We start from the raw sequence: 72,089 nt of genomic DNA, 5'->3' as shown, positions 1-72,089 counted from the left end.
TTTGAGCCACATCGCTTCTTACGCTCAATTCATTACCATGGATTGTTTTGTAATAATATTACTGAGTTCTATATGTTTAAAAAAAACCGTACATTTATAATTTATCCATTATAATATCATTTGTTTTTATTTTTTTTTTTTTTTTTTTTTTATCTATTGTTTCTTTTTTTTTATCTAGCTTGGGCATATAATCGACTCTATTCGGCCCTCGCCTTTTGGAGTTTATCATTTATGTGGTTCGTGTGGTATCCTGTTGTACTTGTACCAGCATGGATGATCGAAACTATATTTAAAACCTAATGGGAAGGGTTTTGGTCTAATTTCGTCACACTGTAAATATAGAAGTAGAAGATCCTTTTGAGGTCCAGTGCACCAAAAAAGTATTTCTCACAGTTGTTTTTTTTATGAAAGTCATACACATTTTTTTAATATCATGAACATATATAGACAATTTTTTTCCGGCAAAGTATATCGAAAAAAAGATCAAAAATTAATTGCAAAATGAATAGGTTTATTTGCGAAAACATATACAAAACGTGCGATATAGAAATTGATTCCTGGAAATGGAAGGTGCTAAAATACCTGAGGGTGGTTCTTGAAGATATGCATCCCTTGAAATGGCAGGATGTTTTGATCTTCATGATTCACATCCAAATCTTGATAGTCCTGGTTTGTGGCCTTCCAATGCTCATATATCATATTATTGCATTCTTCAGAAGGACAAAGAACAATGAAAAGGACAATGAACATATTAAATTTACGCCCAAGCACGTTGAAAACTCATGTCTTCATTTTATTATAATGTATGCAAGGTACAGTGGCCGATTGAGGGACAAGTTCAAATGTATTACCGGGACACCGATTCACTCCTGTTAAAAGTCAAAACTGAAAATCTATTGAATGATTTTGAAAATGGCGAGTACATTAGCTCACGAATGGACTACACTAATTGGGATGAATCCCTCTACCCGGAGCTAGTGAAACGCCAGGCCCCAAATCAATTGTTAAAGTTAAAATCTGAAACGGGTAGTAATCTGATATCCAGTGGTGTGTTTCCTGGGCCGAAGGTATACTGTGTGAAAACGCATAACAAGGATATCAAACAAGTTTGCAAGGGGGTACCTACACACTTTGTAAAAAATAATTTTGACATGAGTGTGTATAAAAACTGTGTAAAACTTGGTTGAGTCCCAAGAGCGAAAGTCATGGCGATTAGCTCTTTACAATTTAAAAACTACACTGTTAGAGTTGAGAAAAACGCCATGTCGGCCATATCGGACAGTCTATGTACGTGAGGATAGTGTTAAGGTACTACCAAACGGCCCCTATCTAATCTCCGACCGAGTTGAATGTTTATATTACAGAAAACAACTGGGTTTACAAAAAATGACTTAAATTCTTTAAGAAAGTACAAATTGGGCGGGAGGGTTTTTTTTAGGGTGATGGGATGTTTTTAAATTGTTTTTTTTTTTTTTTTCTATCACAAACAATTTTCAATACGAAAATAGCGACGAAGACCACACTGCCTTTCCATAACCAACAACAAAAATACGAAGAACAAAAGGGAAATCTTTTTGTAAGACAGTGGAGATAATTTGAATGAATATTTTTCATTTTTACTTTTTTGGTTTTATTGGTCGCATGTTGTTGTGAGTCTTTTTTCTTTCATATATTTTTGTCTTGCTGAGGACGGCCCTTGGACATAGGGCCGAAATATTCATTCAAATTATCTCCACTGTCTTACAAAAAGATTTCCCTTTTGTTCTTCGTAATTTTTTATTTATTTTTTTGTTGACAATTTTCAATGTGTGTGTTTGTGTGCAAGGCAGAGCAATGTCATCTTAAATTCCACTATTTAATGCCCCCTCCGGCCCGCCGCAGCGAGCCCCGCGGCGCTTCCCGACCCGCGGCGCTTCCCGGCCACCACATCTGCCTTCCTCGGCCTTCGGCCGCCGCAGCGGCCACCTCCCCGGGAGGACCCCATTTCAAATTTAAAATGTTGTAAATAAAAAAATGTAAGGTGTTTTTGCACCAAAAACTTTCGAAAGAAAAAAATTTTTTAATAATTTCAAAAAAATGCAAGTTGCAAAAATTAGACACCCCACCCCCCACCGCTTAGAACTAGGGAGATAATGAATTTGATCATAAAGGGCAATCAGCATAAAAACTTTCTAATGTTATTGAAAAATAACATCGAATATCTAAATATAGGCTTTAAAAAAGATATATTTTAATGAAAAATCAGAAGACTTGAAAAAACTCTTAGGCTCCATTGAAATATCGAATCAAAAAAAAGAGAAGGGTTGAAGTTGAAAATATAGCCAGACGAAAATAAAAGGAAAATAAACTGAATGAAGTCAGTTAAACTCTGTTATACGCACTTATTTAACTTGCCGAACGAACTAGTATGAAAATTGTACTAAATAAGTAAAAATAAGTAGCATTTATACTACGGAGCCACCGTTACATTGGTAAACGCGGTCCCGATATTAATAGAAATATTGGAGAAATGCTCAAAGTAGTCAAGAAAAGAAATTTGGCTCTCTTATGTGGAAGTCGTTTTCAGAAAAATGATTAGCATGACATAAATTGAAAGTAAGACACATAATAGCCTTAAGAATTTGAAGTTGAAACCTAAGACAAGACCACTAAAAGTGGGGAAGTTAAAGGGATAACAGTCATGGTCACTTGTATGTCAAAACAGAATTACTGTGTGCCATGAAGGCCAAGTAACTTCGGCAGAAGGGCCACTTTTTCTGGAAAAAAGAATAGTCCAAGATAAAGTAGTGCCACAAACTATTAAATAATTAATTATTTGGGGTGAAGGTTCATAATAGACTTTTTAGCTGTAGCTGATGACAAGAGAACTTAGAAACGTTATAGAATCTACGAGAAGGCAGCCCTGGTAAGCAAACCTTCAGGGTACGGGCACAAGTCAATTGGTAGTGCCAAAACAGGTAAAAAGACGAATAGCTAAAATTTTTAGCTTATCAGATATAAGCTGTAAATAAAAGCCTTAAACCAAAAAGACATTAAAGCTGAAAAAGAGAGATTACAGACAAAAACGTTATAAAACTGTCTAAAGTACCTAGAAATTCGAAAAGAATTGAAAAGCTTAAAAATCTGAATAGACAAACAGGCTTATAAGATAATGACAGTTAATGGCACAAGTGGGTTCGAAATAGAACCAAAGTTTTAAAACAAAATGTATGTAGTCGTATATGAGAAAAGTTATATAGTTGTAACAAATGTAATTGAGAAAATATCTACTGTTATAAATACTATTCTATACCGTGTTTTGTTTTTAAAAATGCTTTAAGTTTTAACCAATAGTATAATAACATATCTAGTTTTGCGACTTAAATACTTGTGTAATTCATTACACAATGCATCTTTATATATACGCTATTTTAATTTACTTTAAATTTTAACTAGTGATGTAATGTTATATGTAAATGTTTGACCTCGAGTCAAAGTATTAATAATTTTTTTTTATTGTAAAAAAATCTGTTTAGTATTTGGTTTGAAAGAATAATCCAGGAAGAAACGTAATGTTTCGATTTAAGCGGGTTATTATTTTTGGAGTAATTAAAAAAAAAGTGGAGAAAGTAATTAAAAGTAATTAACTTTCGAATGCATTGATATATACGAAAATTGAGTGTTTCATTCTACTATATATTTAAAAGTAAATGCTTTACATGTATGCTAATGGGGATATGTATTTTATATGCATTATTAGCTATTTTTTTTTGGAAATAAAATTTTTCTTAGCTTCTATTCGGAATCATTTTTCCTTCAAGCACATTTTTACAAATATTTGGAAAGTGGCAAATTTTGAATACAGTTCAAGTACATACTGTTAACATCATATCATACTAGATCAACTGATATTTTGGAAATTATAGCAGTAATACAGACTTTACTACAACTTCGCCAAAAAGTGAGATAAACTCAGAACTTAATTTCGGCCTAGAAAATGTGCTACATAGCCCAATGGCTTATGTTATTGAAATATTTGAAAATGCATTGTGCTGGAACAATATGTGAAAATTTAAAGATCAAAATGTTATGTGTAATTTACCAAGGCATTTCTAAAACGAAAAATAAACGGTATATCAACCACGTCACACTAATAAATTAAATTATTAAGGGGAATTAAATGTAAACTCAAATAATTCATAAACTTGTATAATATAACTTGAAATCTAATTTTAGCAAAACCATTAATATTATGTTTAAGCCGCTTGGGGTCAAGTAAAACAGAAGATGCATATGAAGAGGGTAAAAGAGTAATTGTCAGTCCTAGAAACAGAGAAAAAGAGAAACAAGGATGAATTTCAAATTGAAATTCTTCGACAAAAAAAGGAGCATGGCGAATATTGGACCAAAAACATAACCCTAAGGAAACCTATTGAGGGTATATGCACCTAATGACCCAAAGTTTGCAACATAATAGGTGTAAACGAAATTAAGTTGTTTTAAAAGTAAAATATTGAGAATTGGGACAATTCTTCTTTAAATGGGGAGTATTGTGGTAAAGCTTTCTAAATTAGTTAATTATTAATTGAGTAAAAATATATTAACCCTTTCAGTCACGAATTTTAGCCTGGAAGGTCAAAATTATGAGAGTAGCGAAAGTCAACCATGTGATGGATAAGTACTTACCAGGAATTTTTTCAGATTTTTTTCTGAACGTCTTCTTTCTTTTCCACCATGTACTTGAGCAAGGACAGTGTGACCAAATTTATTCAAATACAGTATAAAACCAATGAAAAACTGAGACTTCAAATATAGTACAAAAAACGAGAAACTGAATTGACAATGATCCTTTTACGTTTCTTTAGGTTTGTGAAACTGTGCGAAACAGTTTCGCGATTCTTCCAGGCAAAGTGGGACGTTGCACTTGGTACACATGAACCTAGTCTTCATGATACAGGGGGCATTTTTACACCTGTTTTGGGCGGCAAATTTTTCTGGCCAATGAGCAAAGGAATCTTTCTTCACGGCGGAGCAGGGCCTACGAAATTTGAGTTTTCGTTTCCTACGATTTTCGGCAACCGAGTCTTCTTCATCACTCTCCTCCTCTTCGCTTGAAGGAAGAGATCTGGGTCGGCCTCTTCTTCTAGGAGTGTCTTCAGACATAATGAGAGTCTCTGCTATGTCGAGTCGGAAGGTGAACGAATCGACAATGTTCTTTTGTCTCATATTCTGTGCCTTGCAAATCTCGACATATTCAAGCCAACTGTTGACTACAGCAAGATCGATCAAATGGAATACGAGTCTCAAAGTCCATTTTTTTGATCGAATGAGGGTCCTATAGTAGGATACCATCTGGTCAAGCTTATCAACCCCACCCATACTCAGGTTATAAGCCGCAATAGCTTCCGGCTGCGTCACTTGTACCTCTGTCTTCGTTTTCTTACACCACTTCATCACGTTTTTTACGTTGCCGCTTCCAATCATGTTAGAAGCGACTATCACCGATCTACAGTCCATCCACTTGATCAGACATACTTCTCCACTCACTAGCTCGTGGAACGCCCCCTTCCTTTCTTTTTCAGAGACGTATCAGATTCCAACTTTGCGCCAAGAACTCTATTCGCTCTGATCGTGCCGGTGCCATACATACTTTTCCGTTCAAGCTCTTCAAGGAGCGGAATACTCGTAAAAAAGTTGTCAAAGAATATTTTCGTATGCGGGCGAAGCTGGACGCGACCAGCAAGAGCTAGTACCATTCCAGGTCCCAGTCCGAACTGCTTCTGCTCTTCCGTCAGGATAGTTTTCTTACCCTGGTAAACATCAAAAGTGAGTATGATGCCGTTACTGTTACAAAGCATAAAGATTTTTATGCCCCACGGTGTTGGCTTCCCCCTGATATACTGTTTTATGTCCAATGCACCGGTGTACGGCACCATTTGCTCGTCGACTGATACATACTCAGAAGGTACGATGCTTTCTGTCTTTTTCAGGACCCGGTCTATAACCGGACGAACCTTCCATACGCGATCGGTGTTCTCCGGGTCTTTAGAGAGGATATCTACCAGATGAAACAAATTTCGGAGACGCGAAAACCTATTGAAGTTCATGGCGTCTGCTATTAGAGGTATCCGAGTCCGACTACCCCAGTACATGCGATACCTTGGGAATTTAAAAGCACTCATCGCTATATGAATACCTATGAACCTTCTTATTTCAGAGGCTGTTGTACCCAAACTTGAGCCGGTTTTCTGTACAGAATAAAGATTGGTCATCTCGGCGGCTAACTCATAAAATTCACTATCAAAATATTCTTTGAAGTAGTCTATAGGCTCCTTGGGACCAAGTGGCGGCGGCGCCAGGTCGGCATTGTTGATAACTTTCGAGAAGATCGCATTCTTCCATACGAGTCTGCGTTTTCGATTTTTCGGAGGCGGGGGAGGAGCGGCTCATCATCCTCAACTTCCGATAATGAATCTTCATCCGTATCGTGTGGCTGCGATAGATTTACTGACGCCCAATCTTCACCTTCGTCATCTGAGTTTGGTAGGTCCGATAACTCTGAAAGGTCTGAGTCGATCGCGTCCAAGACATTCAGTATGTCAGCGTGACGAACTCGACGTGGTCGATCATTGGATGGACCTGGAAAAGAAGATAGTGAGTCGCTTTTCCAGAAAAGCGACATGACAGGAAAAAGTTATAACTGATGTTTTCAAATAATACTAACAAAAGTATGTTCCTCTGACTGTACCATATATTCTGCTATTTAACTAGAAAAGTTAGTATCAAGTCACACTGTCCTTACCCAAGAACACGCTACTTCGAAAAAATCTGCGGCATCTATCCAACGCACTAGCGAGGTAAACTTTTTTATAGATGGGGTAACTAACTGAAAAGGACAAATGAACCCCTTTTTTCGCGTATTTTCATGGTAAATCTGGTAAAAAAAATGCATGAAAACATACCTGGTAGATCCATTCTTTCGAGTACGGATGTGCAACAACTTCAAAATACTGCTAAAAATCAGAATTTAGCATCATCGGTTTGAAACTTCGCCAGTGTCTTTTCGCATTACTTATTATTATGGAGCGCATACTCGAGTATCGCTGCCACCTACAGGGTCCAAGAAGACCAAGCGAAGCTGTGATGTTCTCATGTGAGAACATGGTGACTGAAAGGGTTAAGACGCAAAAACAAAGTTTCAAAAAACCACTTTTTAAGATAAGGACACAAATCGTGGAATGTGTGGGCTTGAAGGGAACTTGCTCAATAACCAATTTCCTGGCTAAATGCGTCAATGTACCGGAAGGACGTGGTTAGTTTCTCATATTATGTTTAAGAGGTAATTACTTGGCAAAAAAAAAACAACAAAAAACAACTGTCGTCCCAAACCACCAGTTTAGACAAATGTGCACTTTAACGAAGCTTTTACCTTACCCATAAATCCAACTACCTAGGACCAAACAGTATACCCGAACCGTCAACCAAATAGAAATGTCCAAATCCATGCAAATTCGTCATCAATAAATGTAAGTCGTTGTAAATTTACCAGCAAAAGCACCTTAAATCTAGCAAAATATTTCCAAGTAGAACCTTCCATTTAGGGCTCATCAGAAGAAATACCACCTGTCTTAACGGGTTTCGAGGCTTTACATTCTTTACCCGGCACGTTGGAGCTTCTACCATAAGATCTATATGGTAACCCTATGTCAGGTAAAACTTGTGAAATACATGCATACTAGTCAAGCTATTAAAAATTACATACAAAAAGTGTTTCACTGTTTCCATAATAAAATCCCAGAGGTCACTGAAAAAGACCATTCTGGAACAAATGAAGACATGTCCAGATGTATCTTTTATTGGTATCTGGAACCAATTACCCATTTAAAGATCTTCAAGCTTGTTTGAAAACCCCTACAAACTCAAACATCAAAAAAAGAAAAGCGCAAGAGAAATTATATTAAAATATCATTCAGTATTTCTTTATAATTTTTTGTATATTTACTTAAAAGTTCATGATACATGAAACTAAATTTTTTGAATTGCGAACTAATTTTTTTGGCAGAAAAACCTCTTAAGATCAGTTTTTCGCTCAGCTTTTTACATCTATTTTTAAAATATGTGTAATTACTGCATATTTTTGCATGCCTAAATAATTGGGAATAATAAGCCGAATAAGTAATATTTGAATGTATATTACTTTCAAGAAATGGAAAATTAATTACTTCAAAATTAAAATCATCCGTTTTATTATATAATTTAAAAACTAATTTATTATTATTTGAAATATTAATATTTAAATCTAAGAAATGGTCGGAGTGTCCCATCCCATAGCTAGGCTCAAGAATTAACTCTTGTGGATAAATATTTTTTGAAATCTCAATAAACTCTGCACAATTTATTACTAAGAGGTCGTCCAGATATCTTTTATTATTTGAAAGGTTATATTTTACATTGCTTGGGCTATTTTTATTTATCATATATTCATATTCTAATTGACTTAAAAACAGGTCTGCTATGAATCGACTCGCATTCCCACCCATAGGAATACCTACAGTTTGTTTATATAAATTCCCATTGAATCTTATAAATGTATTAAATAGAACAAATTCCAATAAATCGCATACCATATCCAAGCTATAACATCTTGAATTAATAGTACTTCTAAAGAAATTCGTCCATGGGGATTTTTTATTAAATTTATAAATTTTAAAAAATAATATTTAATAAAAAATAAAGTATTTCTTTATAACAATTTTAATTATTTTTAAATACTTTTTTTGAAAATTTTGTATAAAGATCTTTAAAATCAAATGACTCGACTCTTTTAACTGAAACATTTAACAAAGAATCTATCACTTGTAAGGAGTTATTAGCACTCCAATATGGGTTAAAGATAGAAAATTGTTTAATTCCGGAGCAATATGCTTTAAATTTACTTCTAATTTCTCCTAAAACTAAAGATAGGTCAGTAGCCGCAATTCTGGTTGGACACCTTGCTGCCCCGGCAATAAAACGTGGTTTTGGTGGATTTTTATGAAATTTTATCGTCCAATATAAGAAAGGATATACCCCGATTTTTGAGACTGAGAGCAGACCTTTTGACTTGCCGGGTGAACCTCTGCCCGTTTATTTTCTCATTAGAAATACCTTGGACTTTGTTGGATCATTGTAAGTGTCTGTATCTTATTATATATTATTGAAGTCTTTGAGACTTGTGGTCTGCTTGGGACAACCAGTCCAATTAGCGAGTATATATCTGATTATTGTTATATATCAAATGAATAAAAGTATTGCATTTTAGACAATTTCTCTACAATCTACATTTAGCCCTCGAACACACCCAGTCGGTACGCCTCATTAGTTCGATCATAGCCTAAGGCACGCTACCAAAGTTTAATTACCTTAGGGCCAGAGTTTATCTCCCCTATAAAGGGAGAATAAAGGCATTTACGACTAAAACACCCAAATACCACAAATAACACTTCACAGCAACTGGTGGCAGCGGAGGGATTCGAACCCTCGCCTCCGAAGAGACTGGTGGTCACAACAACTGGTGGTCGCTTGAAAAACTGGGTCAAGAAGGCTAGATAAAAATAGTAGATTGAAAAAAATGGCATTACCAGAGGAAAAAATGACTTCCCTATCAACAGTACTTGAAATTGCAAAAATTAAACCAGAATACGTGGGAAATTCAGATGTAGATGAGTTTATCGAAAAATTAAAAATTTTCGACGAACTAACTGAATCATTTGAGGATAAGGTCAAAGAGCAATGCGTTGAGGCCAGATTAAAGGAAAGCGCCCTTAAACATTTTGAGGCAATTAAGGAAAAAGAGCCCAAGGACATCAGTACTCTAATTGAATCTTTTAAAACAAGATTCATTGAGACAAGTATCTTCGAGAGGCTAAGAACAGAGGTAGTCACATTCGATACCTCAACTAGTATCAGGGAATATGCAGACAAAACTTGTAGATCCATGTGTTTACAATTAGAGAAAGGAGGAAATGACGAGACAGTACAAAAAGTACAACTAAACACTTTCAACCAAGGATTACCGATAAAGTTATTAAGACTAATATTATCATGGAAGCCTGAAAATTCACAGCTGGCTATAAAACTAGTCAAAACAGAGTTCAAAATTTGTAAGGCTATGGAAAGTCTTGGTCAGAAGACAATAAATAACACAGGAGCCCAAGAAAGTAAAAAATATGAAAGGGGACAGAAGAGGATGAACGTTGAGGAGCCGAATCGTGAACCAAAAAGGCACGAGGAAAGCCAATCCTTCCTACCTTGGACTGACCCCTCCCCATTTGACGACGAATCCCATGGTATTAGATCCTTAATGAATTGGAATATCAAGTACTATGAACACCCAACTATTCCTCCCGACGAAAATTATAGGGCAAATGGTAGTATGCAAAGAATAAATAGAATGAGAGATAGACCCCACGAGGGCGGGAAAATTATATAGAACTATAGGAAAAGATCCAATTGCTATAATTGTGGCAAATCAAACCACTATGCGGCAGATTGCTGGCATAAAATACCCTAAATATCATATAACAAGGTTTTTGGGTTTGAAACAAACCCCAGAGATTAGGGGCAAGGGTTGTAAGTTATGCCCACGGGTTATCAAAGGTTTTATGGAAGGGATGGCTGTTTAACTTCTGAAAATGCTCAGTCTTTCTCCCTGAAAAAGACTATGTATATATAAAACGAACAGAAATTAATAAAGAAAACTTTTTGCACAAAATAAGTTTTTCAAAAAAAGTAAAGAATTCCATTAAACCAAAAATAAACGAAAATAGAATAAAATAATCTACCCAGCATACAACTACCACAAATAAGAATCAATAAATAAATGAAACCCAAAACAAACAGAAATTAAATTAAGTCAAACTCAAAACCAGCAGAAATTAATTTGAGTAGGGTTCTAAACCCTATGCTTTTTAAAATCCAGAATATAATTTTTACTTCACTGAAAAAATTCTTTTAAATGTTTTCACTTATAAATTTAAGGAAAACAAAAATTAATTGAGATTTTAAGGAATAAATATCAGCATATGTATATTAAACTGACAATGCAAATTTTCTTTAGCAAATGCATTTGAATTTACTGAAGTCTTAAAAAGTTTCAAGTTTTTTAGGAGAGTGTTATACCTTCTTTAAAATATCCAAGCCTTTCACAAAGGCTGGAAACTAAAACTTTTTTGTTTTAAAACTTGAAAATAAAAATTAAACATGTAAGGCAGTGGATCATGACTTTCTAAGGATTCTATTCCTCTATTGTTAACCTAAAAGTTATTACAACAGAATAGCAAAAAGGTAAATTAAGTTTGAATTTAAAATAAATAATACATTTATTTATTTGTTCTTTACTTAATTTCAAAGTAAAAGTTTCGTCCTGAAGCCTGAAAAAAAACCAAAAATTTAAGAAAAACGAACCTGGTACGGACTCAAGTGCTCCAGTCTGTACCTTAACTTTCTGGACCATAAAAACAAAATAGTTTACATTAATTTTAAATTGAATAATTTTAGTTTTTTCTCATTCGAGTGGGCATTTGAAACTTTTGAATAGAAAAAAGATTTACTTTTAAAATTAAAATTCATTTATTTATTTTATTTTTTGTTTAATTTTTTACTTTTTTTCGTCTTCGTTCTTGAAAATAAAGCCAAAACGTACATGGGACTAGAACTTCATTTGGTATGGCCTCCTTTTGTCTAGTATGTACCTAAATTCTTTTTCAGTATGAAAAATAATCTGATTCTAAAAAAATAATCTGTTTATTCAGTTCTTTACTTAATTCCTAGCTAATTTCATGTCTTGAAGCTTGAAAATAATGACTAAACATGTAAGGGACTAGAAAGTGATTTGGTAAGGTAAGAACTCCATTGGTACCTCAATCCTTTTTTAATAAGAAACATTGATTTTATTTTACAATAAATGATCCCCTTATTTATTTCCTTAATTATTTGCTTGCTAATTTTGTGTTTTGAAAACAACACCTAAAAATGTGAAGAGCCGGAGATGACTCGCTAAGTTATCAATATAACATATCCATCAAGGACGCAGCATACGCAAATAGCGTCAAAAGTTTTCAAAATAGTTTCCAAAGTTTTCAAATAGGGCTAAAAAAAGCGTCACTAGTTTGGAAAACTATTCATAATAACTCTTATTTATTTTCAGATTCAGTAATGAAGGAAGAAGAGGGTACCAAATACAATGCCAATGTGGGGTACCTCAAAAAGACAGTGAAACAGGGAGACATTCCGTCAAATCAGAAAATTAGAATTGTCCCAAAAAAATGTGATTGTTTTGTTCATCGGCCAGATGATATGGCGACTTCTTCACAAAGTCCTGCTAAGCGGCTAAAGGTAGATAATAATATAGCTACTGTCTCTACTATCTTTTTCAGCAGCTCTAAGAACAGGAAAGTCGCTGAAGAAACAAATGGCAATGTAGCAAATGTAGAGAGTGATGATTTAGAAAGAGATCCTAGTTCTTCAGAATAAAAAAGTCCAGGAATTCCTTGATACCTAGATACCCCCTACGACTATAGAGCTGCTTAATGCATCCAAGTAGAGTCGTCGGCCATCTGTCATCGCGTTTTCCACCGAAACATCCTCCCATTCGGACAAGAAAAAGGCCCTGAGATTTTGAGAACCTGGTAGCTGCTTCGTGGGATATTTTTGGGGTTTCCTTTGCCGGGGTCTTCTTGGGGTTTTCCGGTGAGGAAAAAGACGAAGTTGCCACTGGGGGACAATTTATTTTAGAGCAATTATGGCCATACAAATCATGTGGCCGTGGTAAATTCACTTCTGGTATTTGATTATTTCAAGCATCAGTGGTTGAAAAGTTTTCTGTCGTAGATGAATGGGAAGAGTTTCCTTTCAAGTTGTTGGTTTAAATTTAATATAGTAATTTTTGGGTTAATTATTTTCTCAATTCAAGGTGTCAACCCTGACGGATATGTTGCACTACCCTAAAAGCTTCAAAATTTTATGAAGTTTTCGTAACCACAGTAAATACTGTACAGTTTTCTGTCAAAATATTCCATTTTTACTTAGAATTCACAACATAAAAGACATTCAAATGGCTAGATTATTTGATTCTATTTATAGTTAATTGAATTCTATATCATTCTTTGAAAGAGTTTTACCCTCGCGCACTGTTAAAACTATGGTTTATAGCAATGATAAAAAAGGGGAAACTACGCAGGCCTGTGAACAGGGACGAGGGCAATGGGGATGAGTTACTTGAGTTAAATTTAAGTGGGGGTCATTTTGAAATTAGGTTCAAGTTATTTGTAAAAAAAAAACATTTTATTAAATGAATTTGGATGATACGCTTGAGGACAATCCCACCAAGAGCAAAGGAGTTATGCATCTTTTATCATCCATACTCCTGTATCATTAAAGAATTGTTCCCATGTATGGGATTCCTGTTGAGGTGGGTAGGGTAGCAATGGGGTTATTGCTTAAGGCTAATTTCCACAGGATGTATCTTTTTTCGTGAAAACTAAAATATTGCTTTTTTCAAGGAATGTCACGAGTTGCCATCCCCAATGAAAGGGCGAGAGGTTGCGAGGCAATCCCTGTAAAGGTCACAAGACGAACGGTCATAAGATATGCTGGCCCCAGTCAAGCTGCCGGCCCATCGGCGCTGCATGCGCAACCCCGCGACGCTGCCTCCACTGAAGCTGCTGGTCCGTTTGCGCTGCCTGCGCAAAGCCATAGCGCCTCCCCTAGTCAATCTGCTGGCCGATCTGCACAGCCTGCGCAAGGCCGTGACGCTACCTCCCGTCAAGCTGCTGGCCTATTTGCGCAATGTGAAGATATAAGTAATATTCTTTGATATTTATTACCACTATAAAAAACTTATTTTTTTCTAGTTTGCTATTGGAAGGGAAGCTTCACTATGAGAGGGAATAGGACGTTCACTGCACCTCACTTTTTCTTTCATGATTTTGAATTGTTTTTGTCAACCTTTTTCTCGAAACTATGAGAATATTGATAATATATATATATATATATATATATATATATATATATATATATATATATATATATATATATATATATATATATATATATATATATATATATATATATATATATATATATATATATATATATATATATAACTTATGCTGCAAAACTTTGGAGGTAAAGACTATTGCCTTAGAGTCCTGGCGAAACTTGCTCTAAGAAAATTTTAGTTGTAGATTACATTATGAACTATAGATTAAAGATTCTAGCTATAGATTAGCCATAAATTATGGATTCTAGATATAGATTAGCTAGAAATGGATCCTGGGAAAGAACTAATCTAACAGGATGAAGGCTGATTTGCAAAGTCACCCATAACCTTTATTTCCTTTATTTCAAGACCAGAAATTAGCATGGATATAAAATAAAGGATCAAATAAAAAAATTATTTATGCTAAAAATATAGACTTTTTATTTTAAGTCAAATTATTATTTCGAAAATTATTCATTTTATTTAATCATAATTACTTATTACATGTTGTTTAATGTTTTAGGGTAAACACATTATTTATTTTGTAAATTAAACAGCAATATCTTCCAGTGGTGTGGCTAATCAGCAGCTGTCCCCAAGTAAAAGCTTTGAGTGAGCGCAAAATTTAGTTTAATATTTTGACTATATCATTTACCTACTTATATTTTGGTAGTAATAGTGGGAGGAGAGCTAAAAACCGACATTGCCGTTGAGCCATGGAAACCGAAGCAACGCATCTGGCGTCTTCTGAGTTAAATGCTGTTAAACACCCGTCAAAAATAGCAGGAAGTCCTTTGTTTATTAAATTTATACCTCAAACATGTCTGCCAAATAAGCGAGATATGCAACCCAGGAAGAGCTTTTAAAATTTTCTGTGAACAAGGCCGTACCCAGAGAAGGGGTTAGGGGGGTTTGAACCCTCCCCGAAATGTTGGTCTGACTCGTAAAAACGTAACAAAAATGGATATAAACAAATTTTGTTGGCTTTTTTTATTTTTTTTTGTGTAGCCCCTCCCCCCTCCGAATTTTTTTTTAATAAAACTCACTCTGAAAATAATCTGATACGTGGGGAATGCGTTGGCAGGGGCGGGAACGCAAGTGGATTATTTTTGTGGTCAAGCTCTGTGCCAAAGTATTTCCTAACGAAGAACAACTCGAACAGGAAAAGGAACCCAAGGATACCGATAAAAGTTAAATACCCTAAATTAAAAAGGCCAAATAAACAGCTATATGTAATAGCATGAATCCTCAAATAGAAAGTGCCTAATTATTGCATAATCATTACTATACCTTAAACTACTATAAATTAACGTAATTATTTTGAAAAGGTATTACTATTAAGTAATCATTTATTTTGTAATCATTGATAAATTTTATATAGCAACACATTTGCAGATAAGATACATGAGTAACCGTCGGCCACTGGTTAAGTGAAACGCCGAAACGAGCGGCTACATGGTACGTTGCTTATATTAACCTAAAATCTAGTAGGATAAATACAAAAAAACAGCAATCATGATAAGATACCCAAGCCAGCAACAGTTAAGTAATTGTAGACTAGAAAATGTAACCTCATGGAAGCTCAAGAAAAGCCATAGTGCAGATAACATAAATGATTCATTAAAAGAATGGGAACTTATTGGAACAGTGGAGACTCTCGACTTTCCAGCGCTACATTACCTTCTGAAATCTCGAAGGACAATCTTGGAACAAAGAATGATTTTAAGATTAACAGCAAGCTTAGTGCATTATAACTTTAGTGCGCGTACAATGACGAGAACACCCGAACACACCAGATTAAGTGCCAATCTGGAGTTCAGAATTTTAATACAAAGTGTCCCAACAACGAAATATAGCTTATTGTCTGATTATATCGCCGACAACATTTGGTATGATCAGGATGATAAAAACATAACTACAATTTGGCCCAATAAATTTCCCTCCATACTAATAGACCAAGGACATATGCTAAAAGGTGATTTTCCTTAAGGCCTTATACGTCAACTGTGTAAATAACACGTATCTAAATCCAATAAACCCTTCAACGGGATCCGCTATTTTTCAAGTTGATTTTTCAAGTTTCCGTTGATTTTGAATTGAATTTATCAAGTATTTTGGGCAATAGGTTGCATCAAGACTGGGCTGGGTAATTGTAGACAGAGAAAATCCAAGACAGATAGTCCAAGTAATTGAGAGGCAAATGTTTAAATGGCTGGGGCACGGGTAAATGGCAGGAGTATGAATGACTCTCTTATTGGACACATACTTGTCAGGTTAGTTTTTGGAAAGGCATGCCTGCCTAGAGCCTTGAGCCTAGAAGACCCTGGTGAGGGTCTAACATGTTCGGCACGCTAGGTTGACGTGACATATCTCAAAGTTTTGAGATAGGTCTTGAATTTAGGAGATATGTCATGAAGTTGGCCGTATGTAAAAAAATTTACTGAAGCGTTAGCTAAGGTGTAGGTACATGCTTGGAACACCTTTATAAGCACTAATATGCAATCCTATGATGTTCTGGGGTGTCTGAGAGGCCCCCTGCCTAGAGCCTTAGGCATGCTGATCAAGAATTCAAAAAAGAGGCAAACAAGGCAGACCCGCCTATGGTCTTAAGAAGGTTGACCAAGAATTTAAAATTGACATAGGACCATAAATTTGCTTGAAATAACAGGCAAAACACTTGTTTACAGCCAGTTTTATCTTTTAAATAGTACCTATTCGTTGCCTAAGCTTAGCCCAACACTCTGAAAAAAATTTGAGTTTTTCACACATTTTTTAAATTTTTGGGTCATATGCCCGAGACACTGGGCAAGTGAGGTGGGCACCTTCAAAAATTTGTCCCAACTTCCACTCTCGCCTTAGAACTTATTGTTGAGTCAATTTGAAACCTATTGGGAAATCACACCCGACGGCAGTGTTCTACTAGACCTAGCACCATGAACACAAACCAAATAATCAGCGTATTTAATATAGATCCATACATGTCTCAGTGTAAGTCCTATTGTATACCAACGGACTTCATTGATAAACTCCAAGTGTTAACAATACCTTAATCATTGTGAATAGCAGTCCATCGACTTTGAAGACAGGCCATTGACTATGTATCTTTCAAACAGCAAAGAATATTGAATTTTTAGATCCTCTTGGCCTATCGTATAAATTCTATACTCCATACATCAGAAACTTTTTTTAAATCAGTGGGGAAACTATTATTCAAAATCAAAGAAGAGTGCAGGATTTAACGACTAAGACATGTGGCTTTCATGCACTACTCTTTTTCATATTCAGAGGTCGTGGCTATACCTACAATCAGTTTCTCGACATCAACGTTGACTTCCCTCGATTGAACGACTTTCTAGTGGAAAATATACTTACAAACGTGTTTAATGTTGATTTTAGTGCCCTAAGAATAAAATGTTCTAAAAATGTATGTGAAATTGTTTATTAATAAATGAAAAAAAGACTTTTTCTATTCTTTAGATTTCATCTTCTACTAGGTATAGGTATTTTTTGAGAACAACTAATGCAGGTAGATTATCTGAATTCACAGTATACTGATCCGCATGTGCTGCAATGTCAGAGTCGTATTTTCTACAATAGAGTGTAACTTCACTCTTGTCATATCTCTTTGTATAGTCAATGATACTATTCTCATTCATTCTGTAGAATTCATATATTTTAATTTGCTTATTTAAAGCAATGTCAGAAGCAATGTCCTCAAGTGGTGTATCCCATTCCATCACAGCAGAATGAAAATCAGTGGGTTCATAATTATAATACCCAATGTTGTCACAACGATGAATTAGAAGCAAAATTCTATTGTTGTTCTAACAATTGAGTCACTGACCTGGCTCCTCCTCCGAGAAAAATCTAACAACACGACGATACCAACCTCTTACCAATAAACTAAAATCACGCTTAGGATTCTTTCCAATCATACCAGGATATAAGTAGTAAGGCCATAGGAAATATGAAACCTACATGGAAACTTACACCTGCTGCATGAATATATAGTGTAGTTTGACGTGCACATTGCAAAAAGCGACCAATCCTTTTATATCATATACCTATAAAGTGAACAAACACGTTTTGAGAGTATAATTGAGATTACATAACGCAAGCAGACTGGTTTTTGAGGGAACACCCATTTTTTAGGGGTAATCAGAGAGAGCGAAGGTTACTCCATATACGATAACTTGATTAGTAATTGGATTCGAATAAAAGCAGTGATTTTCATTGCAATTCATATTAGTAAGAGAATTGAATTCAAAGAGAATAGTTTATTTGAGAGGATATTAGTAGAGAAAATGAGTGGAGCATTTACATTATTGGAGATTGATGGTGGAGCCGGCAGCAGCAAAGATATACGAGTACCAAACGTGGCTGTGGCAATAACAGGAGGCTGTAGACTATGCCTTGAATGGGATGATTTGTATACTAGATATGTGATATCATTGAGCAAATTTAAAAGGGAAGAGGAATTATGTTGTGCTGTGAAACTGAACATTTTGCATATAAATAGACTTCAGGCCGCATCAGATGCGCTAGTGAAATATATTAATGAAAATAAATTGAATCAGTGATTATTATTGTTGTACTTATGCTCAATAAAACTGTTTCTAAATCAACGATATTTTTCTTTCTATATTAGACTAACGTATATTTCTAGAGTAGAAAGAAAATTCTGGTTAGTTTGAAGTTGGTTGTGAGAGTGTTAGAACTCTAAAAAATGGATAGAATTTAGAAAGAAGGAATCATCGGGAATCTTGTGTTTATGGAAAAACGTTTGATTCTAGATGATGATTTTCTAGAGCTGTCTATTCAAAGGAAGATATTTTCTCAGGGAAAGCTTGTCGATATAATGAAAACTGATTCTCCTTCATTAAACTATTGCATGAAGCTTTTAATCGTGGTCTAAATGCAATTACACAATTTATTGACATATTAATCACGACACGGCAAAATGATATTGTGGATATGCTTTTAAACACCAGTTTAGAAATTTAGAAGTTTTTTCATGAGAAAGATGGTGTTCAAGGATGATTTACTCCTTTCTCTCTATCCCACTCAATTTGTAGCTCAGTTTCATTGTGGCAGTGAGAGTGTCAACACATGAAAAAATGTTCCATACATGTCCACTATTCATGTACACACTGGGCCGCTGTTCATCATGTGAGACTTGCACAATGATTGATGAGTATGATGAAAAGTGCAGATTATACAACCCGTGTAAATTGCATAGAAGATATACTATACAAATTAAGGATTGTGATTCCTGTCTTGAATAAGTATGTGATTTTCATCCTAGAGAGCACCTATGTTCGAATTGCCACTATGATAAATGCAATCAGTGGGAGAATACATATCAGTAGTAAGGCCATAGGGGATATGAAACCTACATGGAAACTTACACCTGCGGCACGAATATACAGTGTAGTTTGACGTGCACATTGCAAAAAGTGACCAATCCTTTTATATTAAAGACCTATAAAGTGAACAAACACGTTTTGAGAGTATAATTGAGATTATATAACGCAAGCAGACTGGTTTTTGACGCACTTTCATAATAACATTTTTTTTTTTACCAAAAAATAAAAACTGTCAAATTGCGTAATCAAAGAATGATCTCATCCAAGAAATACCGGTTTCAGTTCGTTATAAACATTTTTTTGTTGCTATATATATTGGACAAATTGAACATCTCTGGATCAGTTGATTCATAGAAGTTGTAATAAGCATATAAGAATCAATTCGCTCATTCTAAATGGACAATAAAAGAATTATATTGGTAAGTAAATATACATTATTCGTAGACTAATATAAGCTTTTTTATTTCCTAGCATTATGAGTTCCACACAGAATTATCTGTCATTTTGAGTTTCACACAGAAAGGTGAACTTTATTTAAACATGCGAGCTATGATGATTCACCTGTTCAGAACAGCTGTTTTGATTAGAAAGCTTTTTTTTCGTGAGATTACATTTCAGTGCGCTTTAATTGAACAAACTTAATGAGAAGATCATTGTATGTACGCGTGTGTATTTACTAAAGGAGGTAATTATTGTGGAGAAAAAGAAGATGAGTTGTGTGGAAGGGGCGACCCCTAATAATATTCTGAATTAAACAATGGTTGAAATTGTATTTTCTTTTTTTCACAACCTTTGTACGAGCATTATCTAAATTAAGAAAACAACGGATGCGAGATAGTAGCAGACATGATTATGGGTACATGCTTTGCATAATTATAAACGATTTGAAAAAGGGGTGAATTATTTGCAAAATTAAAAGTATATTTATGATATTGGAAATTATGTATATGTTCGATGCAAAGAGTCCTTTAGAGTGTTTATTTTTATTCACTTTTCTATAGCTTTCTGTTGATAGAGTGTGTTTTATATTCTCAAGAGAGGAGGGAGTGAAAACAAAGCTGTTTAAATATGATAGTATTAGGCTAGAAAGCAAAATCTTTAATTTAGGGGGGGAGGGCTGGCAAAATTAGATCTATGTTTCTTGTTCTCTAAAGGAAATACATCCCTTATTAACAGAACTGAAAAAGATTGCTTTTGCAGACAATTACACCTAATGAGAGGAGTGTTCTATTTTCTAATGTCTTTGATGAAAGCAAATAATGTTTCAGTTAAATCTTCAATGTTTTACCTTCATGGAAAGGAAGGATGGGGCATTTTAAATGCTTTTATTTTCGAATTCATGGAATTTGTAGATGATAAAGAGGCTTTTATAAAAATCTTTCACTAATTTCCTTTCTTCTAGAATATTATTATCATATACTAAATTTTTCTTCTTTTTCAATGAGGATTCCGACATATACTCTCCCCCCAAAAAGAGAACAAGAGGTGACGATTCCATACCAATGTAAGCTGCACGGTCTTGCAATATGAGATATTACGGTTCCTTTACACATACTCTAGACAAGCCATTGGCCACTCAAATTTTTATACCCGGAGCATCTCATGTCATGGTCAGCTCAGCGCTACCTGTGCAAATCTCTATGCAACCTGGCAGAAAACTGAAAAGAGAGTGGGTGGCTTCTCATAATGCCTCAACCCCGTCTACTCAAGATCGTGAGGTTGCCCCCCTTCAGGCTTTGCCAGGGCCTTCAGACACACAAGTGCAGTTAGAATTTGGAAATGTAAACATTTTACCTCTACTTTCTACCTGCTTATAGAAATATCTACCTATTTCTTTCCAACTTTTTTTAGCCTCTTATTTTCGCCATTTTTTCAACACTGTAAAAATGTGAATTAGAGATATTAAAATGTTATTTTCGCTATAATATTAATCCCCCACCCCAACCATTGTTTTAAATTTCTCTGCCCCCCTTAAAGATACATAAATGTAGTGTAATTTTTTTTTGCTTGTCAAAGAAACCACTTTTTTTTTAATAGTCAAAACATTTCATTGTCTATGACACACCAAACTAGCGAATATTTATCGGGGGGCTTTTTAGGTGTTCATTTTTTTCAGTGTAATTAAAAAAAATAAAATAAAATAACTAAGTTCTATTTTGGCTAATTTATATGAAGTGAGGGGGCAAGTATTTATTTAAAATAATGCTAGGAGGGAGAAATTAAGTTTTGAGCGAGGTGTAAAAATGCTACTTATTTAATACCTCGGTAGACATCTGACTTGAAATACTTTAGGATAAATAGGGTATTGCTTCTTTCTGAACTTTCTGGGGGTGGAGGCAAGTATTTAGTTAAAATAATGCTAGGAGGGTGAAATCAAGTTTTGAGGGTAAAAAAAATTGACATACTTCTTAAACTTTATAAAATAATGAATATTTCACATAGAAAATAAATCCTTTTTTCTATAGATTAATGAATTAGCAGCGCCATCAACATCAGGTCATGAAGCATCCAATTTTAGTGGACCTGAACCAGTCATCGCACCACCAATGGAGTTTAGGGATGAGCATACACTAGTTCTTGATAATATGGAGTGGCATAGGGGTTTTCTAAATGATTGTTTTGGGGACATGGCCAGGCTAGACGATCTAACTTGTGACATTGACATGGTGGAGGACCCGGAATGGACAGATAGATTTATGAGAGAGCATTTAGGGGATGTTAGTAGTACTAGTGCATCTCAACCGGGTCCTCATAAAGAAATTCCGTAATAGAACAATACGGGCTGGCCTGATCAGCTATCCCCAAACACCCTGGAAGATATACTAACTAGCCATGGGGATTTCATGCCACGTCCATCCAATGCAATTGAACAGACTGGGGGTGGTGCTATTGACAATTCTATGCCACCCCCCACCATTCTGGTAAATGATACCACTGGTACTAATAATGCTATAGCATCATCAAAGTATCCCCACTTCCAGATTTTTTTTCTTTCCAACTCTGCCTTGCACCATACAAAAGTCTACAGTGCCAAATTCGGTGACCCCTTTAACTCTTTGATGTCAGGGTACATAATAACAGATCCCCTGGACATTACCCATTTATATGTTAATAAGATTCGAGCCCTTCTTTAACAACAGTTGGGGGTGGGGGGGGGGGGGTCAGTTTAAAAGCATCAAGAGCACTAAAAATATTTTTTTAATGAACATGCGAGTGAGCTGTATTCGAAATACTTGCACACAGAGATGTTGGCCATTCGCCCGCATTTATCAAATTATGGTATTTTTCAAGATTGGGTTAATAGCATTTAAACTAAATGGTAAAATTATAACGAGGGGGTAGTGGGTTGGTGGTTTTATTTATTGAAAGTTTCAACGTTAATATTTTTAGATTAAAAAGGACTTTAGTTAAAGAGGTGGGCATGGGGGAGGGAGGACAATTGAATTAAAATATCATTCAGATTTAGAGGGGTGTCATGGGGTACAACGAATCTGTTTCGATACGAGGCTAGTGTTTCAAGTATGTATTTTTAATTGCCGCATACAGACCTCTTCGAATAGATGCCTCTAAGAAAGTTGGATGAATTGGCAGTTAATGGTAGGAGGGTTCAAAGTTCCCCATAGTAGATTTTAATCGTTTAAATGGTCAATTTCCCGTGACATTAAAAGGAATAGATATTTTCGAGCGGACTAATGCAAATTTACAGATTGGTGTCACGGTTTTGAAGTATGAAACAGAATTTGAGGAGGGGCACCGTTCCGATAAGAAGGGCATATTATTTCCAGTGAGGGCTCCTTCAATTGAATCAGTGGAACATTGGGTATGGCTTCTATACACGCCACCCGCAGAGCCTGATTCAATTGGACATTTTAATCCAATTACTGATATTAGTAGTGTTTTGAGGGAGGATAAAAAGTGGAATGGTGTATGTTATTACTGTCCGACAATTCCTCTCAAGATTTCGCTATGATTTAAAGTTAAAGCATCACATGAAACACTTTAAACGTCATGGATACCAGGCTGTGGAGACGGTAAGCGGAGATAGAGCAATCTTACGTTTTAAGAATTTCCAAAACACTCTTTTACCGAGCAATAAGATCGCTTTAGATTGCGAGCCCTAACTCACAGACGTGTAAGGTTCGTCGAATTAAAATCGTTTTAAAATACAAGAAGCTAGAGGGATCTCTTACGTTCACGCGCAACGAGATTTCAATAGTACCATGCAAGTGCTGGATGTAGTTGAGATGTTGGGCGGCGAAGACTGCATGCGCTCGGCATTGGTGACTAATCAAAACAGCGAACGGTGCAATTTCGCACCTTCTTTACACAAACTATCATATACTCCTATCACCAGATGACAGATTGGCCATTAAAAATCGTAAAATGTGTTGGGTTTGCAAGGGAGAATTTGATGATGGTGTAGGGAATGGAGAAAGGAGGAAGGTGATCGACCACGATCATTTGTGGCACGAAATTACATGGGGGGGAGTAACTTTAGAGGGGTAGCACATTAGTCGTGCAATTTAAACGTTAGACAGCAATATTTCGTACCGGTTTTTATACACAATTCCAATTATGACTTAAAGTTTTTTTTACCGGCGTTGGCCCGCATTGCCAAGAATGGAATTGTAGATGACGCATGGATGGATGGTTGTTTTTCATATAATATTATACCCAAATCATCGGAGAAGCTACTGCTGCTAGAATTCATATGGAAAACAGTTGACAAGGTTAACACGTGCCTGAATAAAATCCGTGTTTTAGACTCCTTCAGTTACTTCCCCAAATCCTTAAGTCAATTAATTCAGGTACAGAAAAGTGACAATTTTGATAGCTTCCCCCTCCTCAAACAGCGCTTCCCCGATGATGCAATGTATGATTTATTAACATGTAAGGGCATATGTGCATAAGATTATTACAACTCTGCCTCGAGGCTAGATGAGGTGTCATTACTGCCCATTGAAGCTTTTTACAATTCTCTTATTGAGAGTGAGTGCACCACTAGCGACTATGAATTTGCTAAGAGGGTTTGGGGAAAGGACGGATATAAAAATGAGAGCCGTAGTTTGTGAATGTTCAACTGGTAAAGTCCCATTTCAAGTCCCAGTTAAAAAGACTCATCGTAATTTGCAATTCATGGAAGTACTCAATGCACTGAAGGAGTTGTATGAAAGTAACGCCAATTTAGCACCAAAGTACTTTGGCGGAACAGCCAAGGCTACAAATTCATATGAAGTATCCTGCATTGTCAGCGGAAATTGGAGACACACTTACTTTTAAAAGCAGGTTGGTGATCCCAGACCCAAGTGTGTACAGGAATGTGCATATTATGGGAATGACATGGTACAATCCTAGAGGAAACCATATACGGAAACAAAAAAGGTTGCAGACAAAATGAAATCGACAGTTCAGGAATGTATCCGTTCATTAGGAAGAAACAAAATTTAAGCTCGTCTTTCACCCTTTTCAAGAGGGTCTTCAAGGCAGATACAAGTGCAGAGCAACTTTAAAACTCTATGAGTACGAAACCTGCTGCAAAGAAAAATGTAGATGGGAGTACAAGACAGAGTATTCCTTGGTCATTGTGGAGCAAGACTTTGCTATTTCTGATAAATATGAAATAATTTTCTCCAATTAGGTGATTTCTTGACTTGACGTATGAGTTTATTGTTGAAGTTTTTGTAGTTTTTATAATTATATAGGTCAATATCAAAAAAAAAAAAAAAAAAGGGTACAATTAATGATAAATTAATTCTAGAAACAAACAATAAGATGAGGCATAAGAATATCATCCTAATCCTTGTTGTTCACGCAGTGGCCCAAGATATTGTAAAACATGGAGTAATATTCAAGCATGAAAATTCATTGCTAGTTAGCCATGACGCATGGAAAATCTTTATGAAATTGGACCCCAAACCTTTCGAGACCTTGTTTCGATAAGTAACAAGACTAGAAAAAAACACCAATGAACACAAGGAATCGATATTTCTATACCTCAGATCGAACAAAGGACTACAGGCCAGTAAAATAATGCATAATAAAGATAATAAAGAGTTTCCAACTTCAGTTGTACCCAAACAAAATCAAAATTCGTGATAGATGACCCTGATGAGAAAAGGACAGGAATTGACATGGCACTTGGAACAAGCACTGAAGAAGACAAGAGGGAAAAGACTGGCGGATAATATGGAATACTTAGCGAAAGATGTTGCTAAAACAAAATCGATACAAAACCCTAAACTACTGACTACAGGGAAAGGAAAACCTTACGATGGAAATTACGCAACGAACGACGAACAACCATTACCCAATCTAAATGAGAAAAGCACACAAAAAATCTCAACTCATCAAGCCTACTTAATACTATATAGACAAAGATTACAAGCCCTATTTGAATTATTCAGCACGGAAATACAAAAATTAAAACAAAATACCACGAAGATTTTCAAAGCATTCTTTCGAAGAAATAAATACCGTAGGTCTACAGGCCTAATTCCCATCATCGGAGAACTCGCCTCCCACCTTTTTGGTTTAACGACAGAAGAGGACCTAAACAGCCTAAGGGAAAGTGTAAGAAGGTTGAATAATGCCATGAACGTAACATTACACGTTCAGGAGATACAAGCCAGTGTAGCAAATTACCAGAGAGATATAATTGATATGATATCTAAGAGAATCTAAAAAAATATAAACGTAATGAATTACTTAAGGAATGAAGTGGACCGCGTGGTAATAGACGCGAGCTTAACCATGGTTTCACTCGATACAATTACCATGTCACTACTAAATTTGGCGACAAACGTCAGCAAGTTCGAATTTGCACTATTTGCCCTCACGGGAGGAATTTATTTAAAATACCAAAATAAAGTTCCTTCTTTCTAAAGATAATTCCGATTTCCTATAATTAAATTAAACCTAGTTTCAAAAATGAAGTCCTTAATCAGCAAAGAGAAAAAGTGCAGTCACCCCCAGACAAAGAACTGCACTATCCAGGCTTTAGATTTCGCTAAAAAAATATGCTATGTACAATATTTCTAAGGAAGTTTAAGCAATAGGAACCATGTGAATGCCTGAATCATCAAAAATAGTTAAGAAAGATTATTGGATGATGGGTTCACATCCTTGGTCCACTTGGGCCAATGGTGAGCCAGTTCTCATGGCGCAGGACTGAAGAGCTATGTTTGATATTGGGGTAGAAGTGCTTTTGGAGATTATTGGAAAATCAGAGTCAAAACCACTCAGACAGAATTCTTATATTCTTCCATCGTTGTCACCGTTATTGTCATTTGAAGTGACCCATTGCTGTGCACCTAAGTATGTAAGTTCAATAAATCTAGTGCCATTTTTTATCTGTGTTTATTTCATTTTATATGTCTGCGTCTTGTCTGATAAAAAGTAATTCGTTCATATGTCTCCAAGATAAATGCTCCCAGGGAATTGGATTTCCAGATTGCTCAAGAAAAAGAGGTCACGTTTACATGGCTGTACATTTTATTTTCTCCCGATAATTGAGCGGAGCGCAGGCCTTGTTGACACAATCTCTAGCGCTATAAGCGGCGCTATTGGAGAAATTACAAGGTGTAAGTTCACGACCTTTGGGCATAATATTACCTTTGACGCAGTCAGTATTTAGTGCCACATTTAGTATAGCCAACCAATTTTTCATCCCTACAAATATGGAAAGCTATCATTGTTACAGCCTGAAACTACGCTTCTAACCCCTATTATCCTATTTGTATCTGGTTCTCCGAAGTAAGATCTAAACGGGCTGTGGAAACAAGATTTTGAGACGTCGGAATTTCTAGTTTAATAATCCTTAATTCCACATAACTTTTGATGGATTGTTAAACGAAATAATTTAGAGATATTCAAAATCAGCATTAAAATACAATTCGATTAATATGTATATTGAAAAAAACACAGCATCTGGATCAAATATAAGAAGTAATAATAGAGAAATAAACCTATGCCATTCATATCTGATTTATTGAGAAAGCCAGGTTTTATTTTTGACTAGTAAGAATACATTTGATTTAGATAATAATTTTTCTATCGCTACACAAGGACTTTGAGGAATAAAACTAGGAAGACAAATAAGAAGAAGAAAAAGATTGTTAGATCAAAGAAGGATTTCTTCTCTTAAGATGACTTATCTCTCCCCCCCCCCAAGGAATCACATCCACCAATCATTTCCTCATTGAATCTGTTCAATGCTGAAAATGTTGATGTCAGTGTCAAGTATGGCTACTATGAACAATTTCACCCCCCCAGCAGCCCCTCTCGGAAAATATACACTTTCAAATATTTTCCAATGAAGACTATTTCATTGATTTATCATCAACATTTATTGATTTAAATGTTGCGGTGAAGAAAAAGTCAGATAATACACCTCATTTGGCTATAAATATCGACCAGGTGTTGATACTGACGGCGAGTTGACTTATACATTGACCCAGGAGTATCATCTAGTTGAAAAACTAAATCATGAGATATAAAGCATATCCCAATGGCTACCCTCCAATATCAAGTTTATCATAAAGTTGTAACTAGCCTCGTTGAATTTTATTTTGAGAAAATCACTTCCTGCAGCACCCGATGCAAATGTCATTATCAAGTCAGCAATTCTCCACCTCCGAAACAACAGGTTATGAGCTCTGTTGCATTGGCAGTGGAAAAGCTAAGAGCCAATGGCAACAACATTAATATACTTGTCCCCCATACGATCACCAATCAATGTCACATTGCCGCCGGCTCTCGTAGCTATACCGATTCATCATTTATCAATGGAGAAATCCCATCAAAATTGGCTTTGGCCTTTGTGAAGAGTGGCAGTGCCGTTGGATACTGGACTGAATCCCCCCAAGATTTTAATTTTTTCGGTCTATCTAGCATTATGTGCAAAGTGAATGGTATTCCACTGTACACTCTTTACAAAGAGTGTACAGTGAATGCAATCCATAGGTCATGACTCCCAACAATTTGAAAACGGAATAACCGATTCAATGTTTTCAAAAAATCATGGTGTAATTGTTTTGGACATGTCTGGAACCCAGGATATGAGTATAAGACGAACAGGGAATGTATGTTTAGAGTGCATATTTGCCGATGCTTTGACTGAGATTGTCACGCTAATATTATTGAGTCAATTTGAAACCTACTGGGAAATCACACCCGACGGCAGTGTTCTACTAGACCTAGCACCATGAACACTAACCAAATAATCAGCGTATTTAGTAGGGATCCATACATATCCCAGTACAAGTTCTATTGCGTACCATCGGACTTCATTGAAAAACTCCAAGTGTTAACAATACCCTAATCATTGTGAATAGCAGCCCATCGACTTTGAAGACAGGCCATTGGCTATGCATCTTTCAAACAGCGAGAAATATTGAATTTTTTGATCTTCTTGGCCTATCGTATAAATTCTATACACCATACATCAGCAACTTTATTGAAAGCAGTGGGAAAACTATTATTCAAAATCAACAAAGAGTGCAGTATTTAACGACTAAGACATGTGGGTTTCATGCAATATTATTTTTCATATTCAGATGTGTTAGCTATTACTACAAGCGGCTTCTCAATATCTAAATTGACTTACCTCAATTGAATGACTGTCTAGAGGAAAATGTACTTACAAGTGTGTTTAATGTTGATTTTAGTGCCCTAAGAATAAAATGTTCTAAAAATGTATGTGAAATTGTTTATTAATAAATGAAAAAAAATGTATATACATGATAAAAAAGACTTTGTCTATTCTTTAGATTTCATCTTCTACCAAGTATAGGTATTTGTTGAGAACAACTAATGCAGGTAGATTATCTGAATTCACAATATACTGATCCGCATGTGCTGCAATGTCAGGGTCACATTTTCTACAATAGAGTGTAACTTCACTCTTGTCATATCTCTTTGTATAGTCAATGATACTATTCTCATTCATTCTGTAGAATTCATATATTTTAATTTGCTTATTTAAAGCAATGTCACAAACAGTGTCCTCAAGTGGTGAATCACATTCCGTCAAAGCCGAATAAAAATCAGTGGGCTTATAATCATAGTAGCCATTGTCTTCACAACGATGACGTAGAAACCAAATTCTTTTGTTGTTCCAACAGTTAAATCGCTGACCCAGCTCCTCCTCCGAGAATAATCTAACAACACGACGATACCAACCTCTTACCAATAAACTAAAATCACGCTTAGGATTCTTTCCAATCATACAAGGATATAAGTAGTAAGGCCATAGGGAATATAAAACCTACATTGAAACTTACACCTGCAGCATGAATATACAGTGTAGTTTGACGTGCACATTGTAAAAAGCGACGAATCCTATTATATTATATACCGATAAAGTGAAAACATGCGTTGAGAGTGTAACTGAGATTACACAACGCAAGCAGACTGGTTTTTGAGATAACACCCATTTTTTAGGGGTAATCAGAGAGAGCGAAGGCTGCACTATATACGATAACTTGATTAGTAATTGGATTCGAATAAAAGGAGTGATTTTCATTGCAATTTATATTAGTAAGAGAATTAAATTCAGAGAGAATATTTTATTTGAGAGGATATCAGTAGAGAAAATGAGGGGAGCATTTACATTATTGGAGGTTGATGGTGAAGCCGGCAGCAGCAAAGATATACGAGTACCAAACTTGGCTGTGGAAATAACAGGAGGCTGTAGACTATGCCTTGAATGGGATGATATGTATGCTAGATGTGTGATATCATTAAGCAAATTTAAAATGGAGGAGCAATTATGTTTTGCTGCGAAACTGAATATTGTGCTTATAGATAGACTTCAGGCAGCACTAGATGCACTAGTGAAATATATTGATGAAAACAAATTGAATCAGTGATTATTATTGTTGTACTTATGCTCAATAAAACTGTTTCTAAATCAACGATATTCTTCTTTCTATATTAGACTAACGTATATTTCTAGAGTAGGAAAAAATTGTGGTTAGTTTGAAGTTGGTTGTGAGAGTGTTAGAACTCTAAAAAATGGATAGAATTTAGAAAGAGGGAATCATGGGGAATCTTGTGTTTATGGAAAACGTTTGATTCTAGATGATGATTTTCTAGAGCTGTCTATTCAAAGGAAGATATTTTCTCAGGGAAAGCTTGTCGATATAATGAAAACTGATTCTCCTTCATTAGACTATTGCATAATGCTTTTAATTGTGGTCCAAATGCAATTACACAACTTATTGACATATAAATCACGACACGGCAAAATGATATTGTGGATATGCTTTTAAGCACTACTTTAGAAATTTAGGACTTTTTTCATGAGAAAGATGGTGTTCAAGGATGATTTACTCCTCTCTCTCTATCCCACTCAATTTGTTGTTCTTGGTAGCTCAGTTTCATTGTGGCAGTGAGAGTGTCAACACATGAAAAAATGTTCCATACATGTCCACTATGCATGTACACACTGGGCAACTGGTCATCATGTGAGAATTGTACAATGATTGACGAGTATGATGAAAAGTGTAGATTATGCAACCCGTGTAAATTGCATAGAGTACATGCAGTAAATATTAAAGGTTGTAATTCCTGTCTTGAAGAGGTGTGTGACTCTCATCCTAGAGGGCACCTATGTTCCTATTGCCACTAGGATAAATGCAATGAGTGGGAGAATACACATCAGTAGTACGGCCATAGGGGATATAAAACCTACATTAAAACTTACACCTGCAGCATGAATATACAGTGTAGTTTGACGTGCACATTGTAAAAAGCGACCAAACCTATTATATTATATACCTATAAAGTGAAAACACGCGTTTAGAGTGAACTTGAGATTATATAACGCAAGCAGACTGGTTTTTGACGTATTTTCAGCATAACATTTTTTTTACCGAAAACTAGAAACCGTCAAATTGCGTAATCAAAGAAAGATCTCATCCAAGAAATACCGGTTTACAGTTGGTTATAAACATTTTTTTTTGCTAGATAAATTGGACAAATTGAACATTTCTGGGTCAGTTGATTAATAGAAGTTGTAATAAGCATATAAGAATCAATTCGCTCATTCTAAATGGACAATAAAAAAATTATATTGGTGAGTAAATATACATTATTCGTAGACTAATATAACCTTTTTTATTTCCTAGCATTATGAGTTCTACACAGAATCCTCTATCATTTTGAGCTTCACACAGAAAAGTGAACTTTCTGTAAATATGCTAGCTATGATAAGATTCACATGTTCATAACAGCTGTTTTGATTGGAAGGCTGTTTTCTCGTGAGATTACATTTCACTGCACTTTGAACAAACTTAATGAGACGATCATTGTATGTACGCGTGTGTATTTACTAAAGGAGGTAATTATTGTGGAGAAAAAAAGGAGTTGTGTGGAAGGGGCGCCCCCTATTAATATTCTGAATTAAATAATGGTTGAAATTGTATTTACTTTTTTTCACAACCTTTGTACGCGCGTTATCTAAATTAAGAAAACAACGGATGCAAGATAGGAACGGAAATTATTATGGGTACATGCTTTGCGTAATTCTAGACGGTTTTAAAAAGGGGTGAATTATTTGCAAAATTAAAAGATATTTTTAGGACATTGGAAATTATGTAAATGTTAGACGCAAAGAGTACTATACTGTTCATTATTATCCCCTTTTCTATAGCTTTCTTTTGATAGTGTCTTTTACATTCTCAAGGGAGGAGGGGGTGAAAACCATGCTTTTTAACTATGATAGTATTAGGCTAGATTAGAAGGCTGTTTTCTCGTGAGATTACATTTCACTGCACTTTAAGCAAACTTAATGAGAAGATCATTGTATGTACGCGTGTGTATTTACTAAAGGGGGTAATTATTGTAGAGAAAAAGAGGAGTTGTGGAAGGGGCGCCCCCTATTAATATTCTGAATAAAATAATGATTAAAATTGTATTTACTTTTTTTCATAACCTTTGTACGAGCGTTATCTAAGTTAAGAAAACACCGGATGCGAGATAGGAACGGAAATTATTATAGGTACATACTTTGCGTAATTCTAGACGGTTTGAAAAAGGGGTGAATTATTTGCAAAATTAAAATATATTTTTAGGATATTGGAAATTATGTAAATGTTCGATGCAAAGAGTCCTATAGTGTTTATTTTTATTCACTTTTCTATAGCTTTCTGTTGATAGTGTCTTTTATATTCTCAAGAGGGGAGGGAGTGAAAACCAAGGTTTTCGACTATGATAGTATTAAGATAGATAGAAAAATCCTTTCTCGATGGGGAGGGCTGGCCAAATTAGATGCGTGTTTTGTTTTATAAACGAAGTAGATCCTTTATTAACAAAACAGAAAAAGTTTGCTTTTGCAGAGAATTAAATCAAAAGGGAAGAGTATTCTGTTTTCAAATGTCTTTGATGAAAACAAATAATTTTCAATTAAATCTTCAATGTTTTACCTTCATGGAAAGGAAGGATGGGGCATTTTAAATGCTCTTATTTTCGAATTCATGGATTTTGTAGATGATAAAGAGGCTTTTATAAAAATCTTTCACTAATTTCCTTTCTTCTAGAATATTATTATCATATACTAAATTTGTCTTCTTTTTCAATGAGGATTCCGAAATTTACTCTCCCCCTGAAAAGAGAGCAAGAGAGAACGATGTCACAACAATACAAGCTGCAAGGCCTTCCCACATAAGATGGGATAGTACCATTACACATGTTCTAAACCAGCCATTGGTCCCTCAAATTTTAACAGCCGAAGCATCTGTCACCATGTCCAACTCTACGCTACCTGTACTAAGCCCTGACAACTGGCAGAACATTGAAAAGAGAGTTGATGGTATTAAATAATAAATTGGTATCGTCGACTCAAGATTATGTAGCCTTCCTTCGCTACACTTTGCCTGTTCCTGTCAAGCAAACTCAAGCAGTTTGAGGTTGGAAATGTAGACAGTTTTACCTATACCTTCTACTTAGTTATAGAAATATCTACGTGTTTCTTTCCAACTTTTTTTTAGCCTTTTCTTTTCACCATTTTTTCAGCACTGTAAAATTGTGTGTAAGAGATATTAAAATGTTATTTTCGCTCTAATATTAATCCCCCACCCCAACCATTGTTTTAAATTTCTCTGCTCCCCTCAGAGATACCTAAATATAATGTAATTTTTTTTTTGCTTGTCAAAGAAACCACTTTTTTGTTATTAGTCAAAACATTGCATTGTCTATGCCACACCAAACTAGCGAATATTTATCGCGGGGCTTTTTAGGTGTTCATTTTTTTCAGTGTAATTAAAAAATAAAATAAAATAACTAAGTTCTATTTTGGCTAATTTATATGAAGTGACGGGGCAAGTATTTATTTAAAATAATGCTAGGAGGGAGAAATTAAGTTTTGAGCGAGGTGTAAAAATGCTACTTATTTAATACCCCGGTAGACATCTGACTTGAAATGCTTCATGATAAATAGGGTATTGCTTCTTTCTGAACTTTCTGGGGGTGGAGGCAAGTATTTAGTTAAAATAATGCTAGGAGGGAGAAATTAAGTTTTGAGGGTGAAAAAAAATTGACATAGTTCTTAAACTTTATAAAATAAAGGATATTTCATATAGAAAATAAATCCCTTTTTCTATAGATCAATGAATTAGCAGAGCTATCAACATCAGGTGATGAAGCATTCATTTTTAGTGGACCTGAACTAGTCCTCGCACCACCAATGGAGTTTAGAGATGAACATACAATAGTTTTTTATAATATGGAGTGGCTTAGGGGTTTTCTAAATGAATGTTTTGGGGACATGGCCAGCCTAGACGATCTAACTCGTGACATTGACATGGTGGAGGACCCGGAATGGACAGATAGATTTATGAGAGAGCATTTAGGGGATGTTAGTAGTACTAGTGCATCTGAACCAGGTCCTCATAAAGAAATTCCGTAATAGAACAATATAGGCTGGCTTGATCAGCTATCTCCAAACACCCTGGAAGATATACTAAATAGCCTAGGTGATTTCACGCCATCTCCATCCAATGCAATTGCACAGAGTGGGAGTGGTGCTATTGACAATTCTATACCACCCCCCACCATTCTGGTTAATGATACCACTGGTACTAATAACGATATAGCATCATCAAAGTATCCCCACTTCCAGATTTTTTTTCTTTCAAACTCTGCCTTGCACCATACAAAAGTCTACAGTACCAAATTCGGTGACCCCTTTAACTCTTTGATGTCAGGGTACATAATAACAGATCCCCTGGACATTACCCTTTTATATGTTAATAAGATTCGAGCCCTTCTTGAACAACAGTTGGGGGCGGGGGGGTGGGGGTCAGTTTAAAAGCATCAATAGCACTAAAAATATTTTTTTTTTTAATGAAAATGCGAGAAAGCTGTATTCGAAATACTTGCAAACAGAGATGTTGGCCATTCGCCCGCATTTATCAAATTACGGTATTTTTCTAGATTGGGTTAATAGCATTTAAACTAAATGGGAAAATTATAACAAGGGAGTAGCGGGTCGGTGGTTTTATTTATTGAGACTTTAAATGTAAATTTTTTTATATTAAAATGAATTTTATTTTAAGTGGGGGCAGGGGGGAGGGAGGACAATTGTATTAAAATATCATTCAGATTTAGAGGGATGTAAGGGGGTACAATGAATCTGTTTCAATACGAGGCTACAGTGTTTCAAGTATGCATTTTTAGTAGCCGCATACAGACCACTTTGAATAGATACCTCTAAGAAATAGTTGGATGAACTGGTAGTTAATGGTAGGGAAGGTTCAAAGTTCCCCATAGTAGATTCTAATTGTTTAAATGGTCAATTTGCCGTCACATTAAAAGAAATAGATATTTTTGAGCGGGCTAATGTAAATTTACAGATTGGTGTCACGGTTTTGCAGTATGAAACAGAATTTGAGGAGGGGCACCGTTCCGATAAGAAGGGCATATTATTTCCAGTGAGGGCTCCTTCAATTAAATCAGTGGAACATTGGGTTTGGCTTCTATACACGCCACCCGCAGAGACTGATTCAATTGGACATTTTAATCCAATTACTGATATTAGTAGTGTTTTGAGGGAGGATAAAAAGCGGGATGGTGTATGTTATTACCGTCCGACAATTCCTCTCAAGATTTCGCTATGATTTAAAGTTAAAGCATCACATGAAACACTTTAAGCGTCATGAATACGAGGCTGTGGAAACGCTAAGCGGAGATAGAGCGATCTTAAGTTTTAAGAAATTCCAAAACACGCTCCTACAGAGCAATAAGATCGCTTTGGACTGAGAAGCCCGACTCACAGACGTGTACGATTCGTCAAATGCAAATCGTGTTAAAATACATGAAGCCATAGGGGTCTCTTACGCTCATGCACCTCGAGATTTCAATAGTACCATGCAAGTGCTGGATGTAGTTGAGATGCTGGGCGGCGAAGACTGCATGCGCTCGGCATTGGTCACTAATCAAAACAGCGAACGGTGCAATTTCGTGCCTTCTTTACACAAACTATCCTATGCTCCTATCACCAGATGACAGATTTGCCATTAAAAATCGTAAAATATGTTGGGTTTGCAACGGAGAATTTGATGATGGTTTAGAGAATGGAGGTAGGAGGAAGGTGATCGATCATGATCATTTTTGGTAGGAAAATTACATCGGGGGGGGAGTAACTTTAGCGGGTTAGCTCATAAGTCGTGTCATTTAAACGTAAGACAGAAATTTTTCATACCTGTTTTTATACTCAGTGCCAATTACGACTTAAAATTTGTTCTAGCGGCGTTGGCCCACATTTCCAAGAATGGAGTTGTAGATGACGCATAGGTAGATGGTTCTTTTTCATATAATATCATACCCAAATCATCGGAGAAGCTACTGCTGCTAGAATTCATGTGGAAAACAGTTGACAAGGGTATCACGTGCCTAAATAAAATCCGTTTTTTAGACTCTTTCAGCTACTTCCCCAAATCCTTAAGTCAGTTGATTCAGGTACAGAAAAGTGACAATTTTGATAGCTTCCCCCTCCTAATTTTCTCCAATTAGGTGAGGTCTTCGCTTCACGGATGAGTTTAGTGTTTAAGTTTTTATAATTATATAGATCAATATGAAAAAAAAATAAAAATGGGTACAATTAATGATAAATTAATTCTAGAAACAAACAATAAGATGAGGCCTAAGAAAATCATCCGAATCCTCGTTGTTCACGCAGTGGCCCAAGATATTGTAAAACATGGAGTAATATTCAAGCATGAAAATTCATTGCTAGTTAGCCATGACGCATGGAAAATCTTTATGAAATTGGACCCAAACCTTTCGAGACCTTGTTCCAACAAGTAACAAGACTAGAAAAAACACGAATGAACTCAAGGAATCGATATTTCAATACCTTAGATCGAACAAAGGACTCCAGGCCAGTAAAATAATGCATCATATAGATAATAAAGAGTTTCCAACTTCAGTTGTACCCAAACAAAAATAAAAATTCGTAATAGATGACCCTGATGAGAAAAGGACAGGAATTGACATCGCACTTGGAACAAGCACTGAGGAAGACAGAGGGAAAAGAATGGCGCATAATTCGGAATACTTACCGAAAGACGTTGCTAAAACAAAATCGATACAAAACCCTAAACTACTGACTACAGGGAAAGGTAAACCTGGAATCTACGCGACGAACGACGAACAACCATTACCCAATCTAAATGAGAAAAACACACAAAAAATTTCAACTCATCAAGCCTACTTAATACTATATAGACAAAGATTACAAGCCCTATTTGAATTATTTAACACGCAAATACAAAAACTAAAACCCAGTACCGCAAAAATTTTAGAAGTATTCTTTCGAAAATATCAATACTGAAGTTCTACAGGCCTAATTCCTATCATCGGAGAACTTGTCTCCCACCTCTTCGGTTTGACAACAGAGGAAGACCTAAACAGCCTAAGGAAAAGTGTAAGAAAGTTGAATAATGCCATGAACGTAACATTACACATGCAGGAGATACAAGCCAGTGTAGCAAATTACCAGAGAGATAAAATTGATATGATATCTAAGAGAATCTCAAAAACTATAAACGTAATGAATTACTTAAGGAATGAAGTGGACCGCGTGGTAATAGACGCGAGCTTAACCATGGTTTCACTCGATACAATTACCATGTCACTACTAAATTTTGCTACGGATGTCAGCAAGTTCGAGTTTGCACTATTTGCCCTCACGGGAGGAACGTTGACCTACGACCTAGTCGATCCTTCTAGCCTAAAAAACATGCTAGACAAAATAAAAACGCACCTAACGTTTGGTTTACATTTGCCCGTAGAGCCAGAAGTATCAAATTTATTCCATTACAATACTAAAACAAAAGTCCACGTCACTGAAATAAACGAACAGCTATTTATGGTGATAACACGTCCATTCATAAATCAAAAATCCGTTTACGACCTGTACGAAAGTTTGACCTTCCCGGCAAGCATAAAGAAGACGAATTCATTTATGACTATCACGACCGAAGCGGACTACTTGCTTGTTGATCAAGACAGACGAAAATATGCCTTAGCAATCCACAAGACTTAAAAGAGCGCGTACCATTCAAAAACTTAGTATGCCAACTTGTGTTACCTATTTATAATGTCAAGTCTGGATCCTGTATGTTAGATATATTTTTGAAAGACACAAAACAGGAAGATACACCGAATTCATGCGAAGCCGTGATAGGAATTACTAAGCGAGAAATATTCATACACCTTAGAAAAGACCTTTGGTTATTCTCAACTCCAAGAGAAACTGTCGGAAGTCTGGATTGTTATAATAATACAGAAAGAGTAAACCCAAGTTACAAAACAGAATTACTATTACAAAATGTGGGTGCGATAACCATAAAACAAGGGTGTCGAATCGTAACTAAAGAGTCAACCGTCCGAACGCCGTTAATTCCCACGAGCACAAAAATAATAAGTCCCAAAATAACTAACTTCAAGGCGATCAACCTGTCGTACACTATTCCCAATATAGAAAAAGAGGAAATAAAAACCTCGATATGGTCAAAAATAGAAAAGAATAAAGAGAGAATAAGGCTTACAAAAATAAGAGAAGCATTAGATTCGTAAATTCCCCTATTTACAAATGAAGACAAAAGATTAACGTATGTAGATAATAGATACGGGCTGTTCTCGACCAATTCCTGGTGGAACATACTATTGGCCGTATGTTTCGTATTCGCGACTTCCCTGACCATAAGAACCCTATTGAATAGTAATTACGGAAAAATCTTAAGACTAATAAGACGAAAACCAAGAGAAGAACACGGGGAAACAGCTGAAATGCAGAGGTTATACCCGGAGCCCAGTGAGAAGGTCTAAGCCAAGAAATAGGGAAGCCCTTAGAAAACCAGATGGTAGTGAGATCTTTGTTCGTCATCGTTATGTTTCGGTCCTGCATCGTAGTATTGTTCACTTGAAACTGTGCGGTTATGAAACTGTAACCTGCGTTTCTTAAGCAGCAAGGACATGCGTGAGAAATGCAGGCATAAAACATGTTTCAAAATTAGACCTTAAAAATTAACAATGTAGCATAAACTCTGTTTAAATGATTATTTTAAATCAAATGTAAAATTAACTAAGTATTGAAAGAAGTTAAAATAAAGTTTATGTAGTAGTGTATAGTTGACAGTTTAACAAGAGGCAACACTTAAAGCTTAACGGTCAATATTTTATAATCTTGTTAGGCTATAAAAACTGAGAAGCAACTTCTATAGATTGAATTTACCAATGGGAACTATGTTTTTTTATTCAAAAACGATCAATGCATGACTAATTTGCGCTATGAGTATTTACCTCAAAGAACGTTTGATTCTTCCTCGTTATTTTTATTACAGGAAGTAAATGTACACATTGGATATTGAGCATTACAGTGAGTTACCCAGTACAGATAGCACCCAATAGCATTTATTTTCTTCATACCTCAACCAACGAACAGTATTCACCATAGACTCTAGGCAATTTTCATCCCAGCTTCGTCCACGAAAACAACAGTTACCTTTGATCATTCAACCTTCAACCACAAACCATATTACGTGTCAGGTAACAATATATTTGAATCTCAGTATCCAGTGCTTTATCGAACTATATATTAACATAAATGCTGAGAACCCCATCGGTCAGTACAAGATATAAATACATAGATATCGCCTTGGATACCCGTTTTTGGACCCCAGAATCATTTGACAGCATAGTGATATTTGAAATTAAATGATATTTAACGATATTTGAAGTTAAATGATATTTAACGATATTTGAAGTTAAGTGATATTTAAAGACATTTGAAGATTTATGAAGTTGAAGTTAAAGACAATTTGAAGTTTAATTCTGAGAACCCCATCGATCAGTACAAGATAAACGATATTTAACGATATATGAAGTCAAATGATATTTGAAGATGTTTGAATTTGAAATTAAAGACAATATGTTAAAACAGTCACTATAGTTGGATGTCAACCCGATCCAAATACAAACTTCAATTACCCCGTGATTAACCTAGGAATCACCGCAAGGGTTAATCGACGCAAGCCATGAGATAAAAATTTTATAAAAGGCACAAATGAACAATTTTACGCGAAAATATATTCTCTATGTGCCTCAAAATATCCTAAAAATGATGTGCTTAGAAGAAAATAAACGCACGCCCCGTGTTCGACCCCTTGATGATAAGGCACCCTATGAGATATCAAAGGAAAAGCAGGTGAGAGTGAACCCTGATAGTGTATGCCAACACCTGTAGTTGGAACCGTCATTTCCCAGTTGACAATTAGAGAAAGCTAATCATAATCAATCGTGCTTGAACTGTCCCATGAAGAAACCATATCGTAAGTGCTTTAAAGAATTTTGCCAAGACGAAAGGAGTGAAGGACAATAATTTACAACAGGAGGATTGAGTACACTAAGGACTCGAAGGTAAAACAAATAGATTTGAATTTACATATGTTACTTCCTAATAACTTTGATAACTCAAAAATCCCAATAGTGAAAGTGTTTTAATGTTACCAGTGAATATGGTAAACTCAATATTGTTTGTTATAAATCATTCATGTATGTACCGCTAGATGTTCACGTAGAATTAGGTGTAGTGTTATCATGTTATTCTTTTAATGTAGTGTAGATAGAATGTAGTATGCCATATTAACAGCAAAATAAAAAAAAGCCTTGTAAAAATAGAAACAAAACATCTTTAGTACAGTAGATAGCCTAGGACTGTAAATAATCTTAGTCCGGTAGATGAATTTTGAATAGTGATATAGAATAAAATAAGAAAAATCATAGAAACAATTTTCCGCACCCCTGATTAAGCCACAGCTTAAATCTAAAATAAGTATGTAAAAGAAATAGTTAATAAATGTTGAACATTTTAAAAGCCCAGAGGCAAGCAGCTACTACTGACGGGACATCATCAACCGTTGGGAAGTATAAGATTTACCAAGCGTAAAATGTGATTTAATTAAATTACCAAATAAAGTTTCTTATTTATAAAATTATTCATATTTCCTATATTTAAGTGAAACATATTTTAAAAATTGAATACATTAATAATAAAAGAGAAAATGTTCGGTCACTCCAAGAACAAGAACGGCAGAATCCAGACTATAGAATATTCTAAGAGAGTGAGTGAGAAAAAACGAGCTAAGTAAACTATTTCACAGGAAGTTCAAACGATGGGAGCCTTGTGAACGTCTAAATCTTGAAGAAAAATTCATCCACATTACTGGACGACGGTTTCAAATACTTGGTACTCGCGGGCCAATGGTGGGACAGGTCTTACGGAGAAGAACTGAAGAGGTAGGTTTGACAGTGGGGTAGAAGTACTTTTTGAGATTATTGGAAGGTCAGAGTCAAAACCACTCAGACAAACTTCTTATATTCTTCCATCGTTGTCACCGTTATTGTCATTTGAAGTGACCCATTGCTGTGCACCTAAGCATGTAACTTCAATAAATCTATTGCCTTTTTTATCTGTGTTTATTTCATTTTATATGTCTGCATCTAGTCTAATAAAAGGTAATTAGTTCGCATGTCTCCAAGGTAAACGCTCCCAGGGAATCGGGTCTCCAGATAGCTCGAGAAAAAGAGGTTACGTTTACATGGCTGTACATTTCATTTTCACCCAATAATTGAGCGTGGCGCAGGCCTTGTTGGCACAATCTCCAGCGCTATAAGCGGCGCTATCGGAGAAATTACAAGGTGTAAGTTCACGACCTTCGGGCATAATATTGCCTTTGACGCGGTCAGTATTTAGTGCCACATTTAGTATAGCCGACCAATTTTTCATCCCTACAAATACCAAAAGTTGTCATTGCTACAGCTTGAAACTACATTTCTAACCCCTATTAGCCTATAAGTATCTATGTCTCCGAAGTCAGATCTAAACGGGCTGTGGAAACAAAATTTCAAGACTTCAGAATTTCTAGTTTAATAATCCTTAATTCCACATATTGTTTTATTGATTAGGTTAAAAGAAATAATTTAAATATATTAAAATCAGCATTAAAATACAATTTTATTGACATCCATATTGGAAAAAATACAGTAACCGGTTCAAATATAAGAAGTAATAATAGAGACGTAAACCTATGCCATTCATATCTGATTTATTGAGAAAGCCAGGTTTTATTTTTGACTAGTAAGAATACATTTGATTTAGATACTAAATTTTTCTATCGCTACACAAGGACTTTGAGGAATAAAACGAGGAAGACCAATAAGAAGAAGAAAAAGATTGTTATATCAAAGAAGGATTTCTTCTCTTAAGATGACTTATCTCCCCCCCCCCCAAGGAATCACATCCATCAATCATTTCCTCATTGAATCTGTTCAATGAGGAAATGGCGGGACGAATATACAGTGTAGTTTGACGTGCACATTGCAAAAAGTGACCAATCCTTTTATATTATATACCTATAAAGTGAACAAACACGTTTTGAGAGTATAATTGAGATTATATAATGCAAACAGACTGGTTTTTGACGCACCTTCATCATAACATTTTTTTTTTACCAAAAACTAAAAACTGTCAAATTGCGTAATCAAAGAATGATCTCATCCAAGAAATACCGGTTTACAGTTGAAATGTAATCCAAGAAATACCGGTTAACTATGATAGTATTAGGCTAGAATAGAAGGCTGTTTTCTTCTGAGATTACATTTCACTGCACTTTAAACAAACTTAATGAGAAGATCATTGTATGTACGCGTGTCTATTTACTAAAGGGGGTAATTATTGTAGAGAAAAAGAGGAGTTGTGGAAGGGGCGACCCCTATTAATATTCTGAATAAAATAATAGTTGAAATTTGTGTTTTCTTTTTTTTCACAACCTTCGTACGCGCGTTATCTAAATTAAGAAAAAATGGATAGTTTATTGAGCCTAATTGAGCGAATTTCGAAGAGAGTCCGAGGAGATTCAAAGCACAAGATATACAGTCATTTGAAGATAAAGATGACCGTCAGTCTCCCGGTTATGTTGATTATTCATGTGTGGATACGATATTAAGTATAGTGCAGACTATATCTAGTTATAATTGATCCATTGCACAACAACTCCTGATTACAAAAGAGGAATCTCCACAAGCTCTGAACAGCTATTCTATATAAACTTTATTACAAATTATATTTATCCTCTCTCTCTCTATTTCTTTTGTTTGTTGTCAAACAATAATCTTATTAGACTTTTGTATGTTTTTATAACTTTTGTAATACAATTTGTTTCTTAAGATTAAATGGTTATTGTAAGACTGTGTGTTTATTTTTAAGAACCACCCAAAAGAAACGAAAAAAAAACTAAATCCATTCAGAGAAAGAATTGAATTTCGAATAGTTGTCTATTGATTTTGTGTACTCATAAAAAAAAAGAAAAAACATTTAACTCATTATATATATTTTTTTGTATATTGAGATTAAAGCAAATACTGTATACTGAAAAAATAACTGTCATAACTGTGTGTGTGTATGACTGTTTGAAGACATCCAGTAAAAGGGAAAAAAACAAAACTCAGTTATTTCAGTTTCAGTGGAATATTACAACATTGACTACCTTCTAAATTTTAGAACTACAATTTATTGAAGAAAAATGTAATACTTGATATGTCCAACTTTGAGAAGAGGATCTTAGCGATAGTATGTCGCATAATATTGCTAATGATTTCCAGTTTACTATGGAAGAGTTTAACAAACTTGTGGACATTGTTGAGTGTGATGTTTCCGGGGACAACTTTGATGTTGTTAGTGATTTGATCCCTGTACAAAACGGTGCAGGGTTTGAAAACACTGTCACGCCCCAAGAAAGAGTATTACGTGAACTTAATATTTTAGATTATGATCTAGGTCCCAATAAAAAACGCAGGTTAGATGTCCATCCCCCCGAGGAGATTAAATGACCGCTGTATTATTTTAATCGAGCCCGATGAAACCCAAAATATATATCGACGAAATTATAGCATTTATTGAGGCTCAGATCCAGGAATGGGGCAGAGGAGACAATGTTAAAACTTCAATTAGTCATTTTTTAACAGTGAAAGAAGTTTACGCTTATGATCGTATTAACTCCATGTCGAGATTTGCCGAGGAGAAAATTCTCTCAATTGAAAAATTCCCTCAAATACATTGTGTGCTTGTTTCGAGATTAGGCAAATGCACTGTTTGCGTGTTTCGAACTCAATCATATACAGGGTTTGTATCTTTAGATATCTAGCAAATTCACTGTTGGGCAAACACTCAAAAAGTAATTCATTCTGACGATAAAGGCTGAAGCCTTCTCAAAAGAAGAGATAATTCGTAGATGAAAGAGAGTCACTATATTGAAGTGGTTTGTGATGGATACTTTTATAAAATTGACGTGGTCAAAAGAAGATCATGAGGCTAATTGGGTTTCCATATGTCAAATTTCATATTAACCCCTGGGTAATATGTTTTCATTCTAGGATGGGCTGGACCAGTCGAGGTTACCTGATCGAAGAAGATCAGCAGCTCGTACGGTTCGTTTTATTTGATTCAAGCGCGATTTTATCGTACCTTTAATAAGTTAATGTATCTGCAACAAGTACTCGCAATAAAGTAGAGTGTCTTTACATTCAGGTGAGTCAGAAAGTTATTTTAATTAACTGATGTTATCATTGAAAATATAATCATTGTTTTTTGAGTTGAAAATAACGCTATAATAAAAAGTTTTTCCTTAAATAGTATGATATTACAATTCTTGTCAGTTGAATTGAAAATTCTTCCATTCTAGTAAGTTTTTCTGAATTAGTATGATAATGCAATTCTTATCATTTTAGTTGAACATTAAGCCATATAAATGTTATTGTTCTTGAGATCGGGGGCGGGAAAGGGTCATTTTAACAACATTGAGAGAAATCTCAGAGGATTACGATACAGAAAAAGAGTGCTGGTTGTGGTTTGTGAGGACATTTAAAAGAGAACATTTTATTAAACACCTATGTCAACTAATTAATAACAACCAAGGTTAATTAAATATAGAAACTAATCGTATATTTTTGACAGAGAAGAATTAAATATAGAAACTAATCGTATATTATTGACAGAGAAGAAAAATGAGTGAATTTTGAACTAGGGGAGGGAAGGGGAACTGAGATATATATATATATAGATATGGAAGGAAGGGGGAACTGAAGGAAAGGAACGGTGGGAAGCAAGGGTGGGAAGGGGAACTGACGGAAGGAAGGGAGGGAAGAAGAACTAAGATATACAAAGATATAGATATATATATAACAAATTATTCAACTCTGCTATATTTTTTTTATTCTAGATCGATTACAAAGAGACAATAAAAAGACTAAAAAGAATAAGACTCATTGGATTATACAACGGTCGACAAGAGGAAAATCCAGTAGTCAAACTGAGGGAAAATTAAAACAGTCAGTTGCTTGAGTATGTCATTCGTTTGTGGATTGATACTTTATTGAGCTTAATTGAGCGAATTCCGAGGAGAGTCTAAGGAGATTCAAAGCACAAGATATACATTCATTTGAAGATAAAGATGACCGTCAGTCTCCCAGTTATGTTGATTGTTCAGGTGTTGATACGCTTTTAAATATAGTGGAGACTATCTGTAGTCCTAAGAGAACCGTTGCACAACAACTCCTGATTATAAAAGAGGAATCTCCACAAGCTCTGAACTGCTCTTCTATAACAACCGTATTAAAAATAATATTTATCCTCTCTCTCTCTATTTCTTGTGTTTGTTTTAAAAAAATACTCTTCTTCTACTTTTGTTTTTTTAAATAGTTTTAGTACAATTTTTTAATTAAGTTTTAATGGGTTTTTTAAGACTGTGTGTTTAATTTTATGAAACCCCCCCCCCAGACCTGAAAAAAAAACTAAATCCATTCAGAGAAAGAATTGAATTTATCCTCTTTCTCTATTAATGTTGTGTATGTATGAAAAAAAAGAAAAAACATTTAACTTATTATATATATTTTTGTCAATTGGGATTAACACAAATCCTTTCTATTGAAAAAATAACTGTAATAACTGTGTGTGTGTGTATGATTGTTTGAAGACATCAAGTAAAAGGGAAAAAAACAAAACTCAGTTATTTCAGTTTAAGTGGAATATTACAACATTGACTACCTTCTATATTTTAGAACTACAAATTATTGAAGAAAAATGTACTATTTCATATGTCCAACTTTGAGAAGATGATCTTAGCGATAGTATGTCACAAAATATTGCTACTGATTTTCAGTTTACTATCGAAGAGCTTAACAAGCTTGTGGACCTTGCTGAGAGTGATGTTTCCGGGGACAACTTTGATGTTGTTAGTGATTTGATCCCTGTAAAAAACGGAGCAGGATTTGAACGAACTTTCACACCCCAAGAAAGAGTACTACGTGAACTCGATATTTTGGATTCTGCTCTAGGTCCCAATAAAAAACACAGTGTAGATTTCCATCCCCCCAAGGAGCTTAAATGACTGTTGTATTATTTTAATCGAGCCCGTTGAAACTCCCAAAATATATATCGAAGAAATTCTAGCATTTATTGAGACTCAGATCCAGGAATGGGGCAGAGGAGAAGGTGTTAAAACTTCAATAAGTCATTTGTAAACAGTGAAAGAAGTTTAAGCTTATAATCGTTGTAACCCCATGACGAGACTTGCCGAGGAGAAAATTCCCTCAATTGAAAAATTCCCTCAAATACACGGTTTGCGTGTTTAGAGCTCTGGCAAATACACGGTTTGCGTGTTTAGAGCTCTGGCAAATACACGGTTTGGCAAATACTCAACAAGTGATTTATTCTGCCGTTAAAGGCTAAAGCCTTCACAAAAGAAGAGATTCGTTAATGCAAGAGAGTCGCTATATTGAAGTGGTTTGTGATAGATACTTTTATAAAATTGACGTGGTTAAAAGTAGGTAATGAGGCTAGTTGGGTTTCCAAATTTTAAATTTCATATTCACCCCCGAGTAATATGTTTTCATTCTAGGACGGGCTGGACCAGACGAGGTTACCTGATCGCAGAGGATCAGCAGCTTGTACGGTTCGTTTTATTTGATTCAAGCGTGATTTTATCGTACATTTAATAAGTTAATGTATCTGCAACAAGTGCCTGCAATAAAGTAGTGTCTCTACATTCAGGTGAGTCACAAAGTTATTTTATTTCACTGCCATTAGTATTGAAAATATAATTCTTGTTGTTTGAGTTGAAACTTACGCTATACTAATATGTTTTTCCTTAAATATTATGATGAAGCGATTCTTGCAATTTGAGTTGAAACTTCTGCTATTCTAATCAGTTTTTTCTGAAGTATTTTGATAATGCAATTATTATAAGGTGAGTTGGGCATTAAGTCATATCAATGTTATTGTTCTTGAGATAGGGGGCGGGGAAGGGCCTTTTTAACAACATTGATAATAATGTAAGAGGAGTAAGAAAGAGAAAAAGAGTCCTGTTTGTTTTGTGTGAAGACATTTAAATGCGAACATTTTATTGTAGACCGATGTAAATTCATTAAGAACCACCGAGGTCAATAAAATATAGAAAACTAATCGTATTTTATTGACAGATAAGAAAAATGAGTTTATTTTGAACTAGGGGAGGGAAGGGTAACTTAGATATATATATATATATATAGTTCTGGAAGGAAGGGGGAACTGAAGGAAGGGAACTGAGGGAAGGAAGGGAGGGAAGGGGAACTAAGGAAAGGTAGGGAGGGAAGGAGAACTGAGATATACGCGGCCCGGGAGGTCTCGGGGCCCAGGGGAGGGGGCCTTCGGCTGCCCGGCCGGCTTCCAGCGGGGGGAGGGGGCCTTCGGCTGCCCGGCCGGCTTCCAGCGGGGGGAGGGGCCTTCGGCTACCCGGCCGGTTTCCAGCGGGGGGAGGGGGCCTTCGGCTGCCCGGCCGGCTTCCAGCGGGGGGAGGGGGCTGCCACTAGCATCTTTTAATGATTTAGAGCATATTTTTTTTGTTCCCAAGTGTTGTATTATTAAAAGTGTTTTTTTTTTGTATATATACATTCACTAGTTTTCGTCGCACAATGTAAAAAAATTGTGTTATTTATATTTCTAATGTTTTGTTTATATATTGACTATTTAATACAGTAAATACTTTGATTTTACCTCAGTTGTTGTTGTTCATTGAATAGTTACACACAGCAGAAAAAAAGAAACAGATTATGTATCAGTTTATAAAAACTTTCAGAGCTTTTCTCTGTGTCAATGAGTGAGAAAACAACACTTTTGACGAAAATATTTCAGAATCGAGGTGAAATGTTGGCAGCAGGAGATCATAAAACTAACATAAAAAAATATGCTATTGCTATAGTGTTCGGCAACAATCATATGATGGAATAAGAACTATTGAAATTCATCAAGGGATTGGATGATGTATTCAATTGGATTGAACCAAATTATTGACTTATTATTGACGATTTAGCCGAATCAATAGAGCAATGGTCTGAAGAAATGATCCAACAGTTCAAAGTACGTTCCCATCATGAAGAAATTTCCGCCACCATTGTTCTACACAATCTCTTTCATCAGAGTAAATCAGAGAAGAAAAAATTATAAACCTGACGGAATCCAAAATTTATTATAGAAATGGGTAGGATCATTTGTGAAAACATAAATGACACTTGCTGGGACGAGTTTTATCCCTGGAATCTGGTATGGGAATTCCTGAGGATGATAATAGGAGAAATTTATTCCTTGAAAGACCTGAAGATTTGTTATAACAACACTGACTGCCTTGAGGGAGAAGAATTGTGGAATACTTTCTACAATACTTTCATGGATGTAGCGTGGATACCTTTGGTGTCCTTAGTCTTTATTAAATAAAAAAAACAAGTTTTTTAAACTGAAAGTAAGGAGCGACATTAAAACTTAAAACGAACAGAAATTATTCCGTATATGAAAGGGGCTGTCCCCTCCTCAACGCCTCGCTCTTTACGCTAAAGTTTTTTATTGTTTTAAAAAATAAAATTGTGAGACAGTCAAACTTTAGCGTAAAGAGCGAGGCGTTGAGGAGGGAAGCCTCTTTCATGTACGGAATAATTTCTGTTAGTTTTAAGTTTTAATTTCGCTCCTTACTTTCAGTTTAAAAAACTTGTTTTTTTATATAATTTCTGATCGTTTTTTATTTAATGCAGATTTTATTTTAGTTCACCGTCATTGAATAATTAAACAAAATTTGCATAAAAATTTTGCTCTTCTTTTGCTAAATGGCTGTCTCTAATTTTGGTTCTGACGTAATATACAAATTAACTTACGTAACGAACTTCTATATTCGTATATTTTTCCTCTGGCAAAAAATACGTTGCAGATATAGTTGCAGATTTTTGCATATATGAGCTTGAAACCTATGTAATAGGGTTTTGTGATACGCTGAATCTGGCGGTGGGATTTTCATTAAAATTCTTTCACTTTAGGGGATGTTTCCTCCCTCAATAAAATCAGGTAAATTCTCTCAGGCTCGTAGCCTTTGATGAGTAATACTAAACTTAATAAAATTTATATATTTAGAATCAGCATTATAAACCCAATCTTTTGATACATTTATTGACATCAAAATTTCGTTTTTAAAAGTTTCGATTACTGTTGAGCCGTATCGCTTGTTTTTTTTTTATTACGTATATGTTATTACGTATATGAGAGGGTTCTCCCCTTATTCAATACCACGCTCTTTAAGTTAAGTTATAAAATAAATTAATTCAAAAACCCCTGAATCACAAAGACCGTTTAATTAGAATAGATAGCTCTTTTGAAAGAACTAAAAAAACTGTAGCGTAAAGAGCGAGGTATTGACTTGGGGGAGAACTCCCTCATATACGTAGTAATTTATGTTCGTTTTAAGTTCTAATGTTGCTTCTTACTTTCAGTTGAAAAAAACTAGTTTTTTTTTATTTAATTTCTAATCGTTTATTAAATAATGCTTGGAAATCCGGCGCACCCTTCATAGAAATGTCCCTTACCCCAAAAAACATCCTCCACGGAGATTCTCCCGAGTAACCCGCTCCTCCATCCCCCCCCCCACCAAAAAAAAATCCTTCCTGAAAATGTCTGTATACTTCCCAATAACCAATACAATATGTAAGCAATGTGCAAACTTCATATCTTGCAGCCCTTCCCCTGGGAACTGTGGGGAATTATGTCATCCTAAAAGACATATTTATTAGATTTTCGAGTATGCTGAACAAAATGGTTATCTCAAAATTTTAATTGATTGACTTTAATTGGGTGACTTTGAGAAAAAAGTGAGCGTGGGAGGGGGTCTAGTTGCCCTCCATTTTTTGGAGGGCGCGCATCGTGATCTTTCTTCGAGCAAAAAATGCAAATTTCCACCTTTTTGCAGATAGGAGCGTGAAACTTCTTTAATAGGGTTCTCTGATAAGCTGAATGTGATGGTGTAATTTTCGTTAAAGTTAATTAAAAATACAAAATTCAACATTTTTGTAGATAGGAGTTTAAAGCTTCTTTAATACTGTTCGTAGATAAGCTAAATCTGATGGTGTGAATTTCATTAAAGTTAATTTAAAAAATTTGGAATTAAAACAAAATTTTATTGTTTAAAAAAATTGAGTTGTGAGAAAGTCAAACTTGAGCGTAAAGACCGAGAAGTTGAGAAGGGGACAGCCCCTTTCATATATGGAACAATTTCTGTTCGTTTTAAGTTTTAACGTCGTTCTTTACTTTCAGTTAAAAAAAACTTGTTTTTTTATTTCATTTGTGAACGTTTTTTAATTAATGCAGGTTTTTACTTTGGCTCATCGTACATGAATAATTAAATTGAAATTTGCATATTAATTTTACTTTTATTCGGTAAAATGGCTTTCTCGAAACTTGTTTAATTTTATTTACGAATGTTTTTATTAGTAATAAATATACGTAACTTACGAATTAACTTACGTAACAAACTTATATATTCATATATTTTTAATACGTACATTATGGGGTTTGCCCCCTAGTCATTACCTTGCTCTTTAAGCTAAAGTTTGAATTTTGTTCCAGTTCTTTAAAAATTACCCCTTAATCACAAAGTCTGTTAATTAGAATAAATAGCTCTTATGAAAGTACTATAAAATCTTTGGCTTAAAGAGCGAGGTATTGACTAAAAGGTGAACCCAATCATATAGCTAATATTTTTTTGTTCGTTTTAAGTTTTGATGTTGCTCCTTACTTTCAGTTGAAAAACCTTTTTATATTTATTTCTATATTTAATATTTATATTTGATTTTAGTTTTTTTTTATATTTAATTTCTGATTTTTTTAAAAATAATGATGGGAAATCCGGCGCCCCCTTCATAGCAATGTCCCTTTCCCCATGAAAACTTCCTTCATGAAAAGATCCTCCCGTAAAACCCCGCCACCCCCCCCCTCCCCCACAACCCGAACAAATTACTCCAGAAAACGTCTGTATACTTCCTAATAAACAAAAATATATGTTAACATTGGGTAAATTTCATAACTTTAAACCCACCCCCTGGGGGCTTCAAGGGATAGTCATCCTAAAAGACATAGTTATAATATTTTCGACCATGCTGAACAAAATGGCTATCTCAAAATTTTGATCGGGTGACTTTGGGGAAAAAATGAGCGTGGGAGGGGTCCTTGTTGCCCTCCATTTTTTTTGTCATTTAAAAAGGGTAATAGAACTTTTAATTTCCGTTCCATTGAGCCCTCCCATGATATTCTAGGACCACTAGGTCGATGCGATCACTCCTGAAAAAAAAAACAAATAAACACGCATTCGTGATCTTTCGTCTGGCAAAAAATGGAAAATTCCACATTTTTGTAGATAGGAGCTTGAAACCTGTACAGTAAGGTTCTCTGATACGCTGAATATGATGGTGTTATTTTCATTAAGGTTCTATAACTTTTAGGGGGTCTTTCACCCGTTTTTTGAAAATCAGCCAAATGCTCTAAGGCACGTAACTTTTGAAAGGTAAAATTAAACTTGATAAAACTTATATATTTGAAATCAGAAGTAAAATCTGATTCTTTTGATGTATCTATTGGTATCAAAATTCCGTTTCTTAGAGTTTCGGTTACCATTGAGCCGGGTCGCTCCTTACTTACAGTTCGTTACCACGAACTGTTTGATGCTGATTCTGGCGCTTGCCAATGTTTATGGGGCGTTATGGATAGCCTATTATATCATCGCATGGAATGTTCAAGATCGGATCATCGAATTGGACTATGAACATGAGCACGAGGATGATGTTGAGAGGAGAGACGGGCACGACAGATAATTGTCTTGATCTGTTGTTGTTGAGAGGAGAGACAGGCACGACAGATAATTGTCTAGATCTGATGTTTTTTAATAAACTTTAATAAACGTCAAAAAAAAAGTCTTGATCTAGAGCTCGTCTTGATCTAGAGCTTGTGGTGTAAAGAACTCTTTTTTTGGATAAAACCCTGTTTTACATTGTGACTAATTTCCCAGTGGACACTTATTTGAACACTTTTTATAATCGGCTTATCTATGGCTTGGTTATTTGATCGCTGTGATTTCCCCTGGGAACAATTATTGTAGCTCTGTGTTACCGATTGGAAGTTGTCAATAGAAGATTTTATTACGCAAATCTTATAATACGATATTCGTAGGCAATTACGCTGAGATTGAGGTGGGGAAAGAAAAGTAAGCAAACGAGGGGTGGAGAATTGTTAGCGAGAGCTATGGTACCCGCTGGGCTTACCCCTTAAAGTATAGGGATAAGGTAGACAACCTTCGATACTTCACTTACTTTTCTCGCTTTGAAACCACCAGAAAAAATCATTTAGTACTTGGGTGGTGAAATTTTTTTTTACAAATTACAGATAAACTATGAGTAAGAAACTTGTTTATTTACCACCGCTGAAATTTCTTTTCTGTTCGCTGGATAATGGCAATAAGCTATTGCAAATAATTGACTCCGCAGTTAAGTTCTATGACAAGGAAAGGATAAATGAAGCCCGAGTTTTGCTGCATGAAATCACGCGCTACCGAGCGGTTGTCTATGAAAGTAAAAGATGAAGATAACGTTAAAGAGCTATGTCGTACAATAGTCTCGGCGGTGAAAGATCAGAATTGTATGCTTCCTAAGTTTGTAATAAAGGACCTAAAAGAAGTTACTACAACTGCACACGGAATCAGTGCAGTCGTAATTACTCGTGTCAATGAGATGTGCAGAAAGGTAGAAAGATTTATAGACTCGCAAAGCCAACAAAAATTCGGTCAACTGCTCATCCAGACTTCAAAAACCTCTGCCCCCCATCCCTAACCGTTAGTCTACGTTGCAGAAGTAATAAAAAACTTTCCTCGTGAATTTAAAACTCATAAATCTCACAAGTAGTTTATTTCCCATCTGTGCAAAATTAACATTTTTCAATTTTTTTAACTTAAGCGTTTAAAAACTTAAAATACGCTGCTTTTTAAGAAAAAACACGCCGCCACTCGCATCGCCGAAAAAAGTAGCAAAGGCAGGTTCGAACTTAGAAGCCCGTGCAAAAGCCCCATCATACATTGGTATCGTTACACAAGTGCCTCAGGATGTTACAGAGGAGGAATTGAAGGCCCTCTTCATGGGCCTAATTGAGGTCAAACGTTGTGGTACTGCACAGGCATTTAAACTCTATTTCGAAACCTTAGCTGACCTCAAACTTGCCGTCGAAAGCCCGCCAATGGTTGGAATTGAGCGACTAAATGTGAAAAACTTCATTTTTTTTGCCTCTAAAGTGTTACAAGTGCCATAAAAATGGGCCAAAAGCCGCTTCGTTTACAAATGAAGTATCTATGGCCGATGCGCGAGTCCCGAACACGTTTCATCAAAGGACAACCCCTGTACAAAGCCGATGCGTTGTGTAGCTTGTGATTCATCGTCACACACCTGCTATCACGTAAGATGCCCTGAAAACCAAAGTGATTGCAGAGAAGCCTAACCATGGAAATTAGCGTCTTTTCCTGGAATATGCATGCCGATGGTCTTAATAAGCAGCCTGTAATTGAAGAATTCTTGAGGAATCACGAAGTGTTGTGCTTGCAAGAACATTTCCTAATTGAGTGCAATAAGGAATTCCTTGAAGTCTCTGGGTCCAAAGTGCTATATTTGTGACCAACAAAACGTCTTATAAGCCCCGGTAGACCCTCTGGCTGCATTGCTACCTTATTCGAAAAGCACTTCCCAGTGTGTTCGTGGACCTTAGCCAATAATATAGCTATTCAAATTGTGAATCTGACCTTTTTTAACACTTACCTTCCAACAGATTAAAAGTCCGAAAAATCTGAAAAATGCTTTGCTCTTGCGGCCAAACGTCTTGCAAAATGTGTTACCCGCAATGGTATGCCCGAAAAGCTCCTGATTGGTGATTTTAATTGTGATTTACCTGACTTGACCTCAACTCGATCAAATCTTATCCTGCAGCTTACCAGTGATCTAGAAGTTCTAATGAAAAATCTTGACGCAACTTATCTTCATCATACGGGGGCCACTACCAACATCGATCACGTCTTAGCATCGAGAAATCTGTCCCAAAGCCAAGTGAAAGTCCTGTCTTCAACATACACTTCTGACCATTTTCCGATAACTGTCAAAGTAAAAAATTCTGCTGCTGGCCCGACAGCCAAGATTCCAGTCTGGTTTGTCAAAGAACAATGGGGATATATTATGGGGATACAGATTCTCTGCTGTTAAATATTAAAACCGGGGATTTATTAAATGATTTAGAAAATGAGGAACACATCAGCTCGCGGATGGATTTCACTAACTGGAATGCATCCCTCAAACCCGAGTTGGTGAAACGTCAGGCCTCCAATCAGCTACTGATGTTAAAATCAGAGACGGGGAGCGATTTAATATCCAATGGAGTGTTCCCCGGTCCTAAAGTTTATTGCGTACAAACCCATAACAAAGATGTAAAACAGGCGTGTAAAGGGGTTCCTACACATTTTGTAAAAAATAATTTCAACATCAGTGTCTACAAAAACCGTGTAGAAAGTAGTCTAGTGCCGAGAGCAAAAGTGCTTGCAATTTGCTGTCAGCAGTATAAAAATTATACTCTTAGAGTTGAAAAGAATGCCATGTCTTGTATATCTGACAAAGTCTTTGTGCTCGAGAATGGTGTAAACGTACTCCACCACGGCCACTATCGAATTTCAGAACGGGTTGAATTTGTAGGCTATCACAACCAAATCGGTCTGGATAAATTAAATTAACCTAACCTAACCCTCAAAGCAAATTGTGGTCCACATTTTTTTTTTCTATGGAGACAGCAAATCCATAAATTAACTTAAATGCTCAAACCTAATCTAACTTAACCTGCAGGAGCGGCAGCGACTATTGTATACTGTCTCAACCCACGATCCCCGGGGGGGTCCACTCACGGCCGGCCGTCGTTCCATAGCTCCCGTCCGTGGCCGGCCTTCGACCCGCGATCACCGGGGGGTGGGGGCCCTTGGGGGGCGGGGTGTATCCTTTAAATTCATAGTGTTTAACTATGCTATTGTTGTAAGTTGTTTTTTAAGTGAAAAACGTTGTTGTTGTACAAATAGTACTATTGCTATTTTAAGTTGTACAAAAATGTCTGTACTATTACTGTTTGTGTTCTTGATGCATAAAAGTGTTTTTGTTAATAAATGAAAAATGTTGTTGTTGTTCTTGTTAATAAATATTGTTGTTCTTGCTTTGCTGAAAAAGTGTTTTTGTCAATTAGTGAAAAAAAAATTCTTGAACAAATAATGTTATTATTGCTGAACAGAAGTATTTCTGATAATAATGTTCTTGTTGAACAAATAGCGTATGTGTTATTCATGCTGTACAAGTATTGATGTTAATACATGAATGAAATATTGTTTTTCTTGTTCTTGTTAACGTTGTTCTTGTTAATCTATCGGAAAATTATTATTTATTCATTGGACAAGTATGGTTTACAGTTAGTTGTAGTCCGACTGTTGTGAAGAGCAGCAGCAGATGTATCAATTTAAAACACCATTCAGATCGTTTCTGTGTGGCCCAAAAAGGTCCCGGAAAACGAAACTTTTAGCTAAAACAAGTCAAAATTGTAATAAAACGTTTTTGGAAAAACCACAAGAAAAATACTATTATATTATTATTTGGCAGGAGCTCTACAAACAAATAAGATTTATTGACACATCGGTGTCAATACAATTTATACGAGGACTTGATATATTCAACAGCGTTGAAACAAATTCAGGGTTGATTATTGAACATTCGGCAGACTCAATTGAACAGTTATCAAGAAAAATGCTACAGCTGTTTACCATTTAGTCATATCATGAACACATTCCTATAGCCCTAGTTCTACACAATCTGTTTCATCAGAGCAAATATATGAGAACCCTTGCTTTGAATTGAACCATCTATATTATCTACCGAGTTGTTCGTGATTCTAGCTCACTAATAACTCAATAAGCAAATATATCCAGGAGTACAGCATACACTCAGGCAACGAATAAGCCCTACGGGCACATTTTGCCAGATCTTTATTAGAATACATCCGAGGATCTACGTGTACTCAGATATTTTCGACAAAGAAATTGCAGTATATCTTCTAGTGAACAGTAGAAAAAGCTACTAATTGCCATCATGAAACTGAAGAAACAACACAAACAACAGCATTTATTTTCCATTTTAGGCACTTCAAAACCACCCCTCAGGAAGGTCACACTCAAACTTGGTGTGGACAATGATTTCATTAATCTAATAACTGAACTTTGTTTAAATTTAATCGATGACAATGTACACTTGCCAGAAGGTGTTATACAACAGAAAAAACAACATCGTTCCACTGTACGCGGGTTGGCTTGCAAAAACAAGGGAATAGTTTTTAAAGAAAACGTCTCCTTCAAGCGGGCGGTAGCTTTTTTAAACTTTTACTACCAACAATTGCAGGACTTGTAAACAGTTTTCTCTGGATGGCTAAACCCTATAAGTTGACGCCATTTGAACTTTTACACTCGCCAGTGGAACATTTTGGAGATAATCTAAGCAAATTCATTAATGATGAAAATATTGCCGATGATAAAAAGCTAGTTTTACTTCAAGATGTATTTCGACGTGTGGACATTCATAAACCTTATCGTGTGTAATGGGATCAATTTTCAAAAACCCCAAAATCTTCCAATTAAAGTTACCTAAGTAAAGAACAAAATCACCCAAAATATGGACCTGAAAAATTCAAGTAACCTACAGATCGAGCAAGACTCAAGCTTTCAATTTAGCATAGTGAAACAAATGTATCTAATTGTACATTGTAATTATGCTTTGTAACAAAAACATCGCACGAGTCTTTTCCACAGAAAATCCACTAAATAACTCGACCCTTGTGTCGCCAATGAACGCAATAAATATCCTTTTGACCAAATCTTATATGATAGCCAACGAACAATGTAATTTGAATTTTAAGGGCTCGAAGTACCAAACTGTCAAGAGGGCAAAGTTTATTATACAAAAAAAATAGTCACTCGAGATGAAAAATACCTTCGTTGCATTGTTCTGGAAACTAAATTTAGAACTAGCAATCTCAATGTAATTAAATCGTATTATCTTTTACCAATTTTCACAGAAATAAATTATAAGTCTTCTGAAAATTAAGAGACACCCTACTAGGAAAATGTTACAGTGTAAAACTTTGTTCGTTCTGAAAAATTCCAAAGTGTTATTATCAAAAGTTATAAATTTTAATTAAAGTTACAATGTAGAACGTTGCGTTGTCAGAAAAATTTCAAAGTAATATCTTAAAAGTCATAAACTTTAATTAAACCAAATTAGCCCATTGGTGTATACACATCCAATAATAATGTAGGACAAATGGTGGATCCAATAGTGGCTGTAAAATATACTTGTGAGTAACGCCCGAATGTAGCCTCTGGCGAAATTGGAAAGAGTAGATAGTTAGGACTTAGCAATTTTGCGCCAGTCTTGTTTCAGCCTTAAAGGAGTCTATTTTCAGTCTTATGCGAGTCTACTTTTCAGTCTTTTTCAATCTTACGCGAGACTACTATGAATTTCTGATAGACTTTTGAGGAAACTTATTATATGTGAATTAAGTTTTGTGTCGTATTGCCCTAGATGACAATTTCGTATTAGTGCCTCTTACTGCAAGTGTATTGATATAACCGAAGCTCTGTGACAACTATGTGAGTAATAATAAACACATTGCTTTCTTATTTTATTCTCTCTATGTTAATATTTCTCAAGCTTGTTAGTCCTTGTGGCTCCACTCGCTCCTAAGGGAAACTGAAGCTTTTCAATCTGATTTCGATTCAGTATGGCCGTTAATATAACCTCCCTATTTGTACCGCTAATTTAAGCTCCCCACTCACGAAGTTCCGCCTCCACTCAGGTACACCACTTGCGAACCGTCAACTAAGAGTTTAACTAAATTTCCCCATTAAATTAAATAGTTGATATAAGAACAAATAATTTTTATTAAAACTCCCCTTATCAGAATGTCTTATTGAATAACAAAACTAGAACCATTCTACATAAAACCCCCCCATTAGAATTGGCGCGGCCTGTTTAAAGGAGCAAAACACAAGGACAAAATTTTCTACAAAAAAAAAGATAATCGAGAAATATTAAACATAGGGAAAGCGCTTTGTGCATGATTTGAAATTAATTATTTATTAAGCCTAAATCCTCTAAAATTGATAAAAAAAATATATTTTATAGTTTAAAAAGTTTATATAAAAAAAAACCAGTGCCGAATCTTAATTTATTTTGAAAAAAACAAAACAAAATGTCTTTGTATAAAAAAGAACAATTATTAAAGCAAAAAAGCATCTCCAAAACATTGGAAATTTCAACGTAGCACCCATCATATAAAGGTGATACAGACGTAGATGAATTTATTATTCAATTAAACCAATTCGTAGAGGTAATTCAAACGGACTTAAATTATTGGTAGGCATGTTGTTAATGAGACTTTAGGGACAACCATTAACATTCCTGAAACAAATAGAACAAATAATAGGGGAAGATAACAACCTCCCAGTAAACTCAATTGAGAAATTACTAAAAGCATTCCGAGAAAGATATGTTGAAACCAGTTCAACACAAACATTGAAACATCGCACGGTATGTTTCGATGAAACACAAAATTTTAGGAAATACCTACATAAAGTAATGGTATCCATTGAAGAAAAATATGGAAAAGACTCAGGCACTTTATAAGAGAAAATTGTTCTTAATGCTTTCTTGCAAGGGTTAAGCCCCAAGCTATACCGAAGGCTAATATCAAAAAATATCCAAACAATAGAGCTAGCAGTTCAAGAAGTAGAGAGAATGATTGAAATTAACTCGATTGTGGCAAATCACAACAAGTCAAGAATAAATAATGTAGAAAGCTCAACTCCGGGACGATCACGAGGGATTTCTTTCGAGAGATAATTCACCCAAACCGAACCAAAATAGGTCTTCAACCCCTACGAGGCAAGGAATTGTACGTTTTGCACATAAGAATACAGCAAACTGCGTACAGAACCCCCCCAATCATAGGTCATGCATGTAATACAAAAGTTCATATCGCCGGGGACTGCCATTCTAAAAACAAATATACACTAGTAACCCCAAGTTTTAGTAACATTTTATTCGGGAGAACAAACCCAAACTCCACTGTGTCTGGACACTATAGAAATAAAACCCAATGTCTCCCTTCGTTTCACAACCTACAACAACAAGGACTTGCATCTTCTAATCCTTACAAATATACGCCTCCCTAACCCTATCCAAGTGCCTCGCGAAACCGACTAAATAAATATCAAGTCCCCAACGCAAACACACGACAAAACATGTACCAATTTAATTCACGAACGGTATATCCAACTAGATTCAACAGGAATACAAGCGATAACAGAGGATATTTTTTCCCGACGGGAAATGAAAGAAATTTTTCGGGAAACGAAAGAAATTTTTCCTCAATACAAAATGAACAAATGCCGTGAGCCGTCGGCACAAGAAACTTTAACCCACGCATTAGTACAGGGCAACCACAACACTCAACTGTCAAACAACTTCGAACTTCTCTAACGAGTGAATTTCCCACCGCACCCCAGCCTCAAACGCCAACTTATCAGATAAGTGCTCAGGGAAACGAATTAGGCCCCCAAGAAAATTCACCAGGACCCTAGAGGCCAGTATTTTTTATATTTCCCATCCAGTAATCGCACCTTCCTGGAATGATTATAATGACATATTGCCTATTTTACACAACTTTAGTATTGCAAGCATTAAATTCAAATCGTTAATAGATTTAGGTGCATCAGTTAACATAATAAATTTGAATATATTTAACGAACTCTCAATATATATTAAGTGACGTAAAAATTCCAATATTCCCGGTTTAAATAGGGTCACAGGCTATAGGCTGGAGGCTGTAGACTCCTTATGATTTGATGTAATAGAAGATAACAAAATCTTTCATACAAACTTAATAATCTGCCAGAATGTCCCATACGAAGCTATATTCGATGCCAATTTTTTTAAAATCTAATAAAGTTCTATTGAATATAGCGAACAGCAGACTTGTATATCCATACGATTCTGATCTCCAACGCATGGAGAGAGGGGAAGCAACAGTGAATAGAATAAAGTCCTTTGTACCCTATCTCTCGTCTCGTTGGAGAAAATCAAGCAGCAAATGGATCGAGTCAATAAAAGCAAAAATGGTAAAAGTGTGGGAACATAGAAAAACAGAAATAAAGAAAATAGTTGAATTTTCGAATGAAATAGTAGATATAAGTACTATTGTAAGGGGAAGGGACATGGATCTACCTTTGCAATCAACTCTAAACGCGGAAGACCTGACGAAACCAAGCGCCAACATCAACTTAATAGAAAATAACTCGGAACAAAAATACTATGGATTTTTGGTCCGTAAAACAAAAATCCCTCCAAATACTATGCAAAGAGTTCAAATCTCTCAAATGTTCACCCCCGTAAATGACAGTTCCGAAATTTGGTTTGCATCCCCGTATAAAGAAATTCCAGAAAATCTGTTTTGTGAAGAAAAAATCATTTCATATGACAAAGGAAAAGGTTTTATTTGGTTAACTAATACACACTAAAATGATACAATCGCATTAAAAAAGGGAACATACCTCATCGAAATACAAGTTATTTCTGAGCATGAGCTAAACAAATGGATAAACTCCAAGGAAAGCTTAGTTAATAGTATTGGTGCTAGCAATCCAAAGAATAGGTACCCCCTAACAAGACCCCAATTTTTGGAAAAATTTAAACTAGATCACATCCAAGATACGCAATTAAAGGAAAAATTATGTGAATTGCTCTGGAATTTTAGAGATATTGTTTCTACATGTAAGGAAGATATCGGGTTGATACCTTTCTACGAACACTCTATCCAAACCACAGGGTGGCCCGTAGCTAAAAAGCCCTATCGCATTCCTCATCCCTACAAAGGATGGTTAAAAAATAAAATCCGCGAGTTAGAAAGAAACAATATAATACGGCCAAGTATAAGCCCATATTCAGCCCCCGTTATACTAGTACCGAAGAAGAACAAGGACCTTAGGCTTATAGTAGAGTATAGAGCCTTAAATAAACAGGTAGTTAGTGAAAAATTTCTTCTACTCCGAATTGATGAAATCTTAGACTCCATTTCAACCAAAAATAAAATTTTCACATCTCTTGACCTCACGCAGGGTTATCACCAGGTTAAGATAGCAGACAATGACATTTATAAAACGTCCTTTTCGACAACAGAATGTGGCTCCTTTAAATATTCGAGGGTACCCTTCGGACTCAAAGCTAGTTCAAGAGGATTATGTAGACCTCTGTTTCACCTATTGCGAGGTATAGAAAATATTATCCATTTTGTGGATGATGTTATTTGTATGGGAGAAACACCAGAGGATCGTCTAAGAACATTCACCAAAGTTTTTGAAAAATTCAGAAAGGGTAATCTGAAATATAGACCTGAAAAAATAAATCTACTTCAATCTAAAATAGAATTCTTAGGAATAATAGTGACCCAGGGTCAAATATCACCGGACCCTCAGAAGATAAAATGTGTAGAGAGTCTTAAGCCACCAAAAACTATAAAAAAATTAAGAGGTATTATTGGTTTAACCAGGTATTCTAGAAAATTTATACGTAAATACGCCCAAATCGCAAAATCACTAGCAGATCTAGCCAAAGGAAATTCCAAAAATAGGACATGGACGCAGGAAGCTCAAACTTCATTAGACATTCTCAAGAAAGCTCTTACTTCGGAACCAATATTAGCGTTACCAGATTTTGAAAAGGGAAAATTTGCGGTTACCACTGATGCTTCAGCTCTAGGCATCGGTGCGATCTTTTCCCAAATAATCACCGTGGAATACAACCCTGAATCCCAACAGGACTCCCCTCAATATACAGAGAAAGTCATATGCTATTTAAGTAGAACTCTAACGACAGGCGAAAGAAGTTATTCAGCAACGCACTTAGAACTACTATCTATAATTTATCGTTTAGATAAATTCAGACATTATTTAGTGGGTCGAAAATGTAAGTTGCGTTCGGACCAAAAAACTCTGCAGTATCTAAGCAGTTTCAAAAATCCAACTGGAATCTTAGCTAGATGGATAATGAAAATCGAAGGTCTGAATTATGAATTTGAACATGTGACCGGTAAACAAAATGCCCCCTGCGATTTCCTGAGCAGATACCCTGAGAATAACCTCTCGGATAATGAAACTAAACAAATAAATGCCATCAATCCCGGTAAACGAAAACACAAGAAGAATAAACCTAAAATCCTAACAGAAGAAATCGAAATTATTCGTAGCCCCCTATCCCTAGCCAATATTAAAAGAAACCAAGCTAAGGATGAAATGTGTATGACTCTCATTAATTATTTTTTGAATTCCGACATTCTCCCTGATAAATTCAAAGCCCTGAGGTGGGAAATAGACAATTTTTATTACAATTTGGACGAGGAAATTCTTTGCAGGATAGCAACAGGTGAAAGAAATATAAATCAAACTTTAATAATTCCAGTACTCCCCCAAAGCTTAGTAATACCTGCCTTCGAATACTTTCATTCAAAAATAGTTGGACACTTGGGCGTGGCTAAAACCTTTCACAAATTAAAGCAATATTTTTATGTTCCGTTGGCATTAACAAAACTTGATGACTACATAAATACGTGTGAAACGTGCAATTGAAGAAAAAACCCCCAAACTCATCCAAATCCTCCAATGGGAAGGGTGCCAGTAGCAAGGTTTCCCTTTGACATTGTATCATTTGACCTATTTGATATGATTGGAGGATTACCTGTTTCTAATAGAGGTCATACTAGCGTTCTCTCAGTAATAGACCATTTTACCGGCTTCACTTTTGCCAAGGCATTGAAAAATCAGGGTGCATATGCCACAACTAAAGCGTTATCTAAAATATTTTGAAAATTTGGCATTCCACGCCAGGTTATTAGCGACAATAGAACCAACTTCGTTTGTAAGGTAACAAAGGAACTGATGAGTTTCCTTAAAATCAAAAAATTATTAACCTCTCCCTACCATCCCCAAACTAATGGAAAAATTGAAAAAAGGCACAAAATATTCTCCAATGTCTTGAGTATTTATACAAAGGACAATCGAAACGATTGGGACTTATATCTACCTTACCTAACTAATGTAATTAATACCGCAGACTTGGAAACGACTAAAGAAAGCCCATTTTTTCTTTTATTCGGACGTGATTTTAAAATACCATATCAATAAATTATAGAATCACGAGAGTATTACAATAATACAGTGGACTATAAGCAAGATTTTATAAATAGAACGAGAAAAACTTATAAAATAGTTAAACAAGAGTTAGAAAAATGTAGGATGAACCATGAGCTGAGGAATGAATCAAAAATCAAGGGTAATATAAATTTTAAGGTAGGCGACTGTGTTTCTCTGAAAAATGAAGCTAAATCAGAAGGCAAAAAAACTTTCAAATAAATATTCAGGACCATACAGAATAATAAAAAAATATGACAAAGATTTTACTTTTAAAATGATAAACTCAGAAAATTGGAGAACATATAAGGCACATGTAAGCCGTATGAAAGGTGCCAAGTACCCAATTAGGTGGGTGCCCAAACCCTCATCCTCAGATTCATCAAACGCGGAAAACGAATTTCCTAAGTCAAGGCTATCCGAATTAAAACCCTTTAATTTCAAACAAGACTACTTTGAAAACCATAGCGAAGAGGAAGATTTTGAAGAATTTTTAGCCATGAAAAATTTAGTCATCCCCAAAAGAAAACCCTTAATACCCATACCCGCAAGAACCCCAAAAGGTCCAGAAAGTTCATCTTCAGAAAGCTCAGAGGAAGAACTAGATTATACGCTATCCCCAAAACCCAATTTTCCCCCGACAGAAATTCAACCCCCTGCCCCCCCCAAAAGATTTCACGGCGACATGGTTTCCCAGCAACCCCGATAGAAGGCCCCTTCGCGTTAAAGGATGAACTAAACAGAACCATGTAAAAACCCCTGGAAAAAATAAGAAGGACCCCACCCAGGGATACAAATAAAGGAAATACAAAAAGTTTGAGAGAAGCCATGGACATTATAAATTATCCGATAAAAACAAGGCAAAGTACGTTGCCTTGGACACAGGAACACCCGGAAGATGAAAACTTGGGACAATACCATCACATAAGGTTATCCAAATTCAAACCCAACGAATCTCATTCCTGGACACAGACTCTGCTCCGAACTATACCCCACCCCCCGGACGTGATGGCGTTTAAGCAGTGGAGACATTCTCCAAAGGTATTTAACTCCTCCCAGAGTTCCCAAGAATCTTGTAATTCCCCCGAAACAGGACCTCAGCGTGAGGAAATGGAAAATAAACCCTCAACCTCCAGAGGAGATAAGATATATGAAGCAAGAGCAGGTGACACTACAAAACCTCAAAGGACAACCCCAGACAACCCTAATGATTAATCCTCAGGAACCAGTTCTACTGGATCCGATGATGAGCCACATGAAGAACCAAAACGAAAACGTACTTTGGCTACTGCCCATTCAAAGCAGGCTAAGGCGAAAGGCCGAAAATTCCTTTTGAAACAATATAAGAAATTTGACCCAATCTCTATGATAATGTCAAAAAAGAGTAAAACGCCAGAAAACGAAAAGGAAGTAACCACAAAATCGAGCATAATAAGCCGAAGACCAGACAAATGTAAATATATATAGTAGTAAATTACCACAAAAAATTAAAAAGAACTATCAAATCGAAATTAGCAAATTGAAAAAAAAAACCTTTAAACCATGGTGTATGAGTAGGATATCAAAATTAAAACTATACATGAAAGGCCAAAGTAAGCTAATAGTAAATTCTTCCAGACAGACTATATACCGGCCTGGTAGAGAACACCGAAGATAGAAGAAGAATAAGGATTGTTCAAACCCCCCTCCAAAAGAAAAATACCTAGTGCAACCCCGTTACAGAAAGAACAGAGATGGATCAGCTGTTTCAAATACGATCAAAACTCCTAGAAGAATCGTAACAATTGATAAATGAAAAATTAAAATTGAGAATTTGGTAGGAACAATGCTTAGATCCCGTAGCGAGGTAAAGACATCGCAAGAAAGAATGAACAAGACAATAAATGAGATTTTGTTAACTAAACAAGTGGATAAGATAATCGAGGCCCAGTTTATGGAAGTGAAAGAACAAAACGCCAACATACAGGACGAGATGGAACCATTAAGTGAGGACACGCTTATGCAAGGATATGATTACTCCGACCAGATCCTAAAATTACATATATTGTACGATAAAATGCAGCAAATTGGTAAAGAAGTAAAAGATTATAGAAACAGTACCGTTCTATCTGGGACAATGGCAATACGAGAATTTCTGTCACCCCAAAGGACAAAGACCCTAGACTTGCAGAATAAATATGACCACTTAAAAGCACAGAAAGAAATAATTCAGCTGCAACAGGACAGCTTAGAGAAACGACTAAAGGAGAACCATACCGAAATCACCAGAGAACTACAGAAACAGAAAGAATTCTGCTCAAATTTAGAGAAGATAGTTGCAACATATTTTACAGTTGAAATTAACCTACCTCTCAGCCCCCACTTGGAAAATCTGCTTGCTAACAATTGCAACGAAGGAACATCACAACCTGTGTATTTTGTAGTCCCAAATCAAGCCCACCATAACATGAAACCCCAAGAAGAAAATATTCAACAGAATCCTCCAACGGACAGTAACATAATTATGAGGACCCAGTACCCCGACGCCCAAGAGAAAGCTACTACGGGCCAAAGTTCCCTAGAAGTCTCTGCACCACAAGGAATACCCAAAACACAACCATTACCAGAAGATACGGAAAACTAGGGAATATCAAACGTGGGAATTAATTGAACTCAAAAGAATGAAGGTAAAAATATATATATATTTCTACGAGGTAATAAAAAAAAAATTCTACATTTCCGCTAGCCAAGAATATAATGTTTCCCTAATAAAAGAAAAAAAGGGAAAATAAATATATTACAAATTCACTCACAAGGGAGAAAGTGCGGTAGATAGCCATCCTAGCCTTACCCGGGACATGTAAACATCATCTTGGGTAGCCCCCGGAGTAATAAACCCGAGGATCACAGGGGATTGCCTGATTACGATTTACCTCAGTGCACGAGGATCAAATCCGTGTGCTGAGTTCGGTCGTCTATCAATCCATAACCTCAAACCACCATAATCCAAAATTTACTTTTGATTTTAATAAAGTATTCGGATCGGCGCTTGAATACTCAACTTGGCAACCGATCCGGGGAGCCTTCGGTGTGTCGTTCCTCCAAGGGCTTGGTTATTTGTATTTGGATGTTCGATAAGCCGAGAGTTCCTCAGGATAGATTCTACCCCTTCGGAGATCAATTTTGTGGAATATTTTTATCAAATAATACGAAATCTAATCAAATACGGAATTTCAAAATGTACTAAATTTAATCACAAGAAAAGATGACCAGAAATAACCACCATCCAAACTTACCGTAAAGGCTATAAAACACCAAACAACTTAAAATATTCAGTCAAAAAGTATATGCGCGAGTTATTATCGTATTAATCACCCAGCCAAGAAACAATTAGGAAAGAAGGTGATTAGCGGCAATATAATAATCAAGCAGTTAGCTAAATATGTAAATATGTATATATGTATGTATATATATATATATGTATATGTATATGTATGTAAGAGTAGTAACAACGCGAGGCATGATCTACCCGCATATAAGCATACAACAATTAACTGAATTATAGATATAGGACCTCTGTCAATCTAAATAACAGAAGCAGGCCTCAGTCATTATATGAACTGAAGATTTTCCCAAAAAAAATTAACTAATCGAAAATAGTTATAAGTAAAGTTGTACCTTTTCTTGATAAAATAGTGAAAATTTAATCCGCGTATAAGATTTGTGGTGGTGTGAAGATTAGGTTATCAAGATGAGACCATACTTGACTAGCAAAAATGTTAATCTCCGCATTTAAATAACTTAAATTTTTAAAAAACACCCCTAACCCCCCCAAAAAAAAAAATTTATATTTTCACAATTTTTACTGAACTAATACAATATATTTTAGTGTTAAAATTATTTATGCCAATTACGTGGTCCTATGCAAAGTACTAACCCTTGGAAACTATGTCACGCCAGTAACTACGCCATGCGTTCTAAAAAGTCAAACAAACAATAATGGTAAATTGATAGACTTGCTTGCGTGTTCCTCCGACCAAAACCACAAACTCCAATCCATTCCAAAAATTACAAAAGCTAGAACGACGAAATTTGGTCACACCCCCCCCTTTCCCCCGTGCGTTTTCGTTTGTTTTACCTCAAAAATGTACGTACCAATTATACAAAAATATATCAATACTGGTAGAAGCACAATTAAGATTATTTATTTACCCCAACGTGCACCATGCGTACTAGTCGGTCTCCACTCAAACCCAAAGAGTAGGAAAATACGCTAGTTTTCCCTTAAATATTGATGCAAATTTTTGTTATCATAGACAAAGAGTTCTTGATCAATTGGAACAAAAAGGCAGTCATTACTATTCCTTCAAATCCTTTCTTATATTTAAGACTTCACAAACCAATTTTCCAAAATCGGGCTAGTTAAATTGCACAATTTTTTCAGCAACCAATTTTCACAATTGATTAGCAACTAATTTTTCCTAATAAAACTCAAAAAGGCTTTAGTGCAATTAGCAATTAGAAGTATTCTTCCAAATAAAAGTCAGCAAAAAAATAAGGGGCCTACATAATCATAATCAAAGCCCGTAATTTCCAAACGCAGTTGAAACCACTAAGCTAAGCATAATGTCCTCGAGTTAAGGCGCCTTCACTTTTCATCCTTTCATTAACAAGAAAAATATTTGAGCCGTGTAATATCGTTTAATCTGAGCTAAGTGCATACCTATAATTAATAGTCTTTTCGCCTAAAAACTAATAATTAACTTACTATACCAAAATGTTTCTCAAATATAAAAAAAACACCAACCCCTGCAGCAAAAAAATTGGCCCTGATAAAAATGTGGAGATTAGGAATATAGTTTGATATCAAAAGTTGATGTCTACGATATATCCTTAACCATATATTTGATCGTATATTGTTCATAAAGTGGTCTGGCATAATAGCAAATAAATAAAATAATACACAGTTCCGTTCCGAAACCTAAATGAATAAAGGAAATTAATTGCTAGAAAATTGACGCAAAACGAAAATTTTAGTAACCTTAAAAAAAAAACGTAAAAACAATTAAAAATTGCAGAACTTAAAATATTAATTTTGACACGTAAATTTCAAATTACAGAAATGCGATATAATCCTTAATAGGAAATATAGCCACAAATACGAATAAACCCACGAAAGCAGTGTGAGCCATGAGTCCCAAAAACGAGCCCAATAACTACGTAGCACAAAAAAAAACTAAAAGGAGAATCATTTTTTATGGCCTAGTCTATTTCGGGCTCTAGCCATTCGGTTAGATGAATTTCTTGAATGGCACAATCAGATATCAATTCACATATCCTCTAAGTCAATAGTAACAAGCGTTAAAGAAAAACCTTTCATAAAGCCAAAATACGTGAAAATAGCTATCAAAATTCCAAAGTATCGTACCAAGGAGTCAAATGTAAAGTAGAATTAAGACAAAAAAACGCGTATAGATTTATTTCAATTTTTGATTGCCAACTATAGAGAATATGTTTCCCTAATAGATAAGTGTTGCACCATAAATTAAAATCGTAACTAACCAGTAGCTAAATAACACATTAGCTTTGCAACAGTTAGCGGAAGCAGTAGAATGCTTACAGCCGATAGGCAAGGGATAATATAACCATCAAAAACCCTAAAAAATTCGCAGCAATAGGTTCGACCAATTTTACCTTAAATCGAATTAAAGCATACAAATGAACCGCGCGATTAGAGTGTAAAGAATAACCTGTAACAAAAAAAATAACAAAAAAAAAAACTTTTTTCTAGGCCAGACAATTTCTTAACTTTGGAAAGATTTTGAATTATGATTGGAAGATAATCGTGATTGGTAAAACCAAACGCGAACCTAATACTGAATAAAAATTATTCGCTAACGATCTTGCAGTCAGTCCTGTATTATCTATATATATGACAAGTAATTTACTAAAATATCCTGCCAGAGGGGTAAAACATAAAACCAATCAGTTAATTCCTAAACTATCATAATTCCCAAAGTATTTAAACGACTATTACATAGCATGTATTGTAAAAGTGGACCATAAATTCAATGTGGCGCCATAAAAAATGACAACGTGCAATTGGGCTAATAGCTATCTGACAATAGCAAATATGTTCTGCTTCAGAAATGTAGTTCAATTTCTGCGGGTTCTCAAAATTGACGTAAACCGCGCAACATACCACTAGAGACGAGTAGGACTAAATTAAACCAACATAGGCATGTCAAAATACGGACTATTAAGCAAAATAATTCAGATGTCAAGCAATGCAAGAAATAACCAATTAATGCAAAAGGAAGAAAATCCTTCCAAAAATTGACGATTAGTTATAAATACTCATATCACAAGACAGTATTTAATAATTTCTATTAACCTTATAAGCCAGTTACGACCCCAGGTCCCTGCTAATCCTTAATTCCCCCAATAAGTAATATGACATGGTAAACCACAAGTTATTCACAAAATTCAAGCCTTGTGAAAAGCACGGTATTTAAGAGTTCGGAGAATGTGCACACACTAATGAGCATATACTTAACTAAAATTAATAGAACAAAACGAAGATTTATGCGAAGCACGAATAACTGAAGGATAATTCCTAATGCAATTAAGTGAAAACAGAAGCCATGAAATAGATTCCAACACCTGTAAGATTATTTAGCCCTTCGTTCGGACATACGCTTCGAAGACCCTAAATCAATAAGGTTAAATTATAGAACTTTCTCCCTGAATCAAGCTCTTACAAAAGGATAACCTAATAAATACTATCGCGATAAAATACCAAATAAAAAAAATTTCATATATGATAAGTAATATTCTAATAACATTCATGAGCCCCCCCCCCTTCAATTGTGCGGCATCTTAGTGGCATCAATACATGGCATAAACGAATCATTTGAGAAATATAAAGGAATTAAATTCATATGGCTTATGACAATCTACGAAACTTTTAAGTTACATCGGGCTGGATGATAAATAGCGCTGCCACGTGGCGTTAACTCCGCCACAGGAGAAGGATGATTTGACACCTTGAAAGTAAACAGGTTACACTTCAACTCGCATAACTCCCATTAACTAAGAATATACAAAGCCGATGAAAGTAATACTTTAGTCGTGTCACAGCTAAATGAAATATAAAGATAAATGAAAAGGCATTACAGCCTAATAGCTGAATTTTTGGAAAGTATTAAAAAATAAATCCATATTTTCAAAAAAGGGCCTTAACGAAATTAATGGAAACTATTATTTAAAAAGAAAAATTTGCCTCGTTAATCATAGATTACTTAAGAAAAAATTTGTGGTAAATAAGGGATCAACAATTATATAAATTGAATGCCACATTAAATTACAATGGACAACTTCTGAACTTCCCTCAGACTGATCAACAAATATAGCAATAATTAAAACATACTAAAAAAAAATAAAACAAACCCATTTACTTAACTACTAAAGAAAAAAAAAAACCACTTGAGTCCACATAAAAGACACTTTTAACTAAAAGTCAGTAGTCAGTACCTTATACGCTTCCAAGGTGACAATAAATATTTTTTTCTTCTCTCAAGAATCGATAAAAGCACAGTATACATGGCAATTCTAATTCGTAAAAACAAAATAAAATAACAGTTAGCGAACAACACCGTAAAATACCTTAAAATAGTATAGGAAAAATGACTCAAATATCCACATAACATATAATAGTAAAAACGGATGGACCCCCAAGCATAGGAGGTTAGAGCCAGGGATGAGCATGGTGTATATTGTCCCACCGTGCAACCACTTGACTTTCACCCTCCGTTGAGAAAAAATTATAGGGATACGAGACTTGATTGCACAATAAGACGTTGCTTGGCAAGTACTACAACGGTCTAGCCACTAAACTCCCTAAACAAATAGACCTTCAGCCGTGGGTAGCGGTGGCCACAGGGGAATGGCGATGGGAATGGCATTGTCCTTCCGTTGCCATTACCATTTGGTCCTGGCTCTCTATGATTAACAACTATGGAAATACGAAAGGCAAATAAGCAACAAGGAAAAAAAGTGACAAATTAATGGCCCCTCAATTGTGGGAAGCTGTGGTCAAGCGGAAATGTTGGGTTATGTCTATATAACATCCCATTGCCATTTGGCCCTAGCTCTCTTATGAGGAACGACCATGCAGTTACGAAAAATGATCATCACATAATAAGAAACTACGGTTTTAAAGTTAATCAAAACTACCCTCACCCAAGGGGACCCATTGGGCAGCGGTCGTGACGTGTGATGCCTCATATTCCCATTTGTCACAACAGGAAGATAAAATGACAACAAAGGCAACCATATGGGAATCTGAAATGAAGATGAAAAGGATTTCGATACGTGGGGAATGCCCTGACTCTGTATGCTTTCCCTGTTGATTATTTGGGGGAAGCGTGCGGAGTGAAAGTATCTCTTACGAAATACAACTATAACAGAAAGAAGAATGCCATAAAGACTAGTAAAATTAACTATGCGATCCGTTAAAATTACCCTACCTAACCCTCACAATTAGAGAAAATG

This window comes from Artemia sp. Qi Xiang Cuo, chromosome 21 (genome assembly GCF_049724085.1).
Source record: "Artemia sp. Qi Xiang Cuo chromosome 21, ASM4972408v1, whole genome shotgun sequence".
In the NCBI taxonomy this organism is placed as follows: Eukaryota; Metazoa; Arthropoda; class Branchiopoda; order Anostraca; family Artemiidae; genus Artemia; species Artemia sp. Qi Xiang Cuo.
The sequence above is the reverse complement of the archived record's forward strand: the minus strand, read 5'-3'. Positions refer to the sequence as shown.